The sequence below is a fragment of the Aquarana catesbeiana genome, linkage group LG01 (genome assembly GCF_042186555.1).
Source record: "Aquarana catesbeiana isolate 2022-GZ linkage group LG01, ASM4218655v1, whole genome shotgun sequence".
Taxonomy (NCBI): Eukaryota; Metazoa; Chordata; class Amphibia; order Anura; family Ranidae; genus Aquarana; species Aquarana catesbeiana.
Window position 1 is genome coordinate 244,029,465 of NC_133324.1, and position 70,125 is coordinate 244,099,589.

The 70,125-nt window shown below is 41.6% G+C and overlaps 1 protein-coding gene across 2 annotated transcripts; it reads left to right on the top strand.

Moving 5' to 3' along the window:
* The first annotated feature begins 651 nt into the window (after positions 1 to 651).
* Positions 652 to 60,213, top strand: RILPL1 (Rab interacting lysosomal protein like 1). 2 transcript variants are annotated; one of them, XM_073627118.1, is made up of 8 exons: positions 652 to 1,215; positions 13,914 to 14,064; positions 22,120 to 22,238; positions 25,862 to 26,086; positions 31,628 to 31,800; positions 37,829 to 37,921; positions 47,799 to 47,886; positions 55,931 to 55,951. In XM_073627118.1, the coding sequence occupies exons 1-8, from the start codon at positions 934 to 936 to the stop codon at positions 55,934 to 55,936; spliced, it is 1,137 nt and encodes a 378-aa protein (XP_073483219.1). In that variant the 5' UTR covers positions 652 to 933; the 3' UTR covers positions 55,937 to 55,951. The 2 variants fall into 2 exon arrangements, with proteins under 2 accessions (XP_073483219.1, XP_073483210.1); XM_073627109.1 differs by lacking the exon at positions 47,799 to 47,886 and having other exon boundaries at positions 55,931 to 60,213.
* The last annotated feature ends 9,912 nt before the right edge of the window (positions 60,214 to 70,125 follow it).

The window sequence follows — 70,125 nt, forward strand, 5'->3', positions numbered from 1 at the left end:
ATCGGTGCCCATCAGTGCCGTCTATCAGTGCCCATCATCAGTGCCCGTCAGTGCCACCTCATCAGTGCCACCTCATCGGTGCCCATCAGTGCCGCCGTATCAGTGCCTGTCAGTGCAGCCATATCGGTGCCCGTCATTGAAGAAGAAAACTTACTTATTTACAAAAAGTTTTAACAGAAACAAAGAAAAACTTTTTTTTTCAAAATTTTAGGTCTTTTTTTATTTGTTGCGCAAAAAATAAAAACTGCAGAGGTGATCAAATACCACCAAAAGAAAGCTCTATTTGTGGGAACGGAATGATAAAAAATTTGTTTGGGTACAGTGTAGCATGACCGCGCAATTGTCATTCAAATTGCGACAGCACTGAAAGCTGAAAATTGGCCTGGGCGGGAAGGTGTCTAAGTGCCTGGTATTGAAGTGGTTAAGTGGTTAAATATACTGTATAAATAAATAAAATTGATAAGCTGCAATATATTTACATTTGTGTTTCTAGGTTTAGACACACTATAATGCTGGCAAAATAACTTTCCGATCACTTACGTATTAGGTAGAAGAAGCCAACATTCCCCATTCCAAAAAGCTGGGAAGTTTCCAGGGAGCCATGATAAGCCCGGGCACAAAGTTGAATCAGTGAATGGGTTAATGAAGATGCCAAGCTGGACATGCGCAGTAGCGCCCTCTGGTGTCATGTATCCAGATCGCGTGTTGGTTGGCTTGGAGTTGTCTGGCAGCTCTCCTGCCCTGATTAGAAGGCCAGTGTAGGTTGGAGGGAGCGGTGAGGACGATGTAGTCCGTCATGTTATATGAGATCCCCCACATGATCTGAGCTCTCTCCGCACAAGGAGCTCGCCCTTCCCCCGGCCATCCAGCAGCGGCAGGAGGGAGGAGGTTTGCATTGAGGGCAGGAAGGAGGTTGGGAGGAGGGAAGAAGCCATGGAAGAGATCTCAGCCCTGGAGAAGAATGTGGCCGAGCTGACGGTCATGGATGTGTATGACATCGCCTCTGCGGTTGGCCAGGAGTTTGAGAGAGTCATTGATCAGTATGGCTGCGAGGCCATAGGCAGGCTGATGCCCAAAGTGGTGAGGGTGCTGGAGATCCTGGAAGTCCTGGTCAGCAGGAACATCAACCCAGAGATGGAAGAGCTCAGACTGGAGCTGGACAGGCTGAGACTGGAGAGGATGGACAGGATAGAGAAGGAGAAGAAACACCAGAAGGTGAGCAAGGGGAGATCACAACTCATCATCACACAACTCATCACACAACTCTCATCATCACACAACTCCTCATCACTCCTGCCAGGATAGAGTCAGAGCCCAGTGTTCTATGGAATGCATGTTGTCACACTATGACATTGTTCTCCTCTCTATAGATCTGCCTGTATCAAGGACATCAGGGCTTCTTGTCATATACTCAATTCTCCCAACCCCAGTCTGGAACAGGCACTGTAGAGTGCAGAATCATGACAACCTAACATTGTCCTCCCTGTAGTCAGAGTTCAGGCTGGCTCAGACACTGTAATGTGTAATACAATGACAACCAAGCATTGTTCTTTCCTGTTGTCATCCAGGGTAAAGTTCAGGCTGACTTAGTCCCCAAGGGATTTATAGTCTAAAGCGGTGTTTGCGCCCTTCACCAGATATGCACCAGGGTTGCCAACCACCAGTAAATTTAGACCCCTTTCACACTCGTGCGTTTTTCAGGCGCTTTAGCGTTAAAAAAAGCGCCTGAAAGAAGCCTCATCTGCAATCCCAATGTGAAAGCTCGAGTGCTTTCACACTGAGACCCCTTTCACACTGGGGCATTTTTCAGGCGCTTTAGCGTTAAAAAAAAGCGCCTGTAAAGCGCCTGAAAGAAGCCTCATCTGCAATCCCAATGTGAAAGCCCGAGTGCTTTCACACTGGGGTGCTGCGCAGGCAGGGCGTCAAAAAAAGTCCTGCAAGCAGCTTCTTTGCAGCGCTTTTGTGTTTTTGCCACCGGGCTGGGTGCGCTGATGGCCCGAGCCCTTTCACACTGCCAGCGCCCGAAAAATGCCCCAGTGTGAAAAGGGTCTTAAGCGGCGCTTTACCAGTGTTTTTCAGGCGTTGGCAGTGTGAAAGGGCTCAGGCTTTCACATTGGGATTGCAGATAAGGCTTCTTTCAGGCGCTTTACAGGCGCTTTTTTTTTAATGCTAAAGCGCCTGAAAAACGCCCCAGTGTGAAAGGGGTCTTACTGACAGTTTGTAAAAATCCAGTGATTTTTTATTTTTTTTTTTACAACTGCCAGTAAAGATCAGGGGTAATTTCATGCTGTGTTGACTTAAGTTGTAAATCAAGAAAATTACTTTGTTATAGGTATTGCCAGTGTTTCCATATGTTTAGACTGTTCAAATATTAACTGTGTTAGTTTTCAATAGGAGTTCTGTAATTTCTCAGGTTGCCGGTAAAAAAAAAAAATGTGCTCCACCAGTAAATTTTCCATGTTTTGTCAGTAAAAAAAATGCTGCGGGAGGTTGACAACCCTGACATTCACTGTCATTTAAACACATCCACCCAAAGGATTCACCCACAGCGGAGGAGTCCTGCTGTCAGAATACAATACCACAGCTGGGAGGATTCCTTCATCCTCAAATGTGTGTTTTTATTTATTTATTTTATTTTAACAGCCAGCGGTCGGTTAAAAAAAATAAAATAAAATAAAGATCCATGTATGACCAGCTTAACATTGTTCTGACAAGCTGTAATCGTAGAGTTCAGGCTGGGCCAGACACTGTAAAGTGTAGTACAATGAATGACACCGTGATTTCTTATACACTAAAATTGTTCTCCCTAGCTGTAGTCATAGAGTTCATCCTGGCTCAGATACTGTAAAATGCTGTATAATGACAACCCAACAACTCTAACGTAGTTCTCCCCAACTGTAGTCATAAAGTTCATCCTGGCTCAAACTTTGTAGAATAATGACTCCATGACTTCTTGTCGTACACTAACATTGATCAACCCCCCCTGCTGTAGTTGGGGTTCAGGCTTGCTCAAGCACCATAGAGTGCAGGTTAATGACGCCATGACTTCTTGTACACTAACATTGATCCCCTGTGCTTTAGTTTGGGTTCAGGCTGGCTCAAACACTGTAGTGTAATGGCAACCTAACAACAACTAGCATTGTTCTCCCCGGCTGTAGTTGTAGAGCTTCAGCTGGCTCAGACACTGTCAAGTGTAGTACAATGATCACCCCTCTTCATACAATAACATTGTTCTCCCTGGATGTAATCGAGGACTTCAGGCTGGCTAAAGCCTAGTACACACAATCAGAGAATCGGATGTAAAATACTGCTTTCCAATTAATCGTAGAATAAGCTGATTGTTGGTACACAGCTTTCTAGAGCTGATCACCGCAGTTCGTGCAAAATTATCCGAAGGGACAAAAACAAAAAATTTCTCATAGGAAACCAGAAAGTATGTTTTTCGTTTAATCAGTACAGTACTTGTCTGAAAAAAAAATCAAGTGACCAAGGCCACGCATGCTCGGAAATTAAATACATTACAATACAACACATTACATCACTTTCCAAGTTGTATGAGAATTTTCGTAAGTTTAGTAACCTCTTCATTTTCAATACAAGACTAGCATGCAAAAAAACCCCTAAAAAACGGACAATCGTTTGTCCGATAACTAAGGGGTATAAGATGAAGCAGTGAATGCGACTTTTACTAGACATGCGATCCATCTTGAATAGGTTGGAAAAAAGATGCAGACTTGGTCCATTTTATTTTCTGGATCTGGACCAACTCGAAGGTGAGCAGATGTAAATGGATACACGTCTGTTTACATTTGCCTGCCCTTAGACTTACATGGAACTTCTGACCAGGTCTTCCTCAAAACTTTGATAATCAGACCACCCAAATGACACAAACCCTACATTGTTCTCTCCTGCTGTAATCATAGAGGCTGGTTCAAACACTGTAAAGTATAGTATAATGACATTACTCTTGTTATACACTAATGGTAGATTTAGACATGGATCTAAATCTCCCTTTCTTCAGAAGCCTCCGATTGTCCTCCAGAGGCTACTGACAGGCGTTGAGGTGACGCCTCACCACCTGTTTTAACCCACCAATTTTTGCAGACAAATGCATCGCAACCACATGCATTACATGTGTTTGTGGGGCGTCCCTATGTACTTGAATGCGTAGTGTCGGTGGGCTTGCCGTGTCAGATAAAGTTTGCCAAAGGCGCAAAGCATCACACCCACGGCATGTAAACATCCCTGTCCGTTGCCTATTGTAGCTTAAGAGGGGGCTTTGCTGGGCAGCAAAAATGCATAATTGAGCCCCATCTGCAAGTCTAAACGAAGCCTAAGCTTGTTCTTTCCTGCTGTATTCATAGAGTTCAGGCTGGCTCAGATTTTTTAACGTTTAGTACAGTGACACCATTACTTCTTGGTATACACGAACATTGTTCTCCCTAGCTGTAGTCATCGAGTTCTGTCCGGCTCAGATACTGTAAAGTTTATTATACTGACATATTGGGGTTGATTTACTAAAGGCAAATACACTGTGCACATTGGAAGTGCAGTTGCACTTGCAGGTTGTAAAGCTTCACTTTGTAAAGAATACCCAATTAGGTGCAAGCAAAAAAAAAAAACTTTTTTTTTTTTTTCGCTTGCACACGATTGGAGCATGGTGATCAGTGGGCTTTACCACATTTACTAAGCTCTGGGGAAAAGGAGTGCAACTGCACTTGCATAGTGCACTGTCTATTTTCCTTTAGTAAATCCACCCCATGACTTCTGTGACAGGCTCAGCCTGCTCATCATTACAGAGCCCGCACTTGTTATTGCTTACAATCAGCAGTTTTTCTCCGTTTACAGCACTGAGTAATCCAGCTTGGATTTGTCTCGTACAGTTCAGCTCCCATTTGAAACTTCATTGTCCTATAAGAAGAACGAAGCTAGTCGTGTCATATTAGGTTGGTCATAAAACTAGTGTTGCTCACGTTAGTCACAATGTTTGTAATAGTCACAAGTTGTATGAGATTTGCAAAAAAAAAAAAAACTAAAAAAAAAAAAAATTTAAATTTTCCAACTTGCTGGAACATCTTTTAAGTCAATCATGAAGCCCTGGTTCACACCAGTGTGACTTGTCATGCGACTTGACAGTTCAAAGTCACATGACAAGTCTCACCCCATTTTCGGAAATGGAACTGTTCAAATTGCTGGTTTTGAAAAGAGTTCCTGCACTATTTCTGTGCGATTTCGGTGCGACTTGCATTGACATCTATTACATGAAGTTGCACTGATAGTCGGCATTGAAGTCGTGCTGAAGTAGCGTGACTTCAAGGCTGCACTGGTGGGGACCAGGGCTAACTGCTGTATATTCAATAGGACATGAAAAAGTGTATGTGGGGGGGGGGGGGGAGAAGCAGAGACTATAGGCAGCCTCTGCTGACCGGTATCCTTAATCTGTGCACATTGTGGGTATGCCACTGACCCTAGCTGCGGTCCGGATGTGGCTTATAAGCCGCAGTTTGGAGACCCCTGGTTTAGAAGGTGATAGTTTTTGCAGGATTGGGATGGTGATGCACAGCTTGAGGCCCCATTCACATCTGGCAGTTTGGGATCTTGGGCAGAATTGCTGCCATTCTGGCCACGATCCCAAAATGCACTGCAATACTGCCAAAACGCCCCACGCGTGTTTAGGTGCCATTCATTATTAATGGCACCTAAACATGAAGTGGTTTTGCTGCGATAAATTGAGACAATCTACACATCACACAAAGCTGGTCACCAGTAAAGGAACAGGACCCTTTTTTTTTTTTTTTATTGGGCGACAAGTGTTGCACAATGTGGTTTGCAGTGTGATTTATCGCAGCAAAGCTGCATGCGTTTAGGTGCCATTAAAAATGAATGGCACCCAAACACACGTGGTGTGATTTGCCACTATTGCAGTGTGAATTTGGCTCACGAGCAGAATGGTGGCAGCACGTATGCCTGTGATCCCAAAATGCCGGACGTAAACAGCCCCTTAAAGCGGTTTTCCAGCCACAAAAAAATGTTTTTTAAAAGTCAGCAGCTACAAACACTGTAGCTGCTGACTTTTAATAAGGACACTTACCTGTCCAGGGAACCTGCAATGTCAGCCCCACCATTGTAACTAAGGCAAACCGGCAGTGGAGCCTTCAGGCTTCACAGCCGGTTTCCTAATGCGCATGCATGAGTCGCGCAGCACTTTCTAAATCGCTCTGTCATCTTCTGGGACAGACACGGGTCCCAGAAAGGTAGCAGGGGAGAAGGAGGAAATGACGCCCTGAGCCGTGGCTGAGCTAGCACGGAAGTATACTATGTACTTTAGAAAAGGTAAGCAAGAAGAAAAGAAAAAAATAGTTATCCAAAAACGAGGGGGTGGAGGGGTGGTCTTTCCTTTAAGACAAAGTTGTAAAAGTGGGTGGAACTCCGCTTTAAGTGATTTTAAAGCTTCCGTTTTAAAAAAAAAAATTAAAATAACAAGCATGTCATACATACCTGCTTTGTGCAATTGTTTTGCCCAGAGTAGCCCCGATCCTCCTCTTCCAGGTCCCCTGCCCGCGGTCCTGGCTACCCCCTTCCCTCGCCAAGTGCCCACATAGAATTCCACTCTCCAAGGGGGCATTTGCGTAGGTTCGCATCTATTGACACAGATAGCCGGGCTTAGCTCCACCCCCGCTCCCTCGTCATAGGGTTTGATTGACAGAAGCAGGAGCCAATGGCTCCCGCTGCTCTCAATGTGCCTAGTGAGGAGGGACAGAGCTTGTGCACAAAGCTGGATTGAGATCGTGCTCAGGTAAGTATAAGGGGGGCTAAGGAGATCCTTTACAACAGTTTTTAATTTTTTTTTTTTTTTTACCTTCTTGCATAGAATGCATTAGGGTAAAAAACCTTAAGGCTTTAGAACCACTTTTTATAAATTAAATTGATGCAATAGTTTTTACCACCACTTCTTTAATAAGAAGCAAGTTGAATTGCTTTCAGTCGTAGCCCGTCTTTTCCCGTGCAGTGTAGAGAAGGGGAAAAAAAGCATTGTGCATGCACAGTTAAATTGTTACTAAACCCAGGACCCTTCATTCACTGTATCTGGTCTCCCACAGTACACAAAACATGAAAATGCTATTATTTTACTAAATATAAACTGCTAAATACCTTTTTCATCAGCAGTGTATAGCAGTCTTATGACTTTTTTTTTTTTTAATTCTTTATTTGTATAAAAGAATAAAGTATCCATCAGAACATATTGCAACAAAAGCACAAGAGGTGCCGTGTCGCACCAAGTATAGAGACAATCCATGTTAACAGGGTAATATAGTATAAAGCAAGGTGGCTCAAAAACAAATTTGTTTACATTTCTAATACCCAAAAGAGTTTCTCACTCCAAAAGACCAGGTGGTGACCATGTACATTGTGCTCGTGTTTGCACAGGCGGACACTTAGCATTTTTGGATAGAAGGAAACTAAAGTACAGAGGCATAGGGTCACCCAAGAGGGGGCCAAAGCAAGAGGAGATGAAGAGGGGGAGGTGGGGGAACCAGGGCGGTCGAGATGCGTGGGTGCAACAGTATGAAGGGCGGGAGGACCAGAGCAGCTCTCCAGGAGGGACTTCCCTTCCTCTGAATATATACTAACAGGTTCCAGTAAGCCCATGTTTTTCGTATATCGTTCTCTTCTAATTTGAGCAGTAAGTACAAAATCTTCCAGGGTATTCCTAACCTTATTAAGCCACATGGCAATGGAAGGAGGATTGGGGTCTTTCCAGCACAGAGTGACACAAGTTTTGGGGGCATTAATCCGGAGAACTGTTTTTTTTGTTTTTTTTTGTTTTTTGTATGTCCGAAGTGGTATTTGTGAGCAGTGGAGCAAGAAGGCAGGATCCCTCGGAATAGGAAGGTCTGTAAATTGTTGGGAGATTCTCTGTACCTCTGACAATACTGTTGGAGCTTTGAACAAGACCAGAATATGTGAAGGAATGTTCCCTTTTCTTCTCCACATCTCCAGCAACGATTCAAGGCCTCTGGATAATTACCCAAAGCCAACGGGGTAAGGTACCAGCGCGTCAATTTTATAGTTTTTCCTGCATGCGCCTACAGATGGATAATTTCAGCGAAAGGTGGATGATGTTGTAACGCTGGACAGCTGTGAAGGTCCTATTGAAATCCCTTTCCCATTTCCTAGGGCTCGGCACAATAAAATCGTCCGGAGGGGAGATGAGCAAGGCATACATCTTAGAGAGGGTACGGGGTAGGGGGTCCTTATCCTCACAGTATGATTGAAACAAAGTCTGCTGACTATGAAAATGAGACAGGCTAGGGTTCGGAAAAAGTTTCTGAAGTTGGAGCGCTTGCCAGAAAGGTAATCTAAACTGACCATCTGTCTGTATCAATATGGAGATGTGGGCCAGACGTTGGCGATTAAAAAATGGGAGGTTTGAAAGCAGTCCCTCACCCGGAGATTCTGAAACAGGCCAAGTTCTGTGACGAAGGGAAGCTGGGATTTCCCAAAATGGGGAACAGTGGAGATTGAGCGGAGGAAAGCTCTGGTTTCGTGCATGCCATATGACCGACACGATGAGTAGGTCCTATAGTGGGATGCAACACCACGGCTCCCTATTCAGGGGCATAGGGCTGAACTGCTGTCCTATGTCTGTCCAAAGCTTAAGATCCTTGTGTCTACACCAGGGGTAGGCAACCTCGGCACTCCAGCTATAGTAAAACTACAAATCCCATCATGCCTCTGCCTCTAGGAGTCATGTCTTTGAATGTCAGGGTCTTGCAATGTCTCATAGGACTTGTAGTTTCAAAACAGCTGGAGGGCCGAGGTTGCCTACCACTGGTCTACACCAATCAATCACTCTGCAAAGGTGAGCCGCTTGATAGTATTTGAAAGCGTCTGGGGCGGCAACCCCTCACCCCCGCCACCCCATAGTTTTTAGGTAACGTCAGAAGATCCTACAGAAGAACTACAGATCCTGGGCCGTTTGCATGCCCAGATAAACTTGGTAATGAGGGTGTTGATTTGATGGAGATACAAAAACTTTGGTAAGATACTCATTTTGATGTTACATCAGCCAAACCAGGAATGCAGACCTCGATTCAATTTGTCTAAAAGGGAATGAACTTCGCTGTGCAACGGTGGGAAATTCAACTTTAAGGTATAAAGGCTAAATTTAGGGGGATGCGGGTGCCCAAGTATTTCAACGCAGAAGACGTCCATTTAAAGCTGAAGTTGAGCTGTAGGGTGTGTCGCAAAGGGGAGGGCAGAGCAACTCCCATTGCCTCAGATTTGGTATAATTTATTTTCAGGTTTGATAAAGCTCCATAACGATCAAATTCCTCCAGGAGGTTTGGCAAAGATGTGCAGATTGGTCAAGGAGAAAAGTAAATCATCGACATAAGCGGAGACTTTCCGGGTGAGATCACCTACCTGAAGGCCTGAGACTTCTGGGTTTGATCTATTTCTGTTCAGGAAGGGCTCAAGCGAGAGGGCAAAGAGCAAGGGTAAGAGGGTGCCGTTAAAGATGGGAAATGGCTCTGAGAACACCCCATTCGCCTTAACCGCAGCCTGTGGGGAAGAGTATACGCTAGAGATCCAGTGGAGCATTTGTTCCCCAAAACTCATATGTTTCAGGGCTGCAAACATGAAGGCCTAATTCACCCAATCAAAGGCCTCCGCATCAGTTCTAAGTAACATGCAGGGAGAGCCCGTTTGGTTAGCGAAGTGGATCAAATTGAGCACTTTAACAGTGTTGTCTCTTGCTTCCTGAGAAGGGATGAAACCTACTCGATCCAAGTGGACTAGTTAGGGTAGCAAAGATTGAAGCCGAGAAGCAAGTATTTTGGTAAAGAGCTTCAGGTCTACATTGAGCAATGTAATCGGCCGGTAACTGCCACAGACAGAGGGATCTTTCTCTTCCTTTGGAATAACTGAGACGTGCGCTAAAAGTGAGGCCGGTGGAAACAAAGTAGTCCTAGGCCAGTGATGGCGAACCTTGGCACCCCAGATGTTTTGGAACTACATTTCCCATGATGCTTAACTACACAGAAGAGTGCATGAGAATCATGGGAAATGTAGTTCCAAAACCTCTGGGGTGCCAAGGTTCGCCATCACTGTCCTAGGCCATTGAGCACCTTTTACCATATGCGGACCTAGCAGGGGTAGTAGAGTCTTATAGTACTGTATTGTAAATCCGTCCAAGCCGGGTGCTTTCCCGTGTTTGGCAGACTTCACTGCCCTATGCAGCTCTTCAACAGAGATGGGGGTTTCAAGCTCCCCACGGACCAGGGATGAGAGGCGAGATAGTCTTGTGACTTCTATCAGTGTCTGACCGAGCACTGGTTTAAAGCTTAAAGAGGGGAGAGTTCATTCTCCTCTGACTATCCTATTAGGCTGCATGACTCCTGGCCCTCTGTCTGGACAGTGCTAATGCTAAACACATGCCCCCCCCTAAAAAATTAAAAAAAAAAAATCCCTAGCAATACACACCAAACTGAGCATGTGCTGAGTGCCCCTAAGGCTCTGTACTATCAGGAGATGGATTGGTGACAGTGGAAGAAGGGAAGGATCAGAGAAGACAGGAACAAACAGCCTTTTTACACAATGCGAAGGATTAACCCCTTAGGTTCCACAGTGAGTATAACAAGCATGCTTTACTGCATATACAGACTGATTTTACTGTTGTGGGTTTAGTAACACTTTAACATTGTCCGATTCAGGAAGAAAATTGCAGCTCTTGCCTCATTTGAGGATGGACAAATGTGTTATTAAATGTTGTTCTTGAACATAGGCTTGAGTGTGGCCAGCCTGTCTTCTCAGTTTTTTAGTTTAGAAAAAATGGGGAAGGATTGGAACTCCTGTCAGGTTATACTGCTATAAAGAAAAACCCAAAAAGGGTAACGCTGCGCTAGAAACAAATTATAAGAAACTAAAAATGAATCCAGTACAAAAAGAGCTGCCAGCACCAAAAAGTCTAAATACAAAACTCAAACAAGTGGAAAAAGGTGTAGGTGCAGCGCTGGTGTGAATTAAATCTCCGAATTAATGAATGAAAAAATGATTTTTTTTTTCAGAATTCAGAAGTGGTGAAAAAGGACTAAAAATAAAAACTAAGGCAGAGTTTCAATATAAGAAATTGGGAAACTGACAAAAAAGGATAATTGTATTCAATCTCCTAATGGTGTGCTTGGATAAAATATCAAAGGATTGCATACAGTGCTCAAACCAGTAAAATATAAAACAAAATATGAACATTTTTTAAGGTTTTATTATTCATTATATAAGTGTACAAACAACGACTTAACACCATAAACGGATAATGGAAATGATGATAAAAATTCTCAAATAAATATGGTGAAAAAAAATCTGAGAAAAAAGACTAAAGCAAAGTCCAAAGGGGTGAACCTAAAAAACTGAAGCACAGTCCTAAAATCAAATATCCAAGTGACGAAGGTTAGCCAGTAGGTTATCATATAGATGTAGACACCAAAAGCCAAAGAAGGATCCCTCCTCCGGAAAGTTTTACACCCAAGGTGAGCATGTAGTCTCCTTACCGACTTAAATGTCGGTAAGGAGAGCGGTCTCACCAAGCCCAGGGAATTTGGTCTCCCAAAAATCAGTAAGGATGTTTGAAGCTGCTATATCCGTGTCACTCAAAAATATAAACAGAAAAGGCTCCCATAGTGTAGTATTTAAGTAAAGTTTAATACGCTTAAATGAATTGCACTTACAGGATAAAATGTCTAAATGCACGGTGTGCCAAAATAGCGGCGTCTCCTCAAGCTTCCTCTGCTCGCTGTTTGCTGTACTTTCGACTTCCGAAGAGGAAAACGTGATGATGTTAGTGTCACAGGCTCCACCCTATGCGCTTCGTCACAATAGGACGTCGTCTGGGGATTGGCTGCTATTCTATCCAGTGATCTTTTGATCCAAAATACGGGAGGCAGCATTCTTCAGCAAATAGAACACACAGATTTAGTTTAGGACACTCTATTCTAAGCAAAAAAAAAAAAATGGTGCTCATTTTGGCCAGAATCGTGCAGCATGTGGTCCTGCAGATGTAGTGGTGTTGAGAAAAACCATTTACCACTGACTGGTGTTTACAAAAATCTGCTTTTAAGGTCCATTCACACGGGCTTGTCCTGAGCAGGCGGAGGACAGGTCCCTCTCCACTCACTGTGCGGAGACGGACCTGTCAGAGCCCCACTCGCCTCTATGGGAGAGCGGATGAAACCGGCTGCCTGTCCATTTTAATCCGATCTGATCCTCCAGACGGATGGAAAATAGGGTTTCTATCCGTCTGGATTTCAAGGACAGGATTGGACAGCAGCGGGTGTCAGTGGACATGTCACCGTTGACATCCGCCGCTCCATAGAGGTGAATGGAGCGTCCGATCAGGTCCACCTGAAAAACTGACAGGCGGACCTGATCGGAGTGCCCGTGTAAAAGGGGCCTTATTTATTCATGTAAAAGCTTTATCCCAAAAGAAAAAAAAAACTGTTGCTAGAAACTGCTTGTGTAACTGCAGAGTTTGGCTTCAATATGTTAGTGTATTGAGAACTGCTAGTCCATCTAACACTCCCCTTCCCAAGACTGACAATGCTGCTGTCCATAGGCACTCTAATACAGGAGGTGCGTTAGTGGCCAGACCACTGGGTGGAAACCGAGGGGGAAAAAAGCCTGAAAAAATAAAACAAATGCAGCCTCTACATCAAAGGATTGGTAAGCTGCAATATATTACATTTTTGGGTTTAAAACCGCTTTAAGGAAAGACCTAGAAATCTACCTAATAATAAAGAATTTTCCAAAAAAATTATATGGGGAAAAAGGCCATCAAGTGTATCAGACATGGTGCCCAGATAGCTAGTCCATATCTGATACAACTAAACAGATCTATACTAACATACATCCTTATATTTTACTGGGTCCATACTGGGCAAAATAAGAGGCCCACTTTACTCTAGAAACAATTTGGGGTCTTTACTGGCCTTTCCTGTTTTCCCCTGCTGTCCTAATGGGCCATCAGTTTGGCCAAACATTTCCAGGTTTATCCTCGTCTTGCTAAACAAGTTAAAACTGCAACACTGTTTTCTGTTAAAAAAAACTGCAACACTGTAAATACTTATCTGTGCTACATACCTTCACTCTATTGAACAGTCTTCTGCATCCAACACACTTCTTTGATTTGCAAAGTTTTCTACATCTAATGCATTTTTTTTGTGATTTGAATACCTGGTTCCATGTTTTTGGTTCTTCCTGGCATCCCCTACATACTATGCCTTGTAGTGACAAAGGGCCTGAAGGGTGAAACCACGATATGGATTGGGGAAGAAGGAAGCATTTGACATACCTGGAAGTATTCAATTTCCCCCGAGCCCTTAGCTTGAAGAAAGCAAAGATAGAAGTTGTCACCTACTGTAAAGTTTGGTGTTTAGAGCCTTTTTTTGCAGGGGTCAGTTATTAGAAATAAAAAATGTTAAGGAAACAGTCACATTAAGAGTCTTTGCAGTAAAATGAACACATTAACCTTGGCCAGGTATGTTATTTCATATGGAATAGTTATTTGTAGTAAAGTACAAATGTACACATCTTTTAAAAAAGTAGTAGCACAGACGCAGCTCGTTTGGCTGTACTTCTCCTGTGGATCACAGAAGTGCAGTTCGTTCTGCACTCCTGTGACCTGTTTTCAGCCAACAGCAGACTGAACCCTGCTGTCGGCTGATATCACAGAGCCGGTCCAGGCTGGGGAAAGATCATGACCATATGGTCGGGATCAACCCAGGAGCTTGGACCGGCACCTGGCTCAGCCTCTCAGCCTTTTAACCAGAATCCAGCTTTGGAAATTGGACAGTATGCCCACACACGCACATGAAGTCCATGGTGAAAAGAATTGTATCGGTAATAGTATGATCTTTCAGGAGCTGGAACTGGTAGAAGATGTATGGAGGGGCGAAGCGCAAGACCTCCTGGGTCAAATAGCTCAGCTACAAGAGGAAAACCAACAACTACTATCAAACCTGTCCTCAAAAGATGTCACTTTAACTGAGGAGGAGTTTCAGAAACATGAAGGTAAGCACAACTAGTGTTAATTCTTTCTGGCAGGTAGCTAATTCTCCTTTTACTTAAAGGCTCATTCCACCGGTAAGTGATGTTTAAATTATAGGTGAACCATAAACAATATATCTTGGCTACCATACCACTGAGATCTCCCTGCCATAAATTGACACTGGTTATTTGATAGTTTTGGGTGTTCCCACTCACCTTTTTGGGTGTTTCAAATCCTCCCTTTCCATTTTCTGTAATGTAACATCCACCTAATGGCCATAGCAGGTGTACTGGCTCAGGAATTTGACTGAAGATATCTAACCAGCTGAGTATCCAGGAGCTATAAGAAATTCCGAAACCATCAGGACTTGTGTTTTTTTTTTTTTTTTTTTTTTTTTTTAAGGCTATTTATATATAAAAGTACTGAAAAAAACTAACAGGTTTTGGCAAAATTACAAATAAGCTGCAGAAATAGTAAAAAACACTTATAAGACACTGTAGCTCATTCCATTGTGTTTGAAAGTGCATTATATTGTAATATGTTTTTTCCTGAATGTGCTGTATTGTTTTTACTACTGCTTTTAAAGTGGTTGTAAACCCACTAGCTAAAAAAAAAAAATACTAGCTCATTATGAATTACTTACCTTAGATCGAAGCCCCCCGCAGCGGTCCTCTTACACTCCTCTGGCCAGCGACATCGCTCCCGTAGTAACTTCCAGGTATCGCGGGCTCTGGCGCTGAGATTGGCTGGAGCTGCGATGATGTCAATCCCGTGCATGCACGCGGAAGCCGCCGGTAATGGCACACTATCTGAAGCAATGGCACGTACGTGATGACGGCGCATACAGATACAGGGGATATCTCCTAAACTGTGCAGGTTTAGGAGATATCCGGGGTAGCTACCGATAAGCCTTATTATAGGCTTACCTGTAGTAAAAGGTGGTTGTAAAGGGGTTTACAACCACTTTAATATTTTGGTGCTTTTTCATAATATGTAATAGAGCTTCACGATTAATCGTCAAGAATCGCTATTGTGTGTTTTTTTTTGTTTTTTGTTTTTTTTTCCGGTTGCGATCTTGATAAAAGTGTTTCACAATTCTTGCTATGCAAAGAATTCTCTCTGCCCTTCTGAAGCCACAGCCATCAAAAGAAAGGAAGAAAAAAAACGGCAGTCTGCCAAGAATCGCAACATTCTTTATCAGTTGAACTTAAGTGTAAACATTGTAACAATTTGTCAATGGAATAGTCTTGAATTAAGTTTAACCACTTAAACACTAAACCTTTTTCTGACATTTGTTGGTTTCAAGTTAAAACCATTGTTTTTTGTTAGAAAATTACTTGGAACTCCCAAACATTATATATTTTTAGTAAAGACCCTAGAGAATAAAATGGCGGTTGTTGCAATATATTATGTCGCACTGTATTTACACAGCGGTCTTTCAAATGCAATTTTTTTGGAAAAAATTACTTTAATGAATTAAAAAAAACAAAAAAAATTAACCAGTCATTTTTTAAAATTTTTTTTATTTATTTTTTTGTATAGTGTGAGAATCGTGATCTTTTTATTCTAAGCAAAAAAAAATCGTGATTCTCCTTTTTGCCAGAATCGTGCAGCTCTAATATGTAAATACTTTATAGTGTGTGTGTGTAATCTAAGTACAGGTTCACTTTAAACTGTCCCCTAATTATAATTGCCTTGGGGTATGAGAGTTCTAACTCCCCAACCAGGTGATCCCACTGCAGGTGCCTTAGAGGACTGCTAGAAGCTAGTCTGGGGTTAAGTATGCATTAATTCATCTGGCACTTGTGGTTCAGGTTGAGTGCACTTTAAATACCATGTATGTCCCTGAAAACGGTACTTGTGTCCTCCCTTGTATTGGACCCATTCTGATGATTTAAATTTAGCTGTGCTTCTTTAGGTCATTCATCTGTTCTAGACAGAAATACATCTCCACGTCCGTGTTTTTACTTAGAATAGAACAGCTTGGTTTGGAAATGGTGAAGCATGTTAGCCTGATGGGGAATACAGATGAGTCACGAATACTGTCAGCAGGATGTCTGCTTTAGCATTATTAAATATCTGGAAGGTGATATTTCACAATAGGATGGGAGTCATGCTAGAATGTGATTTTTAATTTCTTTAAAACATGTATTATATTTGCTGTAAAAGCTAAAATTTTATGGGCTGTACAAGTTACAGAAAAGTTTCCTATTCTGTAACAGTGTCAACATTTTACGTGGTTGTACAGCCACTTTGCCTTATTCCTAGAATCTACAGTGTTAGATTAAATTATGTGCCACAATGTATGTGCTTTTATAAGAACTTTGCAGATTTATACCTCTTTTTAAAACTCCTCTTGACGCTCACGTGACCGCCTACCGCTCTCCTTCCCTGATCTCAGAACTACAGTGGGAGGGGCTGAGAATCTCCCGCTGACGTCACCCGGGAGGAGAGCGGTGGGCAGTCACGTGAGCATCGAGCGGCGCTCTGAAAAAAGGTATGACGATGCATATTTTTATAAAGTACGTACACTGGGGCACATAGGTGTATCTAACACAGGGGATTCTAGGAATAAAATAAAGTTATTTTAGCAGTATTTTTAGTATTCTAGCAGGAGGGGCGGGGAGCAGATCGGCAGAGACTAGCTGAAAGGAAGGAAGGGAGGGAGGGAAAGGAGAGTGTGTTCTTTGCTCAGATTCCATGACTGAGGTTTACAATCACTTTAATATTCTGGCGAATATTAACACTCAAGTGCTAGACGCCTGTTAACGCACCTACACTTTATTTTTTTCTGTTTTTTACAAGTATCAGGTGTTTTCTGTCTGCCAAAAAGGCTGCTGCCAGGAGGAAAGGCTTTTGGGAGAGTTCCCAAAATGTCCTGTGTGCATGAGGCCTTAATGTCTTTATTTAGTACAGTCAGGAAGCAAAACAAGAGAAACAGGAGGTAAACATTGTAATTGAAAAAAAAATACCATCCTTAAAGCAGAACTACAGTGCATCTAAGCACCACAAACTAAAAACGCTATTTAGTGCATTTTTAATATTCAGAGCAAACTCACCCATCCATGTCTGCATGCTCTATTTTGCTGAGAAAACACCCTCTAGCATTTCTGACTGTGGCCATCTTCAGTAAGGGCAGATGATTTATGTAGTATTTACTTCCTGAAATCCGTCAGTCCTTAGCTCAGGCATGCAGGCAGGAGAGGATGTGTTTATCAGAGAAAACCCGTCCTCTTCTCCATGAAGACTCCTGGGATGTATGACATCATTTATCTAGGCCTGGAAACCAGGAAGTAACTGAAGAAATGTGTGATTAAAATGGAAAAAAAAAATGTAAACAAGCAAATATGATATACTCTCTTAGGTATACTAATAACAGCATAAGGCCCCTTTCACACTGGGGTGGTGGGTGCGTCGGCGGTAAAGCGCAACTATTTTTAGCGCTGCTTTACCATTAATTTTGCTGCGCTATTCGGCCGCTAGCGGTGCGCTTTTACCCCCACGCTAGCGGCAGAGAGAGGGTTAAAACCACCACAAAGCGCTGCTGCAGCAGCGCTATGCCAGCGGTATAGCTGCGCTGCCCCATTCATTTCAATGGACAGGAGCGGTGAAGGAGCGGTATACACACTGCTCCTTCACCGCTCCAAAGATGCGGCTTGCAGGACTTTTTTTAGCGTCCTGCCAGCGCACCGCTCCAGTGTGAAAGCTTTCACATTGGAGAGACAGGAGCGGCTCTTTCAGGGTGCTTTGCAGCTGCTATTTTTAGCACTGTAGCGCCTGCAAAGCACCCCAGTGTGAAAGGGGTCTAAGGATTAAATATAGTCAATGTTGATTCAGAGTGTGAAGTTGCGCTTTAACCACTTGGTGCCCGCGCTATAGCCGAAAGACTGCTACAGTGCAGGCTTAAAATGCCAGGAGGACATCCATGTACGTCCTTGCGCTGCCGGAGCACCCCCTTTATCAGCTTTTTTTTTTTTTTTTTTTTTGTCTTCACGCTGTTAGCGTAAGGAAAAGAAGAAAGCCGTTAACCGGCTTCTGTTAAAGGGACATCGGTCCCCTTATTGTCCACCAGTGCTAGCACTGATAGATATCTATCCGTGCCCACCGGTGTCACTTATAAGTGCCACCCATCAGTGCAGCTTCGTCAGTGCCACCTGATCAGTGCCCATCAGTGAAGGAGAAAAACTTGCCTGTTTGCAAAATTTTATAACGAAATATGAAAAACGTTGGTTTTCTTTTTTTTTCAAAATTTTTTTTTTTTTTGTTTAAGAAAAAAAAACAGTGGTGATTAAATACCAACAAAAGAAACCTATTTGTGTGAAAAAAATGATAAAAATCGCATATGGGTACAGTGTTGCATGACTGCGCCGTTGTCATTCAAAGTGTGACAGTGCTGAAATCTGGCCTGGGAAGGAAGGGGGTATAAATGCCCAGTAAGCAAGTGGTTAAGCAGGACTTCAGTAATTTTTTTTCATCTTCATGAAAAAAAAAAGTAGATGCTGGGAACTGCTCATTTTAGAAGGTAGCAATAGCACTTGTAATCTCTTTGTTAAATATCGTTGCTGTATCAATAATGCTTGTGCACAACCTCATATGTTCGCCCCGTACACACGATCGGAAATGCCGCCAGCAAAACTCCGAGAGGTTTTGGTCAGAAAATGCGCCATCGGACTTTTGCTGGAGGAATTCCAGCCAGCAAAAGATTGAGAGCAGGTTTTCTATTTTTCGGTCGGAAAAAGTTCCTATCCGAAAATGCGATCGTCTGTGTGCAATTCGGACGTGCAGAAAAAATCACGCATGCTCGTAAACAATTCGACGCATGCTCAGAAGCATTGAACTTCATTTTCTCGGCTTGTCGTAGTGTTGTACGTCACCGCGTTCTTGATGGTCGAAAGTTCAGAGAACTTTTGTGTGACCATGTGTATGCAAGCCAAGCTTGAGCGGAATCCCATTGGAAAAGCCATCATACCTTTTTCCCCACCAAAATTCCGATCGTGTGTACGCCGCATAAGTGCCTCGGATATGCCTGGGAGTGGCGATTTTGAGGGAAACCTCTCCAGCTAACGTGGGGCTATTTAACCTTCCTTTGAATCATAATGCAAACCTTTTCCTTTTGTTGATTACTTCGGATTGTGTAAATTAAACATTACCCAAATATCTATATAGTTATTTTGTTAAAAAGTTTAATAAAAACATTGAAACAGAAGGTAGCAATAGGAAAGCAAGTAAGAACAAGGAATGAGAGAGGTAGATGTAGGGACAATAAAGTGATTGTAAAGTCTTGTTTAAAAAAAAAAAACAAAAACCCATGTTATTCTTACCACCTCTATGCAGTTGTTTTTGCACAGAGCAGGCCGGATCCTCCTCTTCTCGGGTCCCTATTTGGTGGCCCCTCCCTCCTGTCGAGTGCCCCCACAGTCAGCAGCTTCCTATGGTTGCACTGGAGCTAAGTCACAGCTCAGTTTGTCCATTCACTCACAGAACCCCGCCCCCTCTCTTCCCTGACTGACTTTGCATAACAATTGTGCCACTGCTATGTCTCAGCCAATCAGGAGTGTCTTGGACAGCTTAGACAGTCATGGACATTGCTGGATAGAAATGGGGCTCAGGTAGGTAATTAGGTGGCAGAGGAAGGTGCTGCGCACAGAGGGTTTTTTTAATCTTAATGCATATAATGCATTAAGATAAAAAAAACTTCTGCCTTTACAACCCCTTTTAACCACTTGCCGACCGATATACGGCGGCAGGTCGGCTCTATTGCGCGAATCGCCTTTCTGGTACGGCGCTTTGTGTAATGGATACAGCGGGCGCGTACATGTCCGCCGGCCACCCGCGATCGTTCCACAGAGAGGCAGAACGGGGATCTGTCAGTGTAAACAAACAGATCCCTGTTTTGACAGGGGACTACATAGTGATCGTCTATTCCCAGTAATCAAGAACAGTGATCTCTCTGTACTCCTAGTCAGTCCGCTCCCCCCCACAGTTAGTAACACCTCCCTAGGACACACTTAACCCCTTGATCACCCCCTAGTGTTAACCCCTTCTCTGCCAGTGTCGTTTATACAGTAATCAGTGCATTTTTATAGCACTGATCGCTGTATAAATGTCACTGGTCCCAAAAAAGTGTCCAATTGTCCGCCGCAATGTCGCAGTCCCGCTAAAAATCGCTGATCACCGCCATTACGCTATCCCCTATTTTGTAGACGCTATAACTTTTGCGCAAACCAATCCATATACGCTTTTTTTTTTTTTTTTTTTGATATTATAGTAAAAAATATATTTTATTTATTTATTTTTTTTAAATTGTTGCTCTTTATTTTTTTTTGTTTATAGCGCAAAAAAAAATTTAAAACTGCAGAGGTGACCAAATAACACCAAAAGGAAGCTCTATTTGTGGGGAACAAATGAACATCAATTTTGTTTGGGTACAGTCGCACGCCCGTACAATTGTCAGTTAAAGCGAAGCTGTGTCGTATTGCAAAAAATGGGCTGGTCATTAAGGGGGTGAATACTTCCGGGGCTACAGTGGTTAAGAAGAGAGGGACATGAAGATGAAGGGGAGAGGAGAAATAAGAATAAAAGAGAGGTGGGAGCTTCTGTTGCTTGTAGGAGTTCTTTATTGAAGGTGGTGAAGTTGCAATAAAACCAGCTATTATGGAATGTATCTGCATTCCATTAAAGCAGCCTATTTGGCTAGAGCACCAAAGCAGGGTGCGTGCATTTTAATTTTTTTTGGAATACAACATACCACAATGCAGGGTAGTGCACTATGCGTTGTGGTGCACTGCAACACATGTGCATTGGCAAGGTACCTTGGAGTGCCTTTAAGAATGAATTGCCCCACAGCACATCATGCATTTTTATGTTGCAGCACAACAGTGTGAACACGGCATTCTTTTGTGTATGTACATCATGTTGTCTCACACCAATAAATATGTTGCTATGGGAAATGTGTAAGTGCAGACTTCATTCTAGGTAGAAGATACAAACACTGCACTGTTGGGAATTTGGTATGTGCTTTTGGCTTAGAAGACTGGTCTGCTCAAAATTATTCTTGCAATCTCCAAAGGTAAAAAGAGTGCTATTTTACAATGTTGCAATCTCCAAGGAACTCCTTCTGCAAGTGTGTTTACTGTTCTCAGACTTGGCATGCAATAACTGCCTCTGCAGATCAATTCAAACCATACCACAGACTGAAGAGTATGGGTGATAAAATCAACTTAAAATGTAAATGAATTTATACAATACGTTCTTGCAAAGGCCTTCCTCACTATGCACAACATATACTGTAGATACAAATTAAGACCTTAGATCAAGAGCTATACTGGCAGGTCTCAGACCTGCATTGCATCCACTCTGTTTGTTTTGTATGCTTTCCTCGAGCTAACTCGGCAATCAACTCTTAGTCTCCTAAAGGATGTCAAACACCCATAATCTACTAAGTAGCTAGACATAATAGGATCTCTGGTGATCATAATGCAGTATTTTTTTTTAATGAGGTTTTTCAGAAAAGTACCACATTTTGGACACTTGATGGCGCTGACCATAATAGGAGATAATTGTCTGCTTGAATACTGAAGACCTACGCACATCATTTACATTTTTTATATATATATATATATATATATATATATATATATATATATATATATATATATACATACATACATAAACCCATATATGTCAGGTTTGCGACGGATGTATGTAATATAACGGAACTCAGAACTTTTTATTATAAGTAAGATTATGTTGGTGAAGGTGCCATATTGATACATGTGAAGTGTGAGCATGTTTTTTTTTGGGACAGAAACACTTTGGTCCACCTAATGACTTGCCCCTCCTATTTAAAAAAAAAGAAATACAAGGTCTAACCTTTCCTGCCAATTACATTTTGCAAAATCATAGAACCAGATTAAATATAGAGCTCAGAAGTCTGCATGCATGTGTTCTGGGACAGTGACTTTGAAATTATTGTAACCAGAGAAGCCAAGCAACTGGCATTTTTTTTTAAAGGGTGATCAGCGATGGTTGCTTTCTAATTTCTAAGGAATTTCATTAAGTGTTTTCTTTCCTTCTAGGCATGTCTGAGAGAGAAAGGCAAGTGATGAAAAAATTAAAGGAGGTGGTGGATAAACAGAGAGATGAAATAAGAGCAAAAGACAGAGAGCTTGTACTTAAAAACGAGGATGTAGAAGCGGTGAGTATTGGAATACTTCCTGTAGTTATAAAGGGAGAAGAAGCCTAAACAGTCAATTCAGAAAACTCTTTTCTTAACCCTAATTTTGCTTTCAAATGTGAACATGAACATACCCCTGCTTGGTTGCTCCAGTGCAGTTTTTGCTTTTTCAAAACCTTTGGTATATTGGGTCAAAAAATACAAACCGTGCTTCAGCGATTTCAGACTCCCAATGCATAGTTGCCAACATTGCAAAAAAAAATTTGTGGGACACTTTTTTGGCTGTAGGCGGAGGCGTATAATAAGGGGGCGGGGCATGCATTTGTAGGTGTGGCATAGCAATAAAAGAGAAAACCGTGGCGCGGTCCCTCCCCGCATCGGGCGCCCCCGGCAGAGTCCCTCCCCGCATCGGGCGCCCCCGGCAGAGTCCCTCCCCGCATCGGGCGCCCCCCGGCAGAGTCCCTCCCCGCATCGGGCGCCCCCCGGCAGAGTCCCTCCCCGCATCGGGCGCCCCCCGGCAGAGTCCCTCCCCGCATCGGGCGCCCCCCGGCAGAGTCCCTCCCCGCATCGGGCGCCCCCCGGCAGAGTCCCTCCCCGCATCGGGCGCCCCCCGGCAGAGTCCCTCCCCGCATCGGGCGCCCCCCGGCAGAGTCCCTCCCCGCATCGGGCGCCCCCCGGCAGAGTCCCTCCCCGCATCGGGCGCCCCCCGGCAGAGTCCCTCCCCGCATCGGGCGCCCCCCGGCAGAGTCCCTCCCCGCATCGGGCGCCCCCCGGCAGAGTCCCTCCCCGCATCGGGCGCCCCCCGGCAGAGTCCCTCCCCTCTCCTGTACATTAAAGTTAAATTGCTGCAGAGACAAGAGCCAGTGGCGTCACTACAGCTGGTGTCACCCGGTGCGGAAAAAAATTGATGTCACCCCCGCCCCTCCAGCAGTATAGATCCTCCTCCCTCAGTACAGACCCCCTCAGTGTAGACCCTTCTCATCAGTATAGACCCCCTCAGTACAGACCCCTCTTCCTCAATACAGACCCCTCTCAGTGCAGTCCCCCCATCCATCAGTATAGACCCCCCTCCATCAGTGCAGACCCCCCTCAGTGCAGACCCTGCCCTCCCATAAAGCCCCCCAGCACATGTCCATTACATTAGAAGTAAGATGGCATGAGCGGCCGCCGGCACTGTATGTTCAGTGGAGAGGGGAGGGGCCGATCCGTGCAGCTAACCCCGGCTTCAGTGTGAAGAGAGAAGCCGATTCATTGGCTGCACAGATCGAGCCCCCTTCCTCCCTCCACTGAACACAAGGGGGAACGATGTAGCGGCGGCGCCGGCGGCCATTTTGCTGAAGCCAGCTGCCCAAAAAATTAAAATGCAAACATTCTCGATTCGGGACAGCATCCGGTCGGGACGAGGGTCCCTAAATCGGGATTGTCCTGGGAAAATCAGGACTGTTGGCAACTATGCCAATGCTAGTGGAGCGCAATTCACATTTGTAAAGCACACCACTTTTGTTTTATGAATGTGTTTGTTTGTTTTTTAAGCTGCTTTTTTTTTTTTTTTTTGTGACCTGAAGGAGTTTGGTGAAAAACTTGAAGCTTCCACAATCTGCAATTTGTGTAATGCACTACAGAACGTGTTCTTTAGGAAACCATGTTAAATGGACTGTAGTGCAAATCCGCAAATAGCACTAAAAATGCATAGGTGTGAATCGGGCCTTATGGTGCAATAAGCAATATCGGAGCCTATCATAATATGTTTTGGCGGCAGCCAGCCTAGAGTACATGTCTGTGTTTGAAATTTCAGGAGACTTGTGTAAGAGTAACTCATTGTTAACAGGTGTCAAGAACTTGTGTTTTATTTCCTCCCCCCAAAGTGTATCTAAAGCTAAATGCATTTTTTGTCATTTTAGGTTAGAACCCCTTTTCAGGTTTGTATTACTGTATGTCACCCCATTGGTTAGATTTTTGCCCCCCTTAGTTTTTCTAGTAACCAGGACTAAAAGTGAGGGACAATCAAAAATGTTTGATTTGTCACCCAAAAAGGAATAGAGGGAAAAATTTCTCCCGACTGCATCTCTGGAGCTCAGCCACAGTGATCTTTGGGTTCTTCTTTACCTCTCTCACCAAGGCTCTTCTCCCCCCGATAGCTCAGTTTGGCCGGACGGCCAGCTCTAGGAAGGGTTCTGGTCGTCCCAAACGTCTTCCATTTAAGGATTATGGAGGCCACTGTGCTCTTAGGAACCTTAAGTGCAGCAGAATTTTTTTTTTTTTTTTTTGTAACCTTGGCCAGATCTGTCCCTTGCCACAATTCTGTCCGAGCTCTTCAGGCAGTTCCTTTGACCTCATGATTCTCATTTGCACTGACATGCACTGTGAGCTGTAAGATCTTATATAGACAGGTGTGTGGCTTTCCTAATCAAGTCCAATCAGTATAATCAAACACAGCTGTACTCAAATGAAGGTGTAGAACCATCTCAAGGATGATCAGAAGAAATGGACAGATACCACTAAAGCCTACTGGCCCTATCACACACTGAGAATCTAGACACTTGAGCGCAGGAGAGAGATTTTCTCTTTTGGTTATCTGAATACTTAGGACCATGTGATGTATGTTGTTTTTTTTTTTTTTTTTTTTTTTTTCTTTTTTAATAAATCTGCAAAAATGTCAATAATTCTGTGTTTTTCTGTCAATATGGGGTGCTGTGTATATTAATGAGGAAAAAAATGAACTTAAATGATTTGCAATATAACAAAGAGTGAAAAATTGAAGGGGGTTTGAATACTTTCCGTCCCCACTGTATATAGTATATTGTACATTTGCATTAGTTCCTGCCCTTAAGGAGCTTGCAATCCTAAGGTCCCTAACTCACATTCATACAAACATATACTAGGAACAATTTTGACATGAGTCAATTAACCTACCAGCATGTCTTTAGAGTTACCTTCAGTAAAAACATCATGGCAAAGTGCTCAGTAGGTCCAGAGATATTGGTGGCTGAAGTTATAACCATTTGGTCCTTTAGCATAAAGAGTGGCCTCACTGACTACAATTAGTTGCTGTTCCCCTTATTGTTTGACTTGAAACAAAGCCCACTGGATGTAGACCACTGTGTTTAAGCACAACCTTCATAGCAATGTTGCCAACCTCCCCCAGCATTTCTTTATTGACAAAACATGGGAAAATTACTGACAGAGCACATTTTTTACTGACAACCTGAAGACAGAACTGCTATTAAAAACAAAGATAATCTATATTTAAACAGTATAATCAACCACATTGAAACACTGACAATACCCAACCCATAACATGTAATTTCCCTGTTTTACATTTAAAAAGTCAACATGACAAAAAAAAATCAGCCCCTGATATTTAAATACCATTGTAAAAATCACAGATTTTTACAAACTGTCCATAAATATAATGATGTTTGGCAACCCTGCTCCATGGTTCTCAGCAAAAGCTTTACACAGAACATAGTCATATGACAGGAGGTTGTAGTTCTACCCAGAAGCATTCTAAAAAAGGCTTGTTAAACATGGCTGCAATGGATTCTATAAAATGCACATTAAATGGGTTTCCTAGAAAGCATTAGCAGGTTTCTGACTAAAATTTGCTTGTTCTATATAGTATATTTTTCTTGTAAACCACACAGTTGCAGCAACAGCAGAGTCGACTCATGAAGATTAACCATGACCTGCGACACCGCATCACAGTGGTGGAGGCACAAGGGAAGTCGCTAATAGAACAGAAGGTGGAGCTGGAAGCATATCTTCAAGCAAAGGAACAAGAGGCCACTAACATGAAACTGGAAATTGGAAAGCTAAGAGAGAGACTGAGAGGAGAGCAGCTGCAGAACGGAGAAGAGAAAAAAGATCAGGTAATGGTAGCATGAACTGAATTCTGGGCAAGTAGTAATTTTCTATATTTTTCTGGTACAATCATTTTTATTTCACTCAAAAAAAACATTACAGCTGAACACCCATGCAGGAGATATACAACGAAAAAACCTTTTCGCAGTATGCAACTTCCACTGGACAACCACACGGTAGGAGCCATGAGCCATGTATGTTACCCAAGCCCGCGGGCTTAGGGCATATCATGGGGAAACAAAAGAAGTGAAATGGCTAGCCAGGCACAAAAGAAAACAGAGAAAAAAAGAAACAGAAGAAGGGAAAAAAAAAGAAAGGGGGAGGTGGTGGGGTTGGAGGGGAAATAAGAGGGGCAGAGAGGGTAAAAGTTGACGGGGGGTTTAAACTGGAACCTAGGGGGGTGGGGGGTGTTACTGCAGGCTTGGGTGATAAGATCAGCAATTACAACTTGCCCAGGCTGGTCGGTTGCAGAAATGTAGTGTGGGAGTCGCATAAGATGCTAGACATTTTGTTTATCATCAAGGTGGTCAGATTGTTCTTCAGGCCAAACAGATACATTGCAAACTTCTGTTGGTATGAGAATAGGCCATGAATCAGGCAATGCAAGAGTGCCAATTTGGCTTCCTTATTTATAGGTACATGAAATGCAGTGTATAAGAGCCCAAAATCTAAGGACCAGAACCATGTTAAACATGGGCAGGACCACCAGATGTGAACCACTTCACCACGTTGGCCACAAGCTCTAAAGCGCCTGTCGCTGTAAGAAGGGTATGAACCTGCAATACAGGCCGGGACCCAATACCACCTCACGAGGGCCTTGTAAGCTGCTTCCAGCATGGTCACGTTGAAGGAACATTTCGCTGTGAAAGACCAGGCCTTGCTCCAATCCTCAGGATCAACAGAAGTTCCCAGATCTCTATCCCAGCAAGACTTATTGAAAGCAGACGAGGAAGGACCAGTAGCATTCAGGAGTAGATCAAAGAGAAAGTGCCAGAGGCACCAGGGGAGTGTCGACGGGTGTGTTAGAAGGCTGTGGATTGCAAGGGATAGGTGAAGTTGTGACTCTGGGAGATCACCCAATGGCGGAGTGGTACATAGTGGAAATACTCAGCAGGGTGGTGCTTTATGAGACTCCCGAATAGAGGGTTTTCTATACTTTCCTGGCAGGCACTTTGTATGTAAGTTTTTTTTCACTGTTCATATGCAGGGGGATCGGTTACCTCACTTCTACTCTGTAGTCCTCTTGCAGGCAGTGCTGTTTTCTGCTCTGCTGTGCCTAGACAGTGAGGTAAAGTAAGTTCTATAGTAAAGCATTCTTCCACAAGCCCACCTGCAGAAGCACAGCAGACTGAGGAGCCAAGCCACATACTGTCTATAGGCAAAGCGCTCTTGGGAGTTGTAGCCCGCTAAGGTTCACCTAGGTGTGAGGAAAGACATCCTTCAGGTCCCTCCGGTTTCCACTGATAGTGGTTCATATGAGAACCCTGTGATAATGTCAAAGGGTTCAAGAAAGTGCCAACCTGGATACAGGTTTTAAAAAATGCAGTATGACACATAAAGAATCTTTCAATGTTTACTCTACTTTGTTTAATATGGTTTGCCTAGAGATCAGCGTTAAAGAATTTTGACTTTTTTTTTTTAAGAATTCCTTTTTTTTTTTTTTTTTTTTTTTGCCCCTACCCTCTCATGAGAACTATCTGGCATGAGCCAGACAATCATTCTGTATATCTTTTTGGTTGCATATTTAATCGCCATTATAAATGGTGAAAATCTGTGCCGGATGACAGACAATTCAGTTTGAGTGCTAGAACCAAAGAAATTCTTGGTATTACTAAATGGACTTTCTACAAGCAACACAGATGGCGCTCAAATAAAGCTCAAGAGCAAAAATCAAATTTTACCAGTATATAGTAAATTACTTCTTTTTCTCCTGGGTAGGTTCTGTGAAAACCTCATACTGACATATAACAAGATTGTGTCTTCAATACATCTTTCTTGCTCTGGAAATCTTGTTTCTTTCCCTGGGGACTGAATTGTAACATTTTTGGGCACTGGTCCCCTTGAAGCCTCCTGTGTTCTAAAGCCTCTACTATAAGATCCAACCACTGGAACTTGAGTCTCCATCAGTTGAAAGTGTCCTTGTCACTTCTTGATGTAAACAAGAGGATAGGAGGCCTAGGACCCGAATGTCACATGATCATGGCTTCAGAGAAGTTAAAAGGGCGTTTTTTAGATTTTTTTTTTTTTTGTGTTTCAGCCAGAGGCGGGTGGAAGGAAGGAGAGGGAGGATGTTTTCTGCTCAGAATTGGGCTTTGAAATGCTATTAGATATAAAATTCAAGATAACATCTTTAAATGCTTTGGAATAACATTTATAGGTATATATAGTTAGTAAAGGATTTAAGGGGCTTACCAGAACTGAATACACTTGAGAATAATCTATGAACTACAAAAAAATAAAGTGGGCACTATATTTTTGGTTTAATGGTCATTTCAGTGTTTTAGCTTCTAGCAATGACTAGGTTTCCTTCTACAGTGGCGACAATAATTATTTGACTTCCTGCAGATTTTGTAAGTTTGCCCACTTACATGAAGGATCTAGAATTGTTATCATAGGTGTATTTTAAATGATAGAATATCAACTAAAACATGATACAAATGTTATTAATTGAGTTGCACTTCAGTGAGTAAAATAAGTATTTGATCCCCTACCAACCAACAATAATTCTGGCTCCCACAGACTGTGTACCACATGAGAACATACTGCAGCCAGATTAGTCCTGTCAATTTCAGAAGGTGCTCCTAAAGACAACTCGTTATGTGTATAAAAGACACCTGTCCACAGAATCATCTTCTTCTTGTTGTTCTTCCATTCAAACCTCACCATCATGGACAAGACCAAAGAGCTGTCAAAGACGTCTCAAGGCAGTTGGGATCACAGTCACCAAACAAACCATTGGTAACACAATACGCCACCATGGATTGAAATCCTGTGGAGCCCGCAAGGCCCCCCCACCTCAATAAGTACATGTACAGTTCCATATGAAGTTTGCCATCAGTTATTCTAAATCAGTGGTCTCCAAACTGCGGCCCTTTGCTTGATTTTATCTGGCCCTTGGGGCATTATTGCCCCTACTGTTGGCATAGTTCCTTACACTGACAGTGGAGCACTAGTCCTCCCACTGACACCAATCATAGGGCACTATTCCTGTCAGACACTAATCATGGGGTACTAATCATCCCACTGACACCGATGATGGAGCACTATTTCCCCCCTGCTGACATCAACGATGGCCACTATTCCTCCTACTGCCACTGACACCAAGACATTTTCTACTTCCTCTGCCCACAGTCCGGCCCCCCCTAAAGTTTGAAGAATGGCGAACTGGCCCCTTGTTTAAAAAGTTTGGAGACCCCTGATCTAAATGATTCAGAGAAGGATTAGGAGAAAGTGCTGTGGTTAGATGAGACCAAAATTGAGCTCTTTGGCATTAAGTCAACTCGCTGTGTTTGGAGGAAGAAAATGCTGACTATGACCCTAAGAACACCATTCCTACAGTCAGGCACGGAGGTGGAAACATTATACTTTGGGGCTGTTTTTCTGCTAAAGGTACAGGCTGACTTTGCCACACCGAGGCTCCATTCACACCTGAACATATCGCTTTACTGGCGTATTTCAGGTGTTTTTTTTTTTTAACTTTTTTTTTTTTTTTTTGCAGCTTTTTTAAAGCGTTTTAAAAGTGGTATTACAAGCTGTGATGAACCCTTGTCCTCAACAGAACTTGGTCCGCCGTAAATGCTTCCTCTGTCCAGAACCGGCACTATCCAAGACTCTTTAGCCCACCCAGTCACCAGACAACACAAGTGTACAGTGGCAAACGACAAACTGATTTATTATCACACATGGACACCACAGATCAATAACTCAGACCCCCACCCCCCACCCCACCCTTGGAAACAGGGCAGCTTAAACTGTCTAATGACAACAGACACACAGGTCAGGTGTGTTCAAACTTATCAGTAAACAGTCTTTTCAGCAGGGGGGCTGCTGGAGGTGTCCCCCTCCCTCTTTCCTCACAGCAAACACACTTACACATCCCATAATAGTTGAGGCAGACTGCCACAATAGAATACAGTCACACCCCAAACGATCACAGCAAATAGTACACAACAGCATGAGACAACACACAATATATACATATAAACAATATTGAGTCTGACTAGCACAGATCATAGTGGGGTTCTCATTCACCCTGTGCCCCTATTAGAGACACAGGGTGATTTACACATAAGAGGGGTTGGGGAAGCTGGACACAGAGTTTCCAGAGCTCTCCAAGGTAAGCTGAGTTGCACAAACCCACCACCCAAAGTGACCACTGTCACACAAGCGTTTTACAGCTTCAGGTGTTTTTGTTTAGCTAATAGAAAATCACTAGGGGTAGAAGAGGGAGAGGAAATTAGGGGCGGAGAGCTGCTATTTGAGCTATTTACGCATATTTTTTTTTTTTTTTACAGGCGTTTTTTACAGTCTATGGGGCAAAAACCGTCTTTATTCTGCCAAAAAGAAGCTCCTGTACTTTTTTGAGCTTCAGCCGTTTTGCTTCAGGCGACAGAACGCTCATATGTGAACAGGGGCCATTGAAATTATTAGGCTTTTGTTTGTTGGGCATTTTGGAGCTTCAGAGCTGAGCGGTTTACAAGCTGAAAAACGCTCAGGTGTTAACAGGGCCATGGGGCCAATGGACGGGGCCATGTATTGTAATATCTTGAATGAGAACCTTCTGCCCTCAGCCAGAACCATAAAGATGGGTCATGGATGGGTCTTCCAGCATGACAATGACCCAAAACATACAGCCAAGGCAACAAAGGAGTGGCTCAAGAAGAAGCACATTAAGGTCATGGAGTGGCCTAGCGAGTCTCCAGACCTTAATCCTATAGAAAATGTATGGAGGGAGCTGAAACTTCGAGTTACCAAGCGACAGCCAAGAAATCTTAAGGATTTAGAGAAGATCTGTAAAGAAGCGTGAACCAAAATCCCTCCTGAGATGCTTGCAAACCTGGTAACCAACTAAAAGAAGCGTCTTACCTCTGTGCTTGCCAATAAGGGTTTCTCCACTAAGTACTGTCATGTTTTGCTTGAGGATCAAATACTTCTTCTACTCACTGAACTGCAACTCCATTTATAACATTTTGTATCATGTGTTTTTTATGGATTTTTGGTTGATATTCTGTCTCTTTTAAAATACACCTATGATGAAAATTATAGACCCTTCATTTCTTTGTAAGTGGGCAAACTTAAAAAATCTGCAGAGGATCAAATATTTATTTTCTCCACTGTATTTGTATTGTTGCAATTGAAATCCACAAAGATACGTTTGTCCAGCAGTAGCTTGAACTAATAAAGCAAACTGTTGAATCTTAACTTCTTAACAATCTTAACTTTAGTAAAAAAAACAGCTTAAGATGTTAAACTACTTTTATATGTTTATACCATAGTTACACACATTTGGTGCTATTAATTTAATGCATACCTTCTGACCTTTTCTTCAGGCTGAAGCCATAATCGAAGACCCCATCTTTGATTCAGACAAAACGCTGTTTGACCTTAAAGATTCAAATCGGCCCAGGTTTACATTGCAAGAGCTGCGGGATGTTTTACATGAGCGGAATGAGCTGAAAGCCAAGGTTTTCATGCTACAAGAGGAAATTGCTTACTATAAAAGGTAGTAATGAGACAGAGCCTAATGCATGTGGTCTAAATGTAAGCAGTGGCTCCAAAAGCTACTCCTTGACTCTAGTGGCAATACTCTGATTGTCACTTTGTGGGTCTTGTGGTCATAGGTGTGCACAGCCTATTGCATTAGGGTGTGCACACTAAAGCTCAAACACGTGTGTGTGTGTGTGTGTGTGTGTGTGTGTGTGTATATATGTATTATCTATATATCTCTCTCTCTGAGTGTCAGTAGCGCAATGGATGGTGGCAGTAGGGAAGAGATTGGTGTCAGTAGTTTTTATTTTTTATTATTTTATTATTTTCTGCAACTTTCTTTTCTTTTTTTTTTTTATGACAATTTTTTTGAGGTGCTTTAGTGAAATATCAGGGGTCTAAACGGGGAATCTGCACCACACAGGGTGATTAGGGTGTTCCCTGGCACCAGGGGCGGACTGATAACTCATGGGGCCCCCGGGCAATAGGAGAATATGGGGCCCCCAGGCAATCAGATTATGGGGCCACACAGTATACACATACATGTATACACAGTATACACATACAGATGTAAAAAAACCACAAATTTTTACATACTGTCCCTGGTTTTACTGAGGCTGGCAACCCTGATGGGGCCCCCTAGTGGCCCAGGGCCCTCGGGCAGTGCCCGAGTGGCTTAATGGTCAGTCCGCCCCTGCCTGGCACACCCTGTGTGCACGCCTATGCTTATGGTGATCATTTCCTCTCTATAGTAAATAAATTCTAGCAATCCCTGGCTCTGCTGGAATTATTATAAAGGTTATATCCTGTAGTGTGGGTGTTTTTTTTATTATTATATATGGCAGTCATTCCCTAGTTCTAGGGTGCTAGATAGTGGTCGCTGCCTGACTGTAATGGCGATTAGTTATTGCCTGTAGTGGGATTAGTCACTTTCTGGCTGTGGCCATGATCATTCCCTGGCTGTTGTGATTGGTCCTGAGCTATTGCTGGCCATTATACAGTTATCTCGTACAATTTTCCTTTAAAACCGTCCGACATTCGGCCCATGTGTAAGACAGCTGCTCTGACTGGGTTGAATGAAATCAAACTAGTGGTGTGTGCTGGGCTTTAGGTTTACCAAAACCATATAATGAGGTCAAACCTAAACACTCAATTTGTATGCAATCAGGCAGGTCCTTGCACTACATAGTTGAAGGTAAAGTTAAAGGAAATTGAATAGGAAAATTGTATAATATATGACCAGCTTTAGTGATTTTTGTCCTAGTTTTGCAGTCCACAATCCCTTGCTCTAGCAGATATTGTACCTGTAATGCCGCGTACACACGGTCGGACTTTTCGTCTACAAAAGTCCAACGGACGCCGACGGACTAAAGCTGGCTGGTAATCCGATCGTGTGTGGGCTTCTCCGGACTTTCAGCAGACTTTTTCAGCCTCAAATCCGACGGACTTTAGATTTGAAACATGCTTCAAATCTTTACGTCGTAACTACGACGGACCCCGAAATCCGCTCGTCTGTGTGCTAGTCCGACGGACAAAAACCCATGCTAGGGCAGCTATTGGCTACTGGCTATGAACTTCCTTATTTTAGTCCGGTGTACGTCATCACGTACGAATCCGTCGGACTTTTGTGTGGTCGTGTGTAGGCAAGTCCGTTCGTTAGAAAGTCTGCTGCAAGTCCGCCGAAAGTCCGCCGGAAGTCTGTCGGACAGGCTGTCGGACTTTTGTAGACGAAAAGTCCGACCGTGTGTACGCGGCATAACCAGTTTGATGAACACTTGTTGAAACAGCTTTTAAAGTCTATCGGAAAATAAAAACGAATGTAACATGCACTGTATTGCAGGTATCATAGAATAACTAACTGCTCTTATCTTCAGCCTATTCTGCTTAATCCCTATCATACTGTAGTTCTATATAAAAACACATGTGCACATTATCCCCCTCCCACTAAGTCAACTCACATGGGTGGTTAGTAGAGCTGCACGATTAATCATCAATCGTTATCGCGATTTTTTTTTTTTTTTTTTTTTTCCTCCGTTGCGATCTTGACTAAAGTGTTTCACTATTCTTGCTATGCAAAGAATTCTCTCTGCTCTTCTGAAGCCACAGCCATCAAAAGAAAGGAAGAAAAAAATGGGCAGTCTGCCAAGAATCAAAATATTCTTTATCAGTTGAACTTAAAGCGGAGTTCCAACGACATTTAACAGTTAAAAAAAAAAAAAATTCTGAAGTTAATACATTGCCATGTAATACTCACGTTTTTGCCGCAATTCGTCCCCTGATGTTGCCTTTAATACCCAAAAGAAACTTATACTATTGATTGCTGGCCGTTGTCATTTTGCTTGTGGGCATGTGAAGCCCACAAGCATTTATTTCCGGGATACGGTGCAGCTGAGCGACCAGCATGCACCGCCCCGTTCTCGCACATGCGCAGTAATGCGCCGTAGCGGCGCTGTAAAGTATACAGGTTGCCATAACAACGAGCGGCGTTATCGGAAGTGCCCGCACCGTTCCTATGGCAACCTAGCCCTCAGTGCTGCCCACTGGGAATGACACACTCCTCCCAGGAGCAGTAGCGAGCGGAGGCACCGAGGGAAGTGACGTAAGGAGCCGAGGTGATGAAGGAAGATTTCAAGGGACTACCTAGCAACAGGCATAAAAAGGTAAGTAAAAAAAAAATTTCTCCAAATGTTTTTCTTTGTATTATTTTATGCACATTAATGAATTTTTTTTTTTTTTTTTTTTTTTTTTTTTTTTGGGCTGAAACTCCACTTTAAGTTTAAACATTGTAACAATTTGTCAAAGGAATAGACTTCGTGTGTGAGGAAAGTTTAACCACTTAAACACCAAACCTTTTTCTGACATTTGTTGGTTTCAAGCTAAAATCATTTATTTTTATTTTTTGCTAGAAAATTACTTAGAACCCTCAAACATTATATATATTTTTTAGTAGACGCCCTAGAGAATAAAATGGTGGTTGTTGCAATATTTTATGTCAGACTATATTTGCGCAGCTGTCTTTCAAATGCAATTTTTTTGGAAAAAATTACTTTAATTAATTAAAAAAAACCAAAAAAACAAAAAAAACTAACCAGTAAAGTTAGCCCATTTTTAAAATTTTTTTTTTTTTTTTTTTGTATAATGTGAAAGATTTTAAGTCGCGATCTTTTTATTCTAAGCAAAAAAATTGCGATTCTTCTCATTTTGGCCAGAATCTTGCAGCTCTAGTAGTTAGTGTCCAAACCCTATGCAAAAACCAAGTTTCAGAACCTCAGTGTTTTGAATGGCAGATTGGAACATTGAGCAGTGCTTAGACGGTATGGGTAGGCACCTTGTCATACAGTATCTCACAAAAGTGAGTACACTCCTCACATTTTTGTAAATATTTTATTATATCTTTTCATGTGACAAAACTGAAGAAATGACACTTTGCTACAATGTAAAGTAGTGAGTGTACAGCTTGTATAACAGTGTAAATTTGTTGTCCCTTCAAACTAACTTGACACACAGCCATTAATGTCTAAACCACTGGCAACAAAAGTGAGTACACCCCTAAGTGAAAATGTCCAAATTGGGCCCAAAGTGTCAATATTTTGTGTGGCCACCATTATTTTTTAGCACTGCCTTAACCCTCTTGGGCATGGAGATCACCAGAGCTTCACAGGTTGCCACTGGAGTCCTCTTCCACTCCTCCATGACGACATCACGGAGCTGGTGGATGTTGGAGACCTTGCGCTCCTCCACCTTCTGTTTTGAGGATGCCCCACAGATGCTCAATAGGGTTTAGGTCTGGAGACATGCTTGTCCAGTCCATCACCTTTACCCTCAGCATCTTTAGCAAGGCATTGGTTGTCTTGGAGGTGTGTTTGGGGTCGTTATCATGTTGGAATACTGTCCTGCGGCCCAGTCTCTGAAGGGAGGGGATCATGCTCTGCTACAGTATGACACAGTACATGTTGGCATTCATGGTTCCCTCAATGAACTGTAGCTCCCCAGTGCCGACAGCACTCATGCAGCCCCAGACCATGACACTCCCACCACCATGCTTGACTGTAGGCAAGACACGCTTGTCTTTGTACTCCTCACCTGGTTGTTGCCACACACGCTTGACACCATCTGAACCAAATAAGTTTATCTTGGTCTCATCAGACCACAGGACATGGTTCCAGTAATCCATGTCCTTAGTCTGCTTGTCTTCAGCAAACTGTTTGCGGGCTTTCTTGTGCATCATCTTTAGAAGAGGCTTCCTTCTGGAATGACAGCCATGCAGACCAATCTAATGCACTGTGCGGCGTATGGTCTTAGCACGGACAGGCTGACCCCCACCCCTTCAACCTCTGCAGCAATGTTGGCAGCACTCCTACATCTATTTCCCAAAGACAACCTCTGGATATGACGCTGATCACGTGCACTCAACTTCTTTGGTCGACCATGGCGAGGCCTGTTCTGAGTGGAACCTGTCCTGTTAAACAGCTGTATGGTCTTTGCCACCGTGCTGCAGCTCAGTTTCAGGGTTTTGGCAATCTTCTTATAGCCTAGGCCATCTTTATGTAGAGCAACAATTCTTTTTTTTCAGATCCTCAGAGAGTTCCTTGCCATGAGGTGCCATGTTGAACTTCCAGTGACCAGTATGAGAGAGTGAGAGTGATAACATCAAATTTAACACACCTGCTCCCCATTCACACCTGAGACCTTGTAACACTAATGAGTCACTTTTGTTGCCAGCGGTTTAGACATTAACCGCTTGCCGACCAGCCACTGCAGTTTTACTGCAGCAGAATGGCACGGGCAGGCCAATCAACAATATGGTACGTTGCTCCTTTGGGCGGCCACTAGGGGGGCACGCCCGCTGCTCGCCCCTGGTGGCCTCGATGACCGCCGGGCTCCCGCGATCGCTTGTAACACGGCGAGAACCGGGACTTCTGTGTGTAAAAAAAAAAAAACGGTTCTCTGAGGGGAGAAAGTATGAACAGCGATCTGTCATCTCCCCTAGTCAGTCCCCTCCCCCCTTCAGTTAGAACGCTAGGGAACACAACCCCTTGATTGTCCCCTAATGTTAACCCCTTCCCTGCCAGTGACATTTATGCAGTAATCAATGCATTTTTATAGATTGCTGTATATATGCCAATGGTCCCATAAATGTGTCAAAATTGTCCAATGTGTCCGCTGTCCGCCATAATGTCGAAAAATCACAGATCGCCGCCATTACGAGTAAAAAAAAAAAAAAAAATAGTAATAATAAAAATGCTATAAATCTATCCCCTTGCGCTTTTTTTTTTTTTTTTTTTTAATGGGGATATTTATTATAGCAAAAAGTACAAAATATTGTGTTTTTTTTTTTTTTTTTTTTTCAAAATTGTCGCTCTTCTTTTGTTTTTATAGCGCAAAAAATAAAAACCGCAGAGGCGATCAAATACCACCAAAAGAAAGCTCTATTTGTGGGAAAAAAAGTCTTTTTTTTTTTTTTGGTTACAACGTTGGACGACCGCGCAATTGTCAATTAAAGCGAAGCAGCGCAGAATCACAAAAAATGGCCTGGTCATTGAGCAACCAAATCCTCCGGGGCTGAAGCGGTTAATGGCTGTGCGTTGAATTATTTTGAGGGTTCAGTAAATTTACACTGTTATCCAAGCTGTACACTCACTACTTTACATTGTAGCAAAGTGTCATTTCTTCAATGTTGTCACATGAAAAGATAGAATAAAATATTTACAAAAATGTGAGGGGTTTACTCCACTTTTGTGAGATACTGTACTTGTAATACAGTGCATTAGTGTGTTTTTTTTTTTTTTATTTTAGTTTTTTTTTTTTTTGTAAGAATACAGAATTGCTTTTAGTTGAATGATGACACCTGTGTCTAGTTGTGGTCATTTCATGTGTCTATTTAGTTAGTTGGCGCTGTATATTCTAACCCTGCCAGATGTGCAGGAGAAAAGATGGAGTCGCACAGCACTGGAGCAAACCTAGTGGATAGTCACAAGGAATTCAATAATTAATACATGTGCCACCACCCTAACTGAAATGTAGAATTTTTTTTTTTTTTTCAGCGAAGAAACAGATGAGGAAACCAAGCTTCCACAAACATCACCCATTATTCATTCCAGAGCACCCAACCCACAGGAATCTGGCATCAAAAGACTGTAAGTAACGCCCTTCAGCTGAGTTTTGTATCATTTCTCTTTAAAAATATACTTACAGCAATGATTTTAGTAGATTTTTTGGCAACAATGTTTTAAAGGAGTAAGATACTGCAGTTTTACATAAAACTTTAAAAGAATCCTACACTGAGGAATAATAGACAACTGCCATTGGTGACCCCAGTATTTTCTAAATCTGTAACCTGGAAGAAGTATGCAGATTAGGATCTCTGAATTTTTATAAGAAAATCAGCAATGTCAACCCCTATAATTCAGTATGGAATTTAGATAAACTGATCCTGTCCTTACAGAAAAAAAAAAAAGCAAACCATACCTGTAAAAGAAGACTAGACATGCCTGCCTGTGCCGCTGAGCTCTGCTCCCGTGCTGAGAGATCTACTTCTGAAATCCACACTTAAACCAACACTTCCTGAAGTGTCGATTTCCTAGGCTCTCACTGGTTCCTCCTGTTGACCTCCACGTCTCTACTGTATCCACTAATAGGAGAGAGGGTGGCACTAGGGAGAGTTGCGGAGGACCGGTAGATTGACACTAACAAAAGTGTTGGTTTTAGTGCAGACTTCAGCAAAACATTTGTTAGGATTGGAGTTTGGTGGTGCAGGCAAGTAAGAAAGCATTTCTTTTACAGATATGGCTTGCTTTAAATCTCTTTCTCTATAGCGACAGGGTCACATTAACTTGCATTGCCCATTATTGCATGTTCAGAGATGACAAATGGTTTATATGTTAAGTACTGACAAACACATCAGACCTTTATGTGAATAATTCCTATGGATTATTTTTGTTATACAGTCTACTTAACCTTTTTTTTAAAATGCTGTGCTCACAGATGAGTGCTAGTTTCCTGCCTTGTACTGTATACAGCTACAAAAGTTACATTCAGATAAGCCTTAGAGTCCCGACAGCTTATTGTGCTTGACAAGTGCTTATTGCTTGGCAAATGCTTATGCTGCAGAATAAACGTGTGCTTTGGCTTTATCAGTTACTGTGTCCAAAGTTCTATAGCAACCAAGGTAGAATATTTAGGTGAAATATGGTTGCTAAAGGTTACAAGAATTATTATTTTTATTTTTTCAGACTTACAATCCCCAGTCATAAATTTAGGAAGTCCCTGATCAATGTAGATAAAAGGAGCTGGGGCAAAATACCATGACATAGATTCATTTTCATAGCCAAGGAGCAATTACTTACTGCTGTATAAAAAAAACCCTTATTATACACTATTCACTTGGACATGCATATGAAACCTAAAGAATATAGTTTCATAAATGGAATGATGATTATGAGATCATTAGAGATAATCGTTTAATGTTGTGGATAATGCAAACAACATTTTAAAAGTAAACCCAAAAGCAGACCTTTTCAGGATTGAATGGTAGTGTTGCTGTTCCAAGTCGCTTCTATAAATGAAAAAAATAGGGAGAAGGATAAAAAGTGTGCATTGTCAATGGAGAGAAAAAAAAGGGGAGCATGGTCCTTGGCAACCAATCAGCTTCCAATAGTTGTTTTTGTAGCGACGGTTAGAAAATAAAAGCAAGCATCCTATTGGTTTGTATAGGAAATTTCTCCTCTACCATGCAAACCCCCCCCCCAAGTTTCTCTAAACTCCTCTGCCATTCTAACCACAAAAGTAGGACCCAAGCCTGACACATGGAACAGAAATGCTTTTAAATCCTTTTTACATATTAATGAGCATAGTTAAAAACCATACTAATGTGTCACTTATTGGCACATAGACTCTGGCTTTGCTATTGGTTTATTTTATGTAAAGCAATCACCTGCCTTGGACTTTTTCACATCTTTTAGTTTTGGAACTTGGATTTAAATTGATTTCAACTGGGATTTTATAACACTGATTTACCAAAAAAAAAGTTGATAATCTTGAAACTGAAAAAATCTGGTTAGTTTTCAAAATTATAAAACCCCCCAAAAATCTCAAATTAAATATACTCTAGACTAGAGCACCATTATATCCAATGTTAAATTAAAGATCGAATATAGAACAATTGCAACTTTGCCTAGATAATACCAACCACAGTAACTCAGTGCCTATTTGAGAAGCTGATTATTGAGAGAAGTAACCCACTGGCCAGGGGTAGCTCTGAACAAGAAGCGATCCACAGCTTCTAGCAGATACCCTCTATAAGACACAAAAGCCAGGCTTTATGGAAGTGTCACAGGATGAAAGATGTTGCAAAAAAAAAAAAAACACTCATGTCCAATTACATTGGACTTTCTCTGAAAATATGCAGGAGACACAGCACACATGTAGAAAAAGGTCCTGCTATAATAAGACCAAAACATAACTTTTTTTTAATTTTGCCTCACAGCTAATTCTGATCACCACCTAACTTTGTATTATTGTGGTGGTAGCATTGTGCTGTGGAGTTGCTTTTCATTGGCAGGCAGGCAGGCACAGAAACATTTGGCAGGATTGGGGATAAGATGTATAGAGCCGAAAGCAAGGCATTCTAGTAATTGTTACAAACAGGAAGAGCCCTGCGATTTGGAGAAGCAGGACAGTGGCAGTGGTCAAAGCTAGACTGAAGTAGTTTAACCACGTCCAACCCCAATGACGTCATATAATGTCCTGAACTTGAAGTGGAGATATCCAGGTGATGCCTGCAGCTCCAGGCATCATCCAGATATCCTTTATTTTATTTTTCAGCCAGCAATTCCCTCTAACATATAAGCCGCTGGATTGCTTTTACAGGCAGCGGGCGGAGACGTCGCCCACCGTCGGCTCTAACGTGTGATCTGAGAGTCCAAGATCCGATCCAGCAGTGGTAGCGGGTTACCACAGAGCTGGCCGAAGACCGGATGGTCTCCAGCCATCTCTATGATCTTGTGAGGCTGGGAGCAACATTATGACACTTTCAGCTCTGGCAGATGTAAACACTGCCATATTTTTTTTTTTTTCTGGAAAGCCGAAATCAGTTTGTGTGTGTGTTTTTTTTTATTTTTATTTTTTTATCTCGTGCTTTCCAGGGTAGGGGGAGAGATTTTGGGGTCTTATAGACCCCAGATGTCCCCCATAAAGAGATCCTGTCATGCCTTATTTCTATCACAATGGATGTTTACATTTCTTGTGATAGGAATAAAAGTGAACCAAAAAAAAAAAAAAAAAATGAAAAGGGACAGTGTAAAAAGAGAGAACATTTTTTATAGCATTCCTGTCCCCTCGTGCTTGCATGTGAGGTATCACCACAAACATTATAGCAAGAGCAATAATTATAGCGCTAGATATCATTTGTAACTTTAAACTGGTAACCTGTTCAAAATTTCCAATAGTTGATGCTTTAAATTTTTTAAGTACTGTAGTTTTCCGTGATTTTAAAGCATGACACGTTGGGCATCTATTTACTCAGCTTAACATCCTCTTTAATATTTTACCAAGCTGATTATATATGTGTTTTTTTTGCATTAAAATTCATTAAAGTGTATTTTTTTCCAAACAAAATCGCTGTACAAATACAGTCAGGTCCATAAATATTGGGACATCGACGCAATTCTAATCTTTTTGGCTCAATACACCACCACAATGGATTTGAAATGAAAGGAACAAAATGTGCTTTAACTTTCAGCTTTAATTTGAGGGTATTTACATCCAAATCAGGTGAACGGTGTAGGAATTACAACAGTTTGTATATGTGCCTCCCACTTTTTAAGGGACCAAAAGTAATGGGACTATTGGCTGCTCAGCTGTTCCATGGCCAGGTGTGTGTTATTCCCTCGTTATCCCATTTACAAGGAGCAGATACTCTCAATATGAGATCCAAAGAGCTGTCACTATCAGTGAAGCAAGCCATTATTAGGCTGAAAAAACAAAACAAAACCCATCAGAGAGATAGCAAAAACATTAGGTGTGGCCAAATCAACTGTTTGGAACATCCTTAAAAATAAAGATCGCACAGGTGAGCTCAGCAACACCAAAAGACCCGGAAGACCACGGATAACAACTGTGGTGAATGACCGAAGAATTCTTTCCCTGGTGAAGAAAACACTCTTCACAACAGTTGGCCAGATCAAGAACACTCTCCAGGAAGTAGGTGTATGTGTGTCAAAGTCAACAATGAAGAGAAGACTTCACCAGAGTGAATACAGAGGGTTCACCACAAGATCTAAACCATTGGTGAGCCTCAAAAACAGGAAGGCCAGATTAGAGTTTGCCAAACAACATCTAAAAAAGCCTTCACAGTTCTGGAACATCATCCTATGGACAGATGAGACCAAGATCAACTTGTACCAGAGTGATGGGAAGAGAAGAGTATGGAGAAGGAAAGGAACTGCTCATGATCCAAAGCATACCACCTCATCAGTGAAGCATGGTGGTGGTAGTGTCATGGCGTGGGCATGTATTGCTGCCAATGGAACTGGTTCTCTTGTATTTATTGATGATGTGACTGCTGACAAAAGCAGCAGGATGAATTCTGAAGTGTTATCTGCTACTATTCAGCAAAATGCTTCAGAACTCATTGGACGGCGCTTCACAGTGCAGATGGACAATGACCCGAAGAACACTGCGAAAGCAACCAAAGAGTTTTTTAAGGGAAAGAAGTGGAATGTTATGCAATGGCCAAGTCAATCACCTGACCTGAATCCGATTGAGCATGCATTTCACTTGCTGAAGACAAAACTGAATGGAAATGCCCCAAGAACAAGCAGTAACTGAAGACAGTTGCAATAGAGGCCTGGTAGAGCATCACCAGGGATGAAACGCAGCGTCTGGTGATGTCTATGCATTCCAGACTTCAGGCTGTAATTGACTGCAAAGGATTTGCAACCAAGTATTAAAAAGTGAAAGTTTGATGGATGATTGTTAATCTGTCCCATTACTTTTGGTCCCTTAAAAAGTGGGAGGCACATATACAAACTGTTGTATTTCTTACACCGTTCACCTGATTTGGATGTAAATACCCTCAAATTAAAGCTGAAAGTCTGCAGTTAAAGCACATTTTGTTAGTTTCATTTCAAATCCATTGTGGTGGTGTATAGAACCAAAAAGATTAGAATTGTGTCGATGGCCCAATATTTATGGACCTGACTGTATATAATTGGGGGTTCTGAGTAATTTTCTACCCAAAAAAATACTGATCTTTACATGTAGGAGAAAAATGTCAGAATTGGCCTGGGTGGTAACTGGTTAAAAACAAAGCAGATGATTTAAAACATTTGTGTTAATGCTTGAAAAATTCTAGTGGCAGTGGCTTTGCTAAATATTGACTCATAGGTAAATACATGTGCAGTCAGCAAATGTCTCCTTTCCTTTTTCTTTCTTTTTTTTTTTTTTTTACATTTTTGTGCCACAATAAAAATATTTTGCGCTTTTAAAGTGTTAAGCGTGTTGTGTGGACTAATCTATAAATTCCCAGTCAAATGAATTTTAATCCCAAATTGTAACATTACAAAATATAAATCAGTCAGAAGGGGTAAATAGTCATTCAAGCCACTGTATGATGCTGTAGGCATCTTTTTTTAGCATATTTCTGTAATTAACTAGATTCAGTAATATGGAGTGGCAATAGTTGCATTTCCTATGTAGCTGGTTTATGAAGTAAGGTAGAAAAAGAACCATAAATGGTGTGCACTGTTAGATGGCAACCAGTTGCATTTCACCGTCAGATTGGGGCAGTAAAATGAACAATTACCTAATCTTCCATGTTATGGGTTAATGCACTTATGTCTTTAGGCCTTAGTATAAAGCGGGGAACGATACCATTAGATACATGGCATGAAAAAAGGGCATAAACATATATAACTATTTTTAGTCTGCTTGTAAAATGTGTGCCCTAATTATTCTCAATAACTGGAACAAATAAAAAAGAATTTCAGTCTTAAAAAAACTTTCATCTTTTTTAGCAATGGTTTCCACTCAGCATACAATTATTTGATTATTTTCATATCATGGCTTGTCTGTCTCCTCTCCATGATGGTATTTTCCAGGTAAAAGGAAATGACCTCCGTACATGTTGAGAGTTTTGCCTTCTATTGACTTCCATACCCATTGAGCATGTAATGACCCTGAAACGCATGAGTTTAATTTGTGCAACCTGTATGATGTCATATATGTTGTATCACCCTCATAAGTTTTATACATTTATGTGTAAAACTGCTGCCTGTTTTTTACTCATTGCATTTTCTTGCAACAGTTGAATATTAATCACAAAAGGAATGCATCTACATTTTCAAAATATACTACTCTGGGCGAGCTGGCCATTAAAGAAAACCAAATCATTGTGTGCCTGCATGTGATTCATCCTGTAACGGTGAGGCTGATTTAATAAAGAAATTGAGAATGCAAAGCAAGTGGACTGCCATGATTCCCTTACTGGTTAAGGACAGTTGGCCATGAATTCAGGATGACTTGTATGCAGGCACCAAACTCTTCCAGTGATAAAGTCTTGTAAATAAAGCCATCCAACTAAAGTTCTTTTATCAAATTTACTATACCCCAGTTAGATTTCAGGCATTGGGTTTAGGCACTTCTGACCAATGGTTGGTACAGCGTTCAGCCACAGTGTATTTCAGTTTGTCAGATTATGACAGGTTGCTGGCAGTGAGACTGGACGCTTTTTTGACAGCATAACCCATTAACAGACCTGTCCACCTTTCTGGAAGTGTGGAAAGTATGAGCTGTATGTGGCCTCTGAAGATATCGCTGCTCTATAGTACAGTAAAACCCACTTGTTCTTTTAGTGAAGGATCCCAAGAATGCCTCATAGGGCTGGTTGATGTATTTTAGTTGGGCCTTTGGATTTGTTCCATAGGACACATTAATGCATTGTGTTTGAATAATGGCAGATTTTTTTTTTTTTTTTTTTATCTGTGAACTGGTTGAAGATGAGTCTGTAATCTAATGCAGAGTATACTCATAAGTGCTTTTTGCATATGGATAAACAAGCATGTCAGAAGAACGCAGTTATGCTAAATTCAAACTAGCTTGCTGTGTTTGGCCAATTTAAACGCAGGAGAAAATTATCTGGTTGGTATAAACACGCTTTATGCTTGCCAGAGGAAGTTCTCGTACATAAATGCAAATACATTTAAATGCAAAATTATATGGATTTAGATGCGTTTGGAGTATCTAATCTGTCCCTGAACACACAGAATTCTGTTTTCTCTCTGTTTTTGTCCTAAACACAGATAAACCCACAGTGAATTGTACCATTTAAAATCACTATATTTAGATGCATTTAGAAAGGTCCTATAAACATATGTACAGTATCTCACAAAAGTGAGTACACCTCTCACATTTTTGTATATATTTTATTAGATCTTTTCATGTGACAACACTGAAGAAATGACACTTTGCTACAATGTAAAGTATTGAGTGTACAGCTTGTATAACAGTGTAAATTTGCTGTCCCCGCAAAATAACTCAACACATAGCCAATGTCTAAACCGCTGGCAACAAAAGTGAGTATACCCCTAAGTGAAAATGTCTAAATTGGGCCCAGTTAGCCATTTTCCCTCCCCGGTGTCATGTGACTCGGTGTTGCAAGGTCTCAGGTGTGAATAGGGAGCAGGTGTGTTAAATTTGGTGTCATCGCGCTCTCTCTCTCATACTGGCCATTGGAAGTTCAACATGGCACCTAATGGCAAAGAACTCTCTGAGGATCTGAAAAAAAAAAATTGTTGCTCCACATAAAGATGGCCTAGGCTATAAGAAGATTGCCAAGAACCTGAAACTGAGCGGCAGCACGGTGGCCAAGACCATGCAGCAGTTTAACAGGACAGGTTCTACTCCGAACAGGCCTCACCATGGTCGACTAAAGAAGTTGAGTGAACGTGCTTAGCGTCATATCCAAAGGTTGTCTTTGGGAAATAGACGTATGAGTGCTGCCAGCATTGCTGCAGAGGTTGAAGTGGTGGGGGGTCAGCCTGTCAGTGCTCAGACCATACACCGCACACTGTATTCAATTGGTTTGCATGGCTGTCGTCCCAGAAGGAAGCCTCTTCTAAAGATGTTTGCAAAAGAAAGCCTGCAGGCAGTTTGCTGAAGACAAGCAGACTAAGGACCATGTCCTGTGGTCTGATGAGACCAAGGTAAACTTATTTGGTTCAGATGGTGTCAAGCGTGTGTGGCGGCAAACAGGAGAGGAGTACAAAGACAAGTGTTTCTTGCCTACAGACAAGAATGGTACTGGGAGTGTCATGGTCTTGGGCTGCCAGCACTGGGGAGCTACAGTTCATTGAGGGAACCATGAATGTCAACATGTACTGTGACATACTGAAGCAGAGCATGATCCCCTCCCTTCGGAGACTGGGCCGCAGGGCAGTATTCCAACATAACGACCCCAAACACACCTCCAGAATGACCACTGCCTTGCTAAAGAAGTTGAGGGTAAAGGTGATGAACTGGTCAAGCATGTCTCCAGGCCTAAACCCTATTGAGTATCTATAGGGCATCCTCAAACGGAAGGTGGAGAAGCGCAAGGTCTCTAACATCCACCAGCTCCGTGATGTCATCATAGTGGAGTGGTAGAGGACTCCAGTGGCAACCTGTGAAGCTCTGGTGAACTCCATGGCCAAGAGGGTTAAATCAGTGCTGGAAAATAATGGCCACACAAAATATTGACACTTTGGGTCCAATTTGGACATTTTTACTTAGGGGTGTAATCACTTTTGTTACCAGTGGTTTAGACATTAATGGCTGTGTGTTATTTTGAGAGGACAGCAAATTTAACTGTACACTCACTACTTTACATTGTAGCAAAGTGTCATTTCTTCAGGGTTGTTGCATGAAAAGATATAATATTTACAAAAATGTGAGGTGTGTACTCCCTTTTGTGAGATACTGTATGTCATTGTCAGTAATTATAAAATGTGAAAAAAAAATGTGCTAATATATGACTTTCAGATTATACAGTGTAAGCAGCAAAACCTCCTGTGAGATACATACACAGTAAACAAACAAAAAATAGAAATAGGATTGCGCTAATCAATCAAACATTGATACAAGTGAAAATATTGCAAATAATTAGAACAGTCCACAAGTGATGTGATAAGTTAAGCTCCTGGTGTCAGTCTTCACCATCCATCACCTTCTAGTGATCTTTTTAAACATCAGTGCCTCCACCAACAGCTAAAAGGCTCGCTTACCAGCTCCTGTTGATCCCTCATTACAAGGGAATCGATTGCGCTTATGGCTTTAGCCCAGCCGAGGCCTTTTTCCAGATCTAGTTGTTCTCCTAAACAGGATCACCCCTTGGCACCATGTTACGTGTGAGAATATCTAAAAAAAAAACCCCAAAATGTTCCACATGGTGTAAAATCCTTATAAAATGTATTAAATCTAAAATAATGCACTTACAGCACCTGCTGATAACATGTGCCTTTTGGTTTTAATGTGTCGTCCGGCACACAAACAAATCAGAACCCGTCCTTCTAGGACACGTGTGGGATTGGTGATGTCAGTGCTTTCCTACTACTAGATATTGCAATTCTGTATAACCAAAAACTTGCAATATTTCAGATTACATTTTTTTTAGGCGCTGTGATTTTCTTAGGCAGTTTCCTGTGACCAAAGCAGTTTGGTATACAATATTGATTTTCCATGTGATTACAGCTACCATCATGTTCTATTGGTCATTGCTTTTAAGTTTAATTGATGTCCAAGCCACCTCATCTTGATGTATTATAATTATTGTAGTCATAACCTGTATGTTGTCTGCTGAAGGCAGGTTTTCATTCAAGATACCAGGAACTTATGGGAGCAGTGTGTTTACTTTGTTTAGCATTCAGATATATATATTACAATATAAGTACGCTTACACACCTACATTTTATATATGTGGTTTATAATGACTTCCATTCCATATGTTAATTGCCATCATGTCTATTTATGTTTTTCCATTAGGATGTTTACAGCCATTATGCCCATGGTAGCAGCTGGGTTGATTGCTGATGATCCCACTTTGCAGCCAATCAGCAGGCTTATCTCTCTTGTAGGATTCATTTTCATTGCTTTTGTATTGCTGTGTCTTTTTTTTTGTGCATGTTGTGGGTATGTTGTGCTGTCTTGCTGGTGGCATTCTGATTGGCTCATTGTGGGATTGTTACAAAGAAATGGTTTTGCATTTGGCTGCCAATCAGAAAGCCATTCGGTATCCCTGGCCTCCATTTCATGTTCTGATAAAGATAACGGTATTACACTGGAAGGGTAGACATCATCGTATATTACTCATTTAGGATACTTTAGTAAGCCAGCATCTCAGTGACTGCCATGGCCTAAGACATGGTGGTTGAGCTTGCAGAGGTGTCTTAACTGCATAACCATTTCTTTCAGTCATTACAAAGATATTAAAGTGGTTATGTTACTGCCATAGCTGGGAGTTTGCAGACACCCTTGGTACTGGCCTTATCTTAACTACTTCCGTCTTGGGATCTTTTATTTCGACATGTCTGGTTTTAATTTGGTATCAGATTTGGGTACATTTAAGGCCCGTACACATAAGAAAATCTTAAGTAAAATTTCATCCGACGAATGACCTGACGATTTTCGGATCATTAGTACGGGGCTTTCGACAGCCGATTTTTCACCCGACAAAAGCTGGATGTGCAGACTAAAAAATTTGTCGTACGTGAACTCAACGTCCGATTTTCATTTAATGAGTACGGTTTTCGTCTCAGAAACCAAAGAACACATACAAAACTATTCAACACATTACATTGCTTCTGAAGTTATATTCTGTCGTACGAGAATTTTCGTATGGTGAGTAACCTCTTCACTTTCGACATGAGACTAGCATGCAACAAAAAACAGACGAACGGTTGTCCGAAAATCTGAGGCTTTAGTTTTATTACTGAGGTCTTAGGAAGAAAGCAAGCTAAAAATAAAAAAAAAATGTTTGACATTATTCACAAATTTTTTCCCCCAAAATAAAACTGACAAAGTCACCTGATTAAGAAGATATAAAAAAGTGGAATGATGAGGCCAGGTTTACACATCTGTGGTGCAGTAATGTATACTACTTTACACATTAACATGCTTAGCGCTAAGTCCACTTGTGCATTATAAATAATCCGGCATTGTACCCCAACACAGAGGGGGTTATTTACTAAAACTGCATAGTGCAAAACCTGCTGAATCTGAAATAATCTGAAGTTAGAAGCTGATGGGCTACCATGCACAGCTGCACCAGATTCTGAGTGCTCCAGTTTTAGTAAATTTCCCCCCGTGTGTTGTGATGTGCTGTAGTTGGTGCCTTACCTTAGTGTGTTAGGGTGCCATTCAAAATGAATGCCATCTCAGTGCAATAACACTCCTAATGGCATTACACAACACAGATTTGAACCTGACCTAATGCTCAAAGTGAAGGTTGAACTTTAAATTCTATAAAGTTTTTACCCCTTTAAAAGATCTCGGACAGAGACTCCTGGCAAGCTGGAAAGCAAAGATCTTGAAAAAACAGTGTTTTAGGTAAGTATAATATACTGAAAGTGGTGGGGGAGGAATAAGGGGAAGAAAAGGATACAGTGCCTTGAAAAAGTATTCATACCCCTTGACATTTTCCACATTTTGTCATGTTGAAACCAAATGTAAATATATTTTATTGGGATTTTTTGTGATAGACCAACACAAAGTGGCACATAATTGTGAAGTGGCAGGAAAATTATTTTCAATTTTTTTTTTTTTTTGTACACATAAATATGTAAAAAGTGTGGCATGCATTTGTATTCAGCCCCCTTTACTCTGATACCCTAACTAAAATCTAGTGGAACCAATTGCCTTCAGAAGTCACCTAATTAGTCAATAGAGTCCACCTGTGTGTAATTTAATCTCAGTATAAATATAGTTGTTCTGTGAAGCCCTCAGGTTTGTTAGAGAACCTTAGTGAACAAGCTGCATAATGAAGGCCAAGGAACACACCAGACAGGTCAGGGATAAAGTTGTGGAGAAGTTTAAAGCAGGGTTAGGTTACAAAAAAAATCCCAAGTTTTGAACATCTCATGGAGCACTGTTCAATCCATTATCCAAAAATGGAAAGAGTATGGCACAACTGCAAACCTACCAAGACATGGCCGTCGAGGTGGGAGAATCTGCCACAGGACAACTATTAGTCGTGCACTCCACAAATCTGGCCTTTATGGAAGAGTGGCAAGAAGAAAAGCCATAAGAAGTCCCGTTTGCGAGAAGCCATGTGGGGGACACAGCAAATGTGGAAGAAGGTGCTCTGGTCAGATGAGACCAAAATTTAACTTTTTGACCTAAAAGCAAAATGCTGTGTGTGGTGGAAAACTAACACTGCACATCACCCTGAACACACCATCCCCACCGTGAAACCTAGTGGTGGCAGCATCATGTTGTGGGGACGCTTTTCTTCAGCAGGGACAGGGAAGCTGGTAAAAGTTGGTGGGAAGATGGATGGAGCCAAATACAAGGCAATCTTACAAGAAAACCTGTTAGAGTCTGCAAAAGACTTGAGACTGGGGCGGAGGTTCACCTTCCAGCAGGACAACCACCCTAAACATACAGCCAGAGCTACAATGGAATGGTTTAGATCAAAGCATAGTCATGTTTTAGAATGGCCCAGTCAAAGTCCAGACCTAAATCTAATTGAGAATCTGTGGCAAGACTTGAAAATTGCTATTCAGACTCTCTATCAAATCTGACAGAGCTTGAGCTGTTTTTCAAAGAAGAATGGGCAAAAATGTAACTCTCTCTAGATGTGCAAAGCTGGCAGCGACATACCCAAAAAGACTTGCAGCAAAGTATTAACTCAGGGAGGCTGAATAAAAATGCACACCACACTTTTCAGATATTTGTAAAACATTTTGAAAACCATTTATTATTTTCCTTCCACTTCACAATTAGGCCTCATGTACACTGCTGCTGGTAAACAGATGTTTAGGAGCAGGTGGGAGTTTTTTTTTTTTCAACTGCACCTGAACTCTCCTCTGTTATCTTATCTGTCCATGTATACAGGGTCGTTTACATTCGTTTCTAGGCAGTTGAGTTTAGAGGCATTTTTGGAACGCAAAAAAATGTGTTCAGAAGCTGAGCTTACAGGCATTTCAAGCACCAAACTCTAAACGCGGTAATTCGGATTTTCATTTTCGGCTATTTAAAAAAGAAAAAACTTTTTAAAAACAATTCTAGACGAAAACACGTCATTTAAATGCTGCGAAACGGACGTTTTAAACGTGGGTTACTATCTGTTAAGTTAAATCGTTCCGGAGAGGTTGTACAAACGTCCTGTGTACATGAAGCCTTATGTGCCACTTTGTGTTGTTCTATCACATAAAATCCCAATAAAATACATTTACGTATTTGGTTTGTAACATTACAAAATGTGGAAATTTTCAAGGGATATGAATACTTTTTCAAGGCACTGAAGTCATTTGAACATGCCTTAAATTTCAAGCCTCAAAAATACATTAAAAACCCTTGTTACTTAAAAAAAAAAGAAAAAAAAAAGTGGTCCAGCTGGCACATTACTTTCCTTTCTATGTGTGTCTGTTATGTTTTTTTTTTTTTTTTTTTAATTTATAAAGTGTTCCACTGGCCTTGGGAGTCTGAAGCTTGCAGAGTGTAATATTAATGAATAGGAGTTTGAAACTGAAAAACCTGGGAGGGGAGCAAATTAGAACTAAGCGCCGATAACTATATCTGCTGTCAGTTATCAATCGCCCCCTTGGTGAATAATATTATGAAGCTCATTAATCTGCTTTTCTCAGTTCTCAATAGATTTTCCAGTACACATCACATATGCAAGTTTTCTGTGCACATTTAATATTAATTGTCCTCCATGCACAGTGCGATGCAGTGTGTCGCTCTTAAATGCATGCTTTCCAACACACAAGCCTAACATAATGGGTTGGGGCAGATGCATAAAGCTGGAAAAAAGAACACAAAAGATGAAGTTGTTGCTCAAAGCAGGATTCTTGTTACATTCATGAAATGAAATGACAGGTGGAACTTGATTTGCTATTGTGCTATAAGCAACAACTTTACTTTATGTTCATTTTGTCTTTTTTTTCCAGTTTTGATGAGTAAACTTTGAAGATTGGGGAAGTGTCTTTTAAAGATAAAAAAAAGAGAGAGTCAAATCCACTGTGTAATGAGCACAGCATCTTTCTATCCTGATGCACTTTCAGTTCTAATACCCTATCGGGGGTAAATAGTTACATTAATTAATACAGCTTTGCCACTAGTACCTTGATGCAGCTGCCATTAGCATGTTGTTACAGCTGTCATAAACTCTTGAACCACAGCACCCTTTCGACATTTTAGATTGCATCTATTTTAATTTGAAAAAGTGAAGATCGATGTATCAATATGTGATACTGGCCAGTCATTTTCACTAAAACTTTGGTTTGAGTGCATGTTGCTCTAGCTAGCACACTGCTTTGTAACTACAATGGTAAGTAATACTAAATAGTGTGCTTTGCCTGCTGGTGACTTGGTATCCCAAGAGCCCCATCGGCATTGTACCCACAGTCCAGCCATTTGCTGCGCAATTTTATAAAGGACATGGACAATTTTAGCAGTTTGTAAATTGTTCCATGATCAAAGAAGTGCTGATGAGTCGCACTAAGCATGAAATTTCCAGGATGTAAACATTTCACAAGTTTTTCACTTGGTTTTATGTTAATGCCATGTGGGTGGTACAGTGGCTTTTGTGCCAGGCAGGGTATGAGCACCTAAGCAGAGGCTGCCATAAGCTATCTGAAAGAACCAAGAGCCACATGTGGCCCACAGATTTATTTTTATGATTGGTGCACAGTAGCCCTTACGCTCTAGAGAAAAGCCCCATACCTAAAATCGGATTGTTCAGCAAAAAAATACATCTTTATTGCGTGTGAAGCTGGATATATACCAGCAGGTTGAACAAATAAAAAAAAAACCACTTCTGTGAATGCAGGATCTGATGTGGATGCAGGGATCTCCCACTCTGTGCTACTGCATTATACACACATCAGTGCTGCAGCTGTTGGCTTAATACGCTGATCGAATGCTGATTTTCCAGCAGGAGTGTTAGACTGGCTTATGTTGAATAGAGAGGGGTACACAAAAATTCCTCTGGTTCTTGCCAGCCCAATTTCCATATGTGTATGCTTAAGATGGACGTTGTCATTCTCACTTGTAAGTACAGTGCTTTGAAAAAGTATTCATACCCCTTGCAATTTTACACATTTTGTAATGTTACAACCAAAAATGTAAATGTATTTTATTGGGATTTTATGTGATAGACCATCACAAAGTGGCACAAAATTGTGAAGTGGAATGGAATGAAAATTGATAAATGGTTTTCAGAATTTTGTGCAAATAAATATCTGAAAAGTGTGGCGTGCATTTGTATTCAGCCCCCTGAGTCAATACTTTTGTAGATCCACCTTTTCGCTGCGATTACAGCTGCAAGTCTTTTTGGGTATGTCTCTACCAGCTTTGCACACCTAGAGTGAAATTTTTGCCATTTTTCTTTGAAAAATAGTTTAAAGTTTAATGGGTTTGTTAACCCAAAAAATAAAGATCCTGTTGCCTTAAAGCATGTTATACAGCTGTGCTGTGTCATTTGGCCCCTTGTAATACCTGTCTGATCCTGCCTGGCTATGCCCTCCCCCCTGTACGCTGACTCCAATATATCATGACTGCCGAGCTCTGACACCAGAGTCATCAGTACGTGCCTCCATCATCCGCAGCCTGCTCTGTGTCTCCTGTGTCATCTCCCCCCTCCTCTCTCTCTGCCTGACAGCTCCATGTCTGCACCGCCCCCTCCCGTCCTTCTGCTCAAATTACTGTTTATTTTTCATATAATCCTCTGTTTTTTACTGTAATGGCCCCCGTGACTGCTTTATGAAAATAATGCTGTATATACCTTGTTTACAGAGTGCTGATCTGCGCTCATTGACCTGCCGCTTCTCTCCTCTCTCAGCCCAACCAATGGAGCGGGCAGGCTGCCTCTCTCCTCCTCCTGACTGACATCAGCGGGGGATCCCCAGCCCCGCCCACCCCATCTGTCGGGCTGAGAGAGGAGAGAAGCGGCAGGTCGATGAGTGCCGATCAGTACTCTGTAAACAAGGTATATACAGCATTATTTTCATAAAGCACAGTCACAGGAGGCCATTACAGTAAAAAAAAAAAACTGAGTAATATGAAAAATTACATTGGTGGGTTAACAACCACTTTTAAGCTCTGTCAGATTGGATGGAGAGCGTTTTTGAAAAGCAGTTTTCAAGTCTTGCCATAGCCAATCTAACACATGAATATGCTTTGATCTAAACCATTCCATTGTAGCTTTGGCTGTATGTTTAGGGTTGTTGTCCTGCTGGAAGGTAAACCTCCGCCCCAGTCAAGTCTTTTGCAGACTCTAACAGGTTTTCTTTTAAGATTGCCCTGGATTTGGCTCCATCTATCCTCCCATCATCTCTGACCAGCTTCCCTGTCCCTGCTGAAGAAAAGCATCCCCACAACATGATGCTGCCACCACCATGTTTTATGGTGGTGATGGTGTGTTCAGGGTGATGTGCAGAGTTGGGTTTCCATCACACAGAATTAACTTTTTTGGCCTCATCTGACCAGAGCACCTTCTTTCAAATGTTTGCTGTGTTCCCCACATGGCTTCTCGCAAACTGCAAGAGGGGGACTTATTATGGCTTTCTTTCAACAATGGCTTTCTTCTTGCCAATCCTTCTTCCATAAAGGCCAGATTTGTGGAGTGCACAACTAATAGTTCTCCAGGTCGACAGATTCTTCCACCTTATCTGTGGATCTCTGCAGTTTCTCCAGAGTTACCATGGGCCTCTTTGGCTGCTTCTCTGATTAATGTTCTCCTTGCCCTGCCTGTCAGTTTAGGTGGACGGCCATGTCTTGGTAGGTTTGCATTTGTGCCATATCCATTCCATTTTCAGATGATAGATTAAACAGGGCTCCGTGAGATGTTCAAAGCTTGGGATATATTTTTATTTTTTTATAACCTAACCCTGCTTTAAACTTCTCCACAACTTTATCTCTGACCTGTTTGGTGTGTTCCTTAGCCTTCATGATGCTGTTTGTTTACTAAGGTTCTCTAACAGACCTCTTAGGGCTTCACAGAACAGCTGTATTTATACTGAGATTCATTTACACACAGGTGGACTCTATTTACTAATTAGGTAAATTCTAAAGGCAATTGCTTCCACTAGATTTTAGTTAGGGGTATCAGAGTAAAAGGGGCTGAAAACATTTTCAGATATTTGTAAAATAATTTTGAAAAACCATTTATCATTTTCCTCCCACTTCATAATTATGTGCCACTTTGTGTTGGCCTATAACACAAAATCCCAAATACATTTAAGTTTTTGGTTGTAACATGACAAAATGTGGAAAAAGGGTTATGAATACTTTTTCAAGGCACTGTATAGTCAAAACTTATGCTATGCATTCATGTTCTATGTCAGTGGCTCATAAACTAGTATAAAAGAATAAATAAAAGAAACTAGCATTTCCACCAGACAATGTCAACATTGGCAGCCCAATGTATTTATTTTGGCAAAGGCTCTGTGTGTTTTTAGAATGTAAACTGCATGTGAATATTGTCTGTATTGCCGACTGTATGTCAGTATTGCAGACTGGAAGCACTTACAGTAAGGAATAGAATCTATAAGACTGCATGTTCAAGGATGAAATAAATTAAATTAATATTGTTACATCAAAGTATGTTGCATGAGTTTTCTACATCCTTCAAAGTGATGCACTTAACAGCTGAGTGAAATAATTTGCTTATTACATGTAAGCAGTGTATTTTAAAGATGTCTTAATGTATGATGCTCAGCTCAATGTAAAGGGGGGGGGGGGGGGAGAGCAAAGTGCAATATATCATATGGACCAGTCAGCATTTCTCATCCATTGCTGAGCTCTCTAACCAAATTTATTGGATATTTAATTGCTGTGTGTTTTTGTCAACATTCGTGCGCTACTTGATTAAATAAAGGACAGTGTTCCCCCTTTTTTTTTTTTTTTTTTTTGAGTTTTGTCGTTGACATAAGTGTACTGTTTTCTCCCCATAGATTTAGTTTTTTCTCACGGGATAAAAAGCGGATGCCCCTATCACAGAAAAGCGCCAGCTTCCAGGAATCCTTTGGTGTTTGGTCAGATTTCAACCGAGATGATTGTTATACAGAACAAGGCCAGGAGGCTTTACAGCACATGTGACTGAACCAGACTCTCAAAATTACACACTGAATAGCTGATTAAACATTTTCTTTTTGCTCTGCCTGCCTGAAAACATTATCCTGTTGTGAAAGTCACACATGACATACTGCAAGAGCTAAAGAAGAAGACAACAAAAACAAGAGTCATTTGCAGGTGGGTAGCAAGAGAAGAAAAGTGAGGAAAAAAAATGGATTGCCATTCTTCAGTTTCAAAAAATTGGCCAACGCAGCAATATTATTTGATTTTATATTGGACTAGGGGGGAGGTTAAATAACCACTGAATTCTTCTATCTCATGGGACTCTAATTCTGTCCCCGTTTACAGATTATTATGAAGCCATTAATGCTGCCTTGTCTCTAATGTAATACTAAGGATTAAAATGGACAATCCAGCAGTGACTTGGACACCCCCTAAGAATATCTGTCTAAAACCAGACTCGAGCAGTAACAGAAAAACTGGGTTCTGGCTAAAAGTGGCGGGTAGAGCCTGGCTTCCAGAGAATACCCTGGCTTATATCACAGTGATGTCACTCGTTCTTGTGTCAAGAATCTGCATTCTTACCAATGGCCATACCCAATTCCTTGGTACACTGTCTGCACCACAAAATAGCTGCCTGTTTGTATGTTGTCAGTCTGATTGTACAATTTGAATATATTTGCCAAAAAAGAAGGTGCCTTAGAGGTCCTGCAAAGCTATTGACCAACTACTATGCATTACTGGAAAAAAAAAAATTCAAGAAAATCAAGTATTACAAATAAGCTGTGCCTATTTAGGAATATTATTAAACATCCCAGATTGTTTTATGCAGTAACCCTCTTTTAGCACTCAACATGGTTTTCTACCTAAAATGTAGCCAAGTCTGTATTGAAAATCAGTTTGTAATAAAACTATTTTAATAAAAACGTTCCATCATGCAAAACCTTGTGAAAGGCACCATAGCCTTTACAGTGTATTTGAAATGCATTGCAATGATCTAGTTCTGCGTGACGGAAACCTAAAACATTGATCCCGATGTATGGAAAGCTTTTAGCAGAGCAGGGGCTTCTGTGGTAAAGGCAGTGCAGCACCGTAGCTCATATTTATTTCGTTTTACATAGCTGATCTAATCCTATTTGCAGACTGAAACCTATATCGACATATTACAGTTTTGAAAATGTTATACAATAGTATTCAATGGAATTAGGTAAAATACTGTGGTCTGTGTTGCAGGAAATAAGCACAAGGCAGCTTAAGAAATACATTGGGGTTGATTTACTAAAGGCAAATAGACTGCAGAGTGAAACTGCACTTGCAAAATAAACAAAGGGAATTTGCTTCTGCGCTTAGTAAATGAAGTGAAGCTTGACTTGCAAAGAATACCCAATCGCAAGGAAAATGTTAAAAAAAAACGCATTTCAATCACGTGATTTAGTGATTGAACTCCCCCTCATTTACTAAGCTCTGGAGCACTTGCAAAGCAAAGTCTATTTCCCTTTAATAAATCAACCCTAGTGTCTAGTGTTTCAAACTTGCCATTATTTAATGAGATGATTTGCACAATTATGGCCCTTTTCACATGGGGTGGATTCCACCAGCTCAGGGCTCAATCTTCTGATCTCCAAGGATCAGACAGATGGCTTGTCCATGTCCTCTTTGTTTATGCAGAGCAAACGCAGCTTGCTGTTCCCTATGGGTGGTCAGATGTAAAAGGACCGTCTGTCTGTTTTATACCTGACGGCCATCCGATCCGCTAGGCATATGGAGAACAGATCCCCATTCGTCTGTTTTTAGCAGATTGTATGTCGGCGGGTGTCAACGGTCCGATCAGGTCCACCTAAAAAACTGACAGGCAGGCCCGATTGGTCTGCCTATGTGAAAGGGGCCGATGTCTTTTTCAAATGAAGGGTGTGTCTGTTCCCACAAAGATCATATACATATGAGAGAGATTTTGCATTTGCAGCAGTAAAAATCATCAACCAACCACAGATAATTTCTCAGTGAAATTTTTGCTCTAGTCCTTACTGGTAATTGCACAAAATTGCTAATTTTAATGAGCCCCATAGGCCCAGGCCCCCTACCATACCAAAGTTTCCTAGTGAATTTTTGTTTGTTTATACACTAAGGATGTATGCTTTATCTTTTTAAGTAATGTTTTTTTCCAGTCATGTGTTCTCAGAAACACATGGCAGAGTGTAGTATACCTAATGCTGACTGAAAAGGGAACGAGAGCAGCCATCTTGTTCACTGCGCCTAATGTAGATATGCAATGTAATGGACACCTTGGGATTTGAGGTCGGAGATTAACCGTATTAACACAATATTGTTTGAATATTTAACATATGACAAAATTACAAAGCTTTTGGGTTGTGGAATTTTCGATGTCTGTTTTCTCTTCAATGTATATAACATAACCACTCTTTATGGTGCTATAGTGCACTGGGATATTCCCCCACAAAAAAGAACTAGCTTGTTTTGAGGGGAAAATGTTGGTTGCATTTGCTGACCCTTCCTCTTGAAAATGCAAGCTGCTTGGCTGTAATGCTGATGCTCTGGATTCAGATCACTGACTTGCAGCAAGTATAAACATTAGGAATTCAGACTAATTTGCAACTCATGAACATATGATTTTCCATAGGAACTTGCTGGCAGTCCGTGCTGCATCTGAACTTGTACGGACACACAGCCCCTGTACATGTAATCATTGACTGAAGGCCAAGGTCGTTTTGCGCATGCTCCACTGCTGCATGAATGACTCATTCATAGGGAGGTTACTATTAATGTTTTACATCAATAGTGTGAAATCAGTGGATGTCACCATCTGATTACACAGTACACCTTCAGTCATTCCACGCATTTTCTGCCACCACATGCATGATTTATTTAGGGCCAACATTTATTGAGTGGCGCAGCAGCCACTTGCTACACTTTGTTGATATTGACATGTTGACCCTGCGCAGCATCGAGGAATAGGGACTCTGTACGCATGTAAACGTTAGCACAAATGTTTCTATGCATCCAAATATGGTTCATACATAGGACTGCAGATATAGGTTTTTAAAATGTTTTTACTTTTTTTGTTCACTAACTGCAAGTCCAAATTGTAGAGATGTTTATATGGGTCCATAGCATATCATACAGTTGCATTCAGATCCATACACATTATGGATCTGAACATACTGTAGCATATATTGCACAAGCCCCTATAGATCAGGGAGTTAAAAAATTTGTCGAGACAGCCAGGCATCTTGTATTTTCCAGTGACAGTCAGCAATGGCAGGCCTCATCGTTCTCTAATGACAAGTGCGCTTTTATGGTTTAGGTTGCGCATTGTATATTTGAAGTGAAAGCACTAACAAAAGAATGTTGGCAGCAAATCAACCAGTTATGATATTCTACTGTATTGCTGCTTTTCTGAATACTTTGACACAGAGTGAGGTTACCTTTATTTATATATGACTGATTTAAATTTGAAAAGCATCAGAATTGTTGACTAGTATATGCTGTCACAGACTGCACATCCAACTTAAAGTGTTACTAAACCCACAACCGTGAAATCAGTCTGTATATGCAGCATAGCATGCTTGTTATACTCACTGTGGAACTTAAGGGGTTAATCTTCTGCATTGTGGAAAACCGCTGTTTTATCCTGTATGCACAGATCCTTCCCTCCTGCAGTGCTCTGGGGAAGGCCAGCTAACACAGGCAGAGTAGCCGACCTGCACATGCTCAGTTGTGTCTTTTATGCTGGAGAAAATAATTACTTGTTCTCAGAGATAGCCAGGTCACATGATATTGGCATCACACATGTGGGCGTGTATTCAGGCTGAAGTGGAAATCTGCTACCTGAACTCTCAGCTCTGGAGAAACTGTGCAGTTTATCACTGACCGTGGTATACAGAACAGCCAAAAAGGTATATAGTGGCAATATTTTAATGTAAAAATAAGATTTATAAGCTTGAGGGTAGGGCAGAGCAACTATTTTCATACCATATTATTGGGTTTAGTAACACTTTAAGTTAAATTCTAAACTGAAGTAGTACATGAAAAGCCATAACCCATTAATCACTGGTCTTCCCATGAATTTGTAAACAAGCGTGTTATAAGAATTGATTTCTTTGGTTATAACGTGTAATGTGAAATAAAATTATTTTATGACTGACATTGAAGTATGCTGCATTTGCACAAGTGATGAATGTTTTTTGTATATTTTTCCCTTTGTGTGAATTTATTTAAAAAAAAAAAAAAAAAAATTCTGTATGCCAAATAAAAATGAAAAATTCCCACTGTTAAGGAACGATGGATCAAAAGTAGTGACTACTACCTTTTACTCACCATCCTTTATAAAACCCATAATGCTATATGACATCAAGGTCAGTTGATGCACCCTCTATAAAAAAAATTTTTTTTTTTTTTGTTTCTTAGGGCCAGTTCATACCACATGCAGTTCAGTGCGTTTTTTTTTTTTTTTCTACATCAAAAGCGGATTGAGAGTAGGTTATATGGTTTTCAATGGCATAGTTCACATCAGTGCTTGCAGTTCCAAAAAATAAAAATGAAAGTAGAACATGCTGCATTTTTCCTGCACTGGAATGCTGTAAAATGCGCACACACATCCTCCATTTAGGTTTTTATTTAAAAATAAAAAATGGGGGGGGGGAGTAAAAAAATGCACTGGACTGCATCAAAATCGTGCATTCCAGAAAGCATCTGGAATGCATCCGGACTTTCGTTTCTATGGCGTGTACTGGCCCCTAAAATGTTTTATAAACCGTAAAAAATGCGAAATACAACTGACTCAAAAGAATAAGTTTACTTTTCAGGTTTTGTAGAGGTTTCAGAATGCCTGAATTGTATATGTTCACAATGCTTGAATCTCCAAACAAGAATAATATCAATTAAGTGATTTAACATGGTAAAAAGTCCATTTAGAAAAGTGATTTTAAATACAGTTAGGACTCTTTCACACTTGCTTTGGTCTCTGCAGAGCGATCCATGTTCAGATTGCTCTTCAGAGAGCATTTGATACGTGATGAGGAGGAGGCGTTTCACCCCCTCACTGGCTGCTTTAACCCCTTTAACTCTGCCACAATCACATGCATTGCACAGGGTTGCAGGGCGCTTGCTTCCTAATTGAATGGGTTACACTTGGCGGGTGCTATGTCTGCCAAAAGCAACGGGGTGGAACTCATAGTTACATAGTTGGTAAGGTTGAATAAAGACACTAGTCCATAAAGTTCAACGTATGTTCATTCATGTCGATAATCATTTCCCATATCCCTGTATATTGTGTTCACTAAGATGCACATCCAAGAGTATTTTAAAATGATCAATACTTCCTGCTGATACCACCGATTTGTGGAAGAGAGTTTCACATTCTTTCCTCCGCCCGAATGGTTAAGCACACACCCCAGTCCTGCTGCAGCTGTAAAACAAAGCCACAGTTGTGGCATGTGTACACCCCCAGCCGCTGCAGCTAAAAAAAAGGGGAGGGGGGAGGGGGGGGGGTGGGGGAGGGAGGGTCAGCTGGGGAGTGGTAAAAACCGCTCAACCAGACAAGAGCTGGCTTCTGAGAGAGTGTATGGGTGTGTAGTGACTGTCCCTCTATATATGCACCAAAAATAATTGATATAAAATCCTACTAAGTGAATATATTTTGTATCATGTAAGTAAAGGTAATTGCTCCACTACCGGTGAGGTGCTAAATTTACATAATAAAAAAATAAAATAGAAAATGTTATATAGTATGTTTGTACAAAGGGTCCGTGAAACTACCCACTGGTTAAATGCTCGTGCTAACCATGTGTGGTTATCAATTAGCTCCACTAGATATAGTGATTAAAGTGCACTGAGTGTAAAGTGAACAAAAGTGCAACAACCTATAAGTTGTTATAAATTACCTCAAATTCCATATATATATACACACACTATAAAAAATACAATTTAAAAATACAAATATATATGCAGGAATCAAAGCAAATGATATATATAAAAAAGGCACCAAGTGTAAATACACCATCTGTAGACCAGTCCCTGTAATTGGCAAATACTGGGATGAAATGTCTAGTATATAGAGATCAGGATCAGTTGACTTGCATTCAGGAATACTCAAAGGGTAATGTAAGGTGACTTCCGTGCAGATAAAAAATGGAAGCTGGTGACTCCAAGTGCTCCCCCCCGGTGCTCCCCCACTCACCAAAATCCGTCACCCCCGAGGGGGTATTAGGCAGAGGAGTGGGTGTCTTTGGGTAGCTCTCTCAGGTGTCCCTCTTAGGCTCCACTCACCATAGGTGTCTTCTGCTTAGACTGTTACTGTGGGTCCCTTATGCTGGTCCAAATCCGGATACCTTCACTATTATCCACCTCCATGCTGTAAAGTCCTCCTCACACACAGAGAAATAAACAGGGGGCTTGCATGGTGAAGTATGTCCGGTTTATTAAAGGTTAGTTATACAATAAAACGTATCAACCGTAAGCAGTCGCGGCTAATGGCTGAGTATGAGATCAGGAAGTAAACAGAATCCTGTGTCCCAGCGTGCGTACCAGCCGGCTCTTCCGGGTATGACGTGTGAGCGTGACTCCGCCTTACGCGTTTCGTCAGACGTTATTTTTGGTGCATATATAGAGGGACAGTCACTACACACCCATACACTCTCTCATATACACAATTGTAGTCACTAATATAATCACTTATTTATTTAATTTAATTTTTAGATCCTCAACTAACACAAATTTCATAGGGCAGCGCCAATTTTCCCCATACTTCTTTATTACCATTTTCAATTGATTCCTCATTAGGAATCAATTTAGGGGTGGCTGCAGCCCTTTTTAATAGTTATTTTCCTAAGCGCGGACTTTTCAATTAATTAAGAGCTGGCTTCTGTTTAACTGTATTGTGTATATTCACTAATGTTTGGCTAAGCATTTTCAGCATTTAAAATGACATGTGTGGCTTCTCCCTGCATTTAAGATTTACAGTGATAAGCCATAACAATTCAGTTTTTTTTTTTTTTTTTAAGAAGAAGAAGAATTGTAAACACCATTTTAGTAATTAGCTGTGTTTTTACACAGCCAGTGTGACTGGGTCACAGGGTATTATAATCAAGCTAAACAGCCTTTAACAGAGGGGAGCCTGTCCTGCCATGCACTAATCTTACATTAGATATGCTGTTTTAGCCAACTGAAATTACTACTCACATTTTGTGTTGCTTCATTTTCATAAAACTGTAGTAATTCTATACTGAAAAAAAAAAACCATGAAGGCTTATTTGCACTTCTGAAGATTTTAGTTGCCAGCCTGTCATTCTGATCCAGTGTTTCCTGAGGCACAGACCTAGAACAAGTATGCAGAGCAAGAGTTGTGACTTTAATTTCAGGCAAGTTCCAGCTTCATGATTTAGAAAGCATTGAATACAGAGACAGGCAAGCACTCTTAAGCCCCTTTCACACGAGCAGTCTGATCGGGTCCCCTTGTCAGTTTTTCAGGCAGACCCGATTGGACCCTCCATTCTCCAATATGGAGTGGTAACTGTAAACTGAACTGTGTGTCAGTTTACAGCCGCCTACCTCCAATCCAGCAAAAACAAAACTGAAGGGGACCCATTCTCCTCCGTCTGGCCAGATTGGATGGCAGTTAGGTGTAAAACGGGCAGCCAGTCTGTTTACACCTGACTGCCCATAGAGCAGAGCAGGCTGTGTATGTGTCCGCTCTACATAAACAGAGCGGACATGGACCTGTAATCTGCCAAGCTCCGCAGGGGATCAGTGGACAGGTTTCCTGCTGAGGCAAACTGATCTGGCTCGAGTGCAAGGGGCCTTAGAAGGGGTTCAGCAATAGCAGCCCCTGTCTTTCTCTCAGTACACGTATCTGTTGTTATAAGTAATCTGTCATACCTATCACAACAGCCTCTAATGGCCAAACCAGCCATTCCGTAAAGTGGTTGTAACCCAAAAAAAGGGAGAGGATCATGTTCCCTCATAGCAGGTTAAACAGCACAGAAGAAAATATAACAAGTAATTCTGCGCTGCCCTAAGGAAGGAAAATAAGCAGCTAACACGGCCAGTAGGATATGTGCATATGGAGAAAAAGAAAATAAGTGTAGCGCTAATACAAACAACCATAAATGTCTAGCATGAAGACCAAAGAGTCCATAGACTAGTAAACCTCTAGATATAAATTAGACAAAAGTCCTCCATGAGTATATAACTCGTATAAAATAAAAAACGATAGTCCATAAATAGATGCGTGACTTCATGTGTGGGACATATCAAAAAGTATGTGACATCTGAAGTGAAGAGAACACCACCACCGCGCTGATTTTAAAGATATACATGTGAGTGTATTTCCCAGTTTTTTAATAAATTCGCTACATATTTTTATGGATTTACACTATGTGGCCTCTCCTTTCTCCTCTCCACCTATTGCTACTACCATCTGCATTCTAGAGAGAAATTGATTAGGGGTGGGTGGCGCTACCTTATCAGGGTACCTTGATTTATAATTTAATGAACCTCAAAGGAATCAGAGAAAATATAATAATAGATGCACCCCTTTTATCCCTCATTAGGTAGTGGATCTAGATGTCCAGCGTTACCTGAGTGGCCTGTACTAACAGGTCATTCTGATACCTACATGCAGGTGTGCACCATGTGGTTAATCAACACAAATTAATTAAGTGACAATTAATAAAAAGTCATTAGTGACAAACCAAACCTAAATAAAGTAAATTAAATTAAATAAAACACCACGATACAAACTTATATTGATCCCCAAATGTTCCAAATATACTTATAAGCATAAAAGTGAATTTGAATAGTCCCAACATTAAACATATAGTGCAGGGTTGCACATTAGATAATATAAAGCTGGTGGAAAATTCATAAAAAATGATGAACAACTTAATGGAAAAAATTGATGAGAAAAAATATAGTGTAGAAAGTGTAACAAAGTCCAGTAGCAGTAAGTGAAAAACGTCTGTGATAGGTGACTTTCGTGAACACAGCTGATCAGATCCAGTGACTTGCGGTGCTCCCCCTCAAAGATCCCCACTCACCAGCTCCCTGCACCCCTGCAGGGGTAATAGGCATGTAGTAGTAGACACCAATAAGATGTGTAAGGGTCCTCAGGATCCACCGCTCCAGCTGTGAGATGTCCTTCAGTATATCCTCATAGAGAAGAAACAGGGCTCCATAGTGTGATACTTTTTAGGTAGTTTATTTATCACAACAGTACAAAAATAACCAAATGAATAAATAAAAAAAGTTTAAAAACCAAGCAATCTGCATTCTGACATCACCTTGAGGGACACACCAGTCCACGGTTCATCCCAGGACCTCCATCTTTTCAACTCCTCCAGATCTCCCACAGCTGTTCACCACCTAAGCCTGTTTGACCCAACCAAGCGTATGGTTTTTTTGGGTCCAATCGATCCGGTAAGCCTCCTTAAACAGCACAGAACTGTCTAACCCAGTGTTTCTCAACGCCAGTCCTCAAGGCGCCCCAAACATATCATGTTTTCAGGCCTTCCATTATTTTGCACCAGTGATTTGATCAGTTTTGCTGCCTTAGTAGTTACCACAGCCGTTTCATCTGAGGGAAATCCTGAAAACATGACCTTTTGGGGCACCCTGAGGACTGGAGTTGAGAAACACTGGTCTAACCTGTCCCTCTCTAAGCTTTAAAAAAATCTGGCTGATCCTGCCTGGTCCTGCTCTACCCCCTGAAAACTGACCACGATTTATCATGGCTGCTGAGCCCTGACACCATGGTCAATTTACATGCCTCCGTCATCTGCTCTCTCTCTGCCAGTTCCGGTATCTGTGTCCGCCCACCCTCCTGCCGCCATTAGTACTGAAACAAATTCTTTTATCCAGCAATAACACACTAAGTGTTTTTTTTAAATCAATGCCTCTAAACACCTTAAAACATAACTTCACTGCCAGCCCCTCCCCTTTATCCAGCAATAACGCTACAGCAGGAGGGGCTGAGTGGCCAGCATGGTGGTCATATGACCTCCCCCAGCTTATGTCAGAGGGAGATCTCGGCCCCTCCCACTGTAGCCCTGGATCAGAGTAGGAGAGTGTCTGGGAGTTGGGAGTTGTGACCGGCCTGAAGATCTAAAAAAAAAAAAAAAAGTGTCAGTGTGTCATCGCTGGATAAAGGGTAGGGGTTGGCAGTGAAATTATATTTTAAGGTTACGACTACTTTAAGTCAGGGCATATAATAGATCCAAGGCTGTGAAGATGAACTAACAACTGAATTCACCATGCTGCAATTATGTGCTCTGTATAATGGCAGCTTCAATGTTTTGAAGACAGTCTTTTTATTGCAAATTTACAGATTAGCTTTAAATTCGTGAAACTGAAATCTCCACTTGCATGGCTTTGTTTCCTTGATGTTCATAATTTCATAATAAATATGTACGAAATGTGAGACTAGAGTAAAACGCTGCATAAATTGACAGAGCAATAAAAAATGCAGATAGTCCCCGGGTTACAAACAAGCTTAACCATTTGCCGACCGCCTCACGACGATATACGTTGGCAGAATGGCACGGGCAGGCAGAATCACGTACCTGTACGTGATCTGCCTCCTGCGGGTGGGGGGTCCGCTCGGACCCCCCCCCCGTGCCCGAGGCGGTCGGCTTTTGTCCAGCGGCGATCGGAGGTGAGGGGGAGGCCATCCATTCGTAGCCCCCCCCCCCCCCCCCTGCGATCGCTGCCGGCCAATAGAATCATTCCTCTGCTGCTGTATGCTAAACAGCAGCAGAGGAAATGATGTCATCTCTCCTCGGCTCGGTATTTTCCGTTCCGGCGCCGAGGAGAGAAGACATCAATGTGAGTGTAAAACACACACACAGTAGAACATGCCAGGCACACAAAACACCATCCCCCCCCCCCCCCCCCCCGTCACACTGACACCAAGCAGTTTTTTTTTTTTTTTCCTCTTCTGATTACTGCATGGTGTCAGTTTGTGACAGTGTGGTAGGGCAGTTAGTGTTAGCCCCTTTAGGTCTAGGATACCCCCCTAATAAAGTTTTAACCCCTTGATCACCCCGTCGCCAGTGTCACTAAGCGATAATTTTTCTGATCGCTGTATTAGTGTCACTGGTGACGCTAGTTAGGGAGGTAAATATTTAGGTTCGCTGTCAGCGTTTTATAGCGTCGGGGACCCCCATATACTACCTAATAAATGTTTTAACCCCTTGATTGCCCCCTAGTTAACCCTTTCACCACTGATCACCTTATAACCGTTACGGGTGACGCTGGTTAGTTCGTTTATTTTTTATAGTGTCAGGGCACCCGCCGTTTATTACCGAATAAAGGTTTAGCCCCCTGATCGCCCGGCGGTGATATGCGTCGCCCCAGGCAGCGTCAGATTAGCGACAGTGCCGCTAACACCCACGCACGCAGCATACGCCTACCTTAGTGGTATAGTATCTGGACGGATCAATATCTGATCCAATCAGATCTATACTAGCGTCCCCAGCAGTTTAGGGTTCCCAAAAACGCAGTGTTAGCGGGATCAGCCCAGATACCTGCTAGCACCTGCGTTTTGCCCCTCCGCCCGGCCCAGCCCACCCAAGTGCAGTATCGATCGATCACTGTCACTTACTAAACGCATAACTGCAGCGTTCGCAGAGTCAGGCCTGATTTGAACGCTACCTTTTGAACGCTACCATTCACTAGTTGAGTATTAGCGTAGGGTACAGCATTGCACAGACAAGCAGACAAGGCACACTTTCACAGGGTCTCCCAAGATGCCATCGCATTTTGAGAGACCCGAACCTGGAACCGGTTACAGTTATAAAAGTTACAGTTACAAAAAAAAAAAAAAAAAGTGTAAAATATATATAAAATAAAAAAATAGTTGTCGTTTTATTGTTCTCTCTCTCGCTCTATTCTCTCTCTATTGTTCTGCTCTTTTTTTACTGTATTCTATTCTGCAATGTTTAATTGTTATTATGTTTTATCATGTTTGCTTTTCAGGTATGCAATTTTGTATACTTTACTGTTTACTGTGTTTTATTGTTAACCATTTTTTTGTCTTCAGGTACGCCATTCACGACTTTGAGTGGTTATACCAGAATGATGCCTGCAGGTTTAGGTATCATCTTGGTGGTATTCTTTTCAGCCAGCGGTCGGCTTTCATGTAAAAGCAATCCTAGCGGCTAATTAGCCTCTAGACTGCTTTTACAAGCAGTGGGAGGAAATGCCCCCCCCCCCGTCTTCCGTGTTTTTCTCTGGCTCTCCTGTCCCAACAGGGAACCTGAGAATGCAGCCGGTGATTCAGCCAGCTGACCATAGAGCTGATTAGAGACCAGAGTGGCTCCAAACATCTCTATGGCCCAAGAAACCGGAAGCTACGGGCATTTCATGACTTAGATTTCGCCGGATGTAAACAGCGCCATTGGGAAAATGGGAAAGCATTTTATCACACCCATCTTGGTGTGGACAGATGCTTTGAGGGCAGAGGAGAGATCTAGGGTCTAATAGACCCCAATTTTTTTTTTTTTGAAAAAGAGTACCTGTCACTACCTATTGCTATCATAGGGGATATTTACATTCCCTCAGATAACAATAAAAATGATAAAAAAAAAAAAAAAATGAAAGGAACAGTTTAAAAATAAGATAAAAAAGCAAAAAAAAAAAAAAAAAAAAAAAAAAAAAAAAGCACCCCTGTCCCCCCTACTCTCGCGCTAAGGCGAACGCAAGCGTCAGTCTGTCGTCAAATGTAAACAGCAATTGCACCATGCATGTGAGGTATCACCGCGAAGGTCAGATATAGACCTAGGCACTCAAACTAAAAGTTGTGTAAATTCCAGAAAATGTACCCTAGCTTGTAGACGCTATAACTTTTGCGCAAAACAATAAATATACGCTTATTGACATTTTTTTTACCAAAGACATGTGGCCGAATACATTTTGGCCTAAATGTATGACTAAAATTGAGTTTATTGGATTTTTTTTATAACAAAAAGTAGAAAATATCATTTTTTTTCAAAATTTTCAGTCTTTTTCCGTTTATAGCGCAAAAAATAAAAACCGCAGAGGTGATCAAATACCATCAAAAGAAAGCTCTATTTGTGGGAAGAAAAGAACGCAAATTTCGTTTGGGTACAGCATTGCATGATCGCGCAATTAGCAGTTAAAACGACGCAGTGCCAAATTGTAAAAAGTGCTCTGGTCAGGAAGGGGGTAAATCCTTCCGGGGCTGAAGTGGTTAAAGTATAACTAAAGGCAAAACTTTGTTTTGTTCTGGACAGAGTGGAGAGGGATTTGAGCCCCTGTCAGTTTTTATTGCTGTCTGTGCCCCTGTTAAGGAGGATTTACCCACTCTATTTGTCCTGTTTACCATTATCTTTGAAAGCGAAAGTAAAATAACTTCAATTTTTGGGCTGTCCCCGGAAAAGTAATAGATGGGGAACACTAGTTCTGGTGAGCTGGGGTCCCCCCAAAAATTCCTTTAAATTTGCAGAGATATCCTCTCACTTCCTGTTTGGCTATGGGACAGGAAGTGAAGGCAAATCTCCAATAAGAAAGATGGCAAAAAAAAAAAAAAAAAAAAAATCTAGCAGGGGTTATTACCCTCCCTTACTCTATCCAAAATGAAAACAAAAAAAAAAAAAAAAAAAAAGTTTCCCATAGTTCTATTTTAAGTTGAATTTGTATGCAAGTTGGAACAGGTATATTGTTTAAGTTTTTTGGCTAGCATAGGGAAGGGTTAACACCCCTGTAACATTTGTTTTGCTGTCTGTGCTCCTGTTCAGAAGATTTCACCTCACTTTCTGTCCCTGTGACAACTGGATTTTGAAAATTTTGGGTTGTTGTGGAAACAAGCATTGGTGATGAAACTTAATTGGAAACAAACCCCCCACCCCACCATGGTAACCTCTTTCAGGTGGGCTTTCTGATCAAGTCCACCTGATTGGACGCTTCATTCACCCCTATGGGGCAGCAGATGTCAACGCTAACATCCGCTGCTATCCTGTTCGCCAAATCCCAAAGGACGGTGGCCCTATTTTCCCATTCGTTTGGTGGATCGGATGGGATGAAAACTGACAGGCGGTCTGTT

Coding starts and splice junctions, on each gene's coding strand:
- RILPL1 (XM_073627109.1), top strand. CDS start 934: ATGGAAGAGATCTCAGCCCTGGAGAAGAATGTGGCCGAGCTGACGGTC. Junction 26,087..31,627: donor GAGAAGAGAAAAAAGATCAG/GTAATGGTAGCA, acceptor CCTTTTCTTCAG/GCTGAAGCCATAATCGAAGA. Junction 37,922..55,930: donor GAATCTGGCATCAAAAGACT/GTAAGTAACGCC, acceptor TTCTCCCCATAG/ATTTAGTTTTTTCTCACGGG.